We start from the raw sequence: 56,623 nt of genomic DNA on the forward strand, positions 1-56,623 counted from the left end.
TGTCTGGAACTCTTCCTCCAGACACAGCTCACCTCCTTCAAGACTTTATTCAATGTCTTCCCAATGATGCAATTTTCACTCAACACCCCACCACACACCCACAGTCCCCTTCCTCTGTTTAACTCTTTCATTCTCTCATAGTGCTTAACCCTTTTTAACATGCTTTGTAACTTACTTCTTTAGTGTGGTCACCGTTTATTGTCTAGCCCCCAGAAAAGGAGGGATTGTTGTCTATTTTGTTCCTATGTTTTCCCGGAACTTAGATCAATGCCTGGCACATAATAGGCACTCAGTAAATATTTGTCTAATTAAATGATGTACTGAAACCTTAGCCAAGGCATATTGTTTCCTCTGGAAGATCTAGAGGCGCCCATGGAGGGATCTGAACCAACAGAGACATCAGCCTAGCAATGGACAAGTGGTGTTCATCGGACTGTGCAGGACTAGTCTTCAACAGCGACACCATGTGGCAGGAAGAAGTGACAGCAGTCACGGGCTTTCTTGTTTCTTCTATGCATAGTCCGGGAAGCCCAATTGACTTCATTTAGATGATCAGAGATTCCCCACCATTTGAGACGCAGGGAGAGAGTCTCAATCAAGCTTTCTTCTAATAATCACAGGACCTCAGCAATTATTTAAAAACTAAAAGTTTTCACTTCACACCAATTAAGATGGCTATTATTTAAATAACAACAGCAACAACAAAGTATTGGCAAGGATATGGAGAAATTGGAACACTTGTGCATTGCAAGTGGGATTGTAAAATGGTGCAGCCACTATGGAAAATGGTATAATGGTTCCTCAAAAAACGGAACATAGAATTGCCATATGATCCAGCAATTCTACTTTTAGGTATATATCCAAAAGAATTGAGAGCAGGGATTTTAACAGATATTTGTGCACCAATGTTTACAGCAGCATTATTCACAATAGCCAAAAGATGGAAGTAACGCATTGATGGGTGAAAAATAAGCAAAATATGGTACATACAATGGAATATTATTCAGCCTTAAAAAGGAATGAAATCCTGATACATGCTACAACATGGACATTACACTAAGTGAAACATGCAAGTCACAAAAGGATAAATACTATATGATACCATTTATATAAGGTACCTAGAGTCATCAAATTCACAGATACAGAAGGTAATAGTGGTTACCAGGAAGTAGGAGGGGCACAATGGAGAGTTGGCGTTTAATGGGCATACAGTTTCAGTTTGGGATGATGAAGAAAATCTGGAGATAAAAGGCAATGTTGGTTGCACAACAAGGTGACTATACTTAATGCCACTGAACTGTACACTGTAAAATTATTGAAATGGTCACTTTTATGTTATGTATCTGTACATTTTACCACAATAAAAATATTTCAATTTTTAAAAAGCAGAAAACATCTCCAGAAAATAAAAAGGTTGTGTGACTCTGAGTCCAAGGAGAGGTACCTCAAAGCATGACATGGGGATGGGTACCAGGTCATCTTCCCACCCCCACATGGAGCCTACGAGTCACTGATAGACCCTGCTGTTACGTTCCCCACTTCATCATGCTAGGATCCAAGGTTGGCTCACACTTATTTTCTAGGGTCCATCTATAATGACTCTGAGCCCCCAAAACTCCAACTGCACAAAGCATTCACATTCCCCTGCGAGGTTCCTTTCCCCTCGTCCTATTCAAAACTTGGAAATCAGCCAAAAGAGGACTGTGAGTATTCTCCACATCCTGTAAATTGGTCAACAAGCCCATCTAGAGTCAGCTGACTCTCTAAGGCACGCAGCTTTGTTTGACATTCTAATTACTATTGATTAGGGCCCATGATCTGTAAAGTTAGATGTTCACTTGTAGAAAACTGATAAGGTACGGATGATTTCCAGTCAGTAGAAAAAATAACCTCAAAGGTTATGGCTTTGTTGCCCTATAGGCGTTGGTCAATTTTGCATTTAATTTAGTAATCTTATTCCATCATTATTTTTCATATGAGCTTCTCATATCCTCCTTTGAATAACCTTTGTTCAAAGATTCTCCCATTAAGTTAAATAATATTTAGATTGTGCTCATTATGTATTGCATGAGAATTATGTTTTTAACATTTTAAGAATTATTCCTAGGCATCTGGGGAACCTAGATAAGTGTTCGTGTGTTCCACATACAATCCTGGAGGGCTGCTTGTCACCCTACTGACCCACCTTCTTCTCCTGGTCTCCCTTCCCTCCACTGCCCTCACCTCTTTTCTCTCTCTCCCCTTCCCTCCCCTCCCCCCCCACCTCTTCCTCTGTCTCTCTCTCTTTCTGTCTCTCTCTCTTTCTCTCTCTCTCTCTCTCTCTCTCTCTCTCTCTCTCTCTCTCTCTCTCAACACCTGAAAATCACTTTTCTCCTCTGCTCCTACCCCAGCCAATAAAACCAGGTCACATTCATAGCCAACTGTTTAAAGGCAGTCATTACAAAACACAATATTTACCATCTCAGGTTGCCTTTCTGCACTTCGATTTCTTCTTCCAGGCCTCTTTTTAGAAAAACAGGTGGTATTTGCCTTACTTGTATAGAGGGCCCATCCTGGTAATTTTCTCTAAAAGGGGAGGGAGAAGGGGTCTAATTCAAGGTCATATGTGTCTCACCTAGAAGCCAATATGGTTTCCAGAGATCGACTATCCCCAGGTGAGTGTCTTCATTAAGTTTTTTAAAAAGGAAAATCCCTCTTCTCCAGATAACTTACTACAATATTTTAAAACTGATTATTGCTGTTATAGGAAAAAAAAAAACAAAAACCTTTTCTTATTTTTATTATTTTGTTTCTAGTATCTTATTAAACTCCTTTATTTGCCATAATTAATTGTTTTGAGGTAATTTTATTGGATTTTCTAGTGATAAAATTGTGTCTTTTGCAAATTATGATAATTTTCCCATAGCTAAATTTTATAATTATGTTTTCTGTCTTATCACATCAGCTGTAATATGCATTCTTTGCTGATTTGCTTTTGAACAGCTATTGAGAAAAATTTATTGGTGAGCAAAGATGCTAGGGACTCAGTAAGCAGCTAAAAAAAAAAAAAAAAAGCAAACAATCACAGTAGTCTGAATATGGAGTGATGGAACAAGGCCTGAGCCAATATTACACCTAGTAAGGAATAGAGAGTTTAGATGCTGAATCAGTAATGAGGGCAGAAACCAAACACAAATCCAGGTCTGCACACCTGAAGTCCAGCAGTCCACCAGTGACCAGGTACGGGGAGCACCCATTCGACCTTCTGAACCACAGTAATTGTTTGAGGGATTGGCACTTGATCCAGACCTATGCCAAAAGGCCCTGGCATTCCCCATCCATGTGACCCAATTGGTCCAATCAGAAGGGAACTTCAGGAATTTTGTTGAACAGTTGGCCAAAGGGAAGCCCCTCTCTCTCTCTCTCAGGATTTAGAGGAAGAAGCTAGAAGCTATTGGCATCCAACATGGAAAAGCTAGCCTGAGCATCAGAAGTAGCAAACTCCGGATCGAACCCTTCTTGAAGTTCATGCTACCTTTGGACTTTCAAATCACATAAACTACACATTTCTTTTATAGTGGGTCTTCTTTTACTTGCTATATAGTCCCAACTGATACACCAGGAAATTGACAATATTTTTAATAGCTACTATAACTCTCTTACAGTGTATTCATCTGAAAAGAGGTGTGAGGGACAAATCTAATTAGAATTCTCAGTTTATAAACATTTCCTAAAATGTGAATTCAAGAGAGAAATTAGCAGATATTTTAATTGTCTACTCCATCTCCATATTCACACACTTAATCTACCTACTCTCTAAATATATTAACACTTTTGTAAACACTTCTTCAGTTTACAGTGCAACTTCACACATCTCAGCCCATTTGGTTCTCATGACAAACAAGAGAGGTGGACGACAACGGCAACGCCTCATTTCGTGCAGCACTCCACAGTTTGCAAGGCTCTCTCTCTTACTTTATTTTGGGGGATTCTCATATGCTCACCTCCCACAAAACTCGTAGTTCTCTTGGCCCACGGAGAACTGTTTCACGTGTCTTCACTGGTGCCACTCAGTCAATACTGTCCTTCTCACCTTGTTCACCATGTGAACTCCTCGTCATCCTTAAAAACTCATTTCAGATAGGGCACGGAGTGTGTCTTTCCAAAAAGATGGGCAGGTGGTGTGGTCCTCAAGAAGTGTATTGCCCTGGTCAGATTTGTCAAGGTCAGCCAGCTGGTTTTTGGAATAGAGTGGGGGTTCTGACCAACTGTTTTGTGATTTGGGATAAATTTCATCCATTACCAAAGGAAAGATGCCAGCTACTCAGCCAGCCCCCTGGCCACAAAAATCCACTTCGGGCTTAGCCAGATTTGCTCTCTTTGTCGAATGATGGGAGAAGGGTCAATGTCAGCCTTGGCCTCGGCCCATTTTTATTGATCTTATGCTACTGCTCCTCATGCCAATCCAGTCTTTAGGCCTTCAAACAGGCTTCATAGAGACTTAACAGATAAACCTCAGACTCCTCAGACTGGTCTCAAAGAGACCCTCACCTGGATTCTCAGACAGACATCGGAGGGACCCCTTTGATGGGCATGCCTCAGGACACAGACCTGCAACAGGAAGTCCCTTCCTCCGACCTCAGATGCTCCCTCAAAGACACTCTCCCACGAGGGCTGGGACATGGCACCCACTGTATGCACCCCTGCTAGAGGTCTATCTGGGGAATCTGGGGACATCAGGACTCTGCCCAGGAGTGCGTTTGTGGGTCCAAAAACCTCATGGAGGAGGACAAAGGGTGCTCATGGTGACCAGCTGAATTTCCTGACTCAGAGTAAGTGGGACACTTGGCCTTCCCCATCTTATTGTCGCTCTGGAGATTTTAGTAACCAGAGTGGCCTTCCTCCCTCAGGTCAGAGGGCAGAAAGAATAGGGAGAAAGCTGCCCAGGTGGAGGATGAAAAGAGTCAGTGCGGGGAAGAAAGAGGTGATGGGAGCAGAAGAAGAGGCCCAAGTCCTTTCTCTGAAACTGTCCCTGGGAGCTATGTGGGGGCCCTGGTGCCATGGCGCAGTATTTACAGGATTCGGTTGTAATCGTCAGCGTGAAATCTACTTCCTCTGTCCTCAGCACAATCAAGTCTATACTCGGGGGTCATCAGGCGTTGCCGTACTCTGGACTCCGGTATCCAGGACCCCAGGAATCCAAAGCAGCCATCCCCCTATTTATGCTCATCCCCTAACATCGCCTGCCATCTGAATGTGCCGATCAGGCGTGTTTGCAAGCACCTGGGCGTGTGGTCCTGGGGGCAGGCGTGGGGGGCAAGGCCCATGTGCACACATGTGCTAGTGCCGGCCCCCAGTGCACACAGGTACTGGGTGGGCACCACCCTTCACGGCTGCCTTGTTTGCTCACCTCCTCTACCTCACAGCACACCGTGCTCCTCTCGTTGTTTAATTTTGCTGAATACTGAGTCCCAACCCCAAGTTAATTGGTTTTACTCCAGCCTTTTGTACCTCCCATTAAATGAGGAAATGCCACCCATAAAATTTTAATTTTAAAAGCCAACTTGTTTGTTTTATATTGAAATTCCCCAGGCAGCTCCAGCAGAAGAAACAGACACATTTTCGTTTCATTAAAGCAACTTGAATGAAGATAAAAAAGAAGCTGAAAAATTAGATTTAAAAACAGAGCGAGAAGCGTTTAAAGGAAATGAATGAAAATGAGCCGCCGCAGAGGGCGGCAGAGATCGAGGTTCTACCTGCACGGAAGACAGCTGAGCAAAAGGGGGAGCTGGTGGACACTCTTGACTGGCACCCCCAGAAGGCTGGGCCATAGACTCTCTCTTCCTTGAATATTGGCACACTAGGTGTCCTAGAGAGACTCCACTATGGGGCCAGCAGCATCCTCTTCCTCAAGGACAACCTGTAAAATGGTTAAGCCAACTAGGTGGTCCTGCCTCTACCACTTACCTGCTATGAAATGAAAGACCAGAGGCCTCAGTTTTCTCATCTGTACAATGAGAATAATAATATTACTTCATTTATAGAGTTGTTGGGAAGATTAAGTGGGATAATACCTTGAAAACACTTAAAGCAGAGCCTGGCATGCAGTAAGTGCTTAATACATGTTCGCTTTTATTATCTGATCCTACTGCTATCCTTCCACTCCATGCTCCTAACACATTCCCCTCTGCTGAGTGCACCTGCCTCCCCACCCCTCATCTACACAGCCCCTCACAGCTCAAAGGTCCTTTTAATGATGTTCCTAAACTAAAGAGAGCCAAGAGAGATTGGGGAAAGGTCTGAGGAGAGGGTTGAGGAATCCCCATTCTCTGGCACAATTCTTGTGGCTCAAACCAATTCATTAAAATTTTATTATAATCCTTCCAAGGAAAGCCAGCCTCCCTGAGTTCAAATCCTAGTTCCACACTTACGAGCAGTGCGTGCTTGGGAAAGAATCTTCTGGGCCTCAGTCTCTCCACCAATAAAATGGGAACAATAACTGGATCAGCCACAAGTTGTTGTGAAGATTCAATCAAACAATCTCTGTGGGATGCCCAGCCCAGCTGAATGCCCAATGAACTCTGGCCTGTGTTCTGCATCAGGTCTGAGGGGTCTGAGGCCGGGGTGGGGGGGGGAAGGGATGGGCCAGGTATTTCCATAAGAGAGTGACCTCATCTCCTGGTTCCTGGTTGTTGTCATGGGGTAATTATTAATGGAGTTTTCTTTCATTCTCCAAAGTGTCTTCATCTAGATGACTAATTGTATGGTCACCCCACTGCAAATCCCCCACCCTAGTGAGAGGCCTCAGAGTTTGCCTCGGGATGTTGAGAGAGGCCCTAACCCTTGAGCTGTTTTCTGCTCCCCGCTGAGTTCTATCCCTGAGCCCTAACTAGACTCAAGGTAATAAATTGTATTAGCTCACATAGCATGATAAAGAGACCGGGTGGGGAGCGACTAGGGAAAGGCCACCGGGTTGGGATAGGACCAATGCTGAGGTTGGTGTCTGGGATTCCTGCCTCATCTCTGCGGCTCAAGGCAATTTACGCAATCCCTGGTCCTTAACTTCCTCTTCTCTCCTGGAGGAAATTAGTAACAGTACTATCTTACCAACAGTTGCAAAGATCAAATCAAACCAGCGAATGGATGTGAAAGTGGTTTGTAAACTATGAGGGTTTGCTCATAGTCTGATGAGTAGCATTAGGAGGTCAATGACATCTGCTCCAGCCACCAAAGCAGAATTTCCAGTTTCTGTTACTGGAGATAGGGACCAGAGATGGGGACATAAAGGGTCACAAAGGGACACAGATGGAGAGGGTGGTCTACTCAGCTTCTCAGCACATGGGGGTCCTATAATTCATAGCCTGTGTCCTCCAGACCCTGATCCACTTTCCACAGGTGCCCAACATCTGCTGGGTGCCCTCTGGCACCCCTCAGAGATGGGAGCAACTGCTGTCACCAGGCTCCATCCCACTGACGTGAGAGCTACCTCAGGGGAAAAGGTGAGCAGGCTGCCTCACGGGCTGCTTCTCAGTAAAGCTTGGAGAGAACATCTTAGGGGTTGCAAATTGGCATCCTTTTTATTCTAGGCAGAATTTCCAGTGGTTCCCAAATTGTACACTGAGGAACCCTTAGGACTTAATAGTTCTGAGACAGTGGGACCCAGTGGGTCCCAGAGAGCTCCAGGTTCTCTCCCTCCCTCCATTTCTCTCACACTCTCTCGCTCTCTCTTCAACCAAAGCAGCTCTCTTTATATATTCTTTCCAAGACTTTGCTTGCACAAAAATTTCTACTGTTAAAATAATTTTTCAGAAACACTGTTCTGCAGGTCCTCTTCTCTTCCTCCCTCCTTCCTGAACCACCCAGTCCTAACACCATTAAGTGCAGCAGAACAAGGCAGACATCGGCATGGGGGTGGGTGACAGGAACGGTATTTCAGAGCAGGGTGGCAAGGGTTCCATGTCGGGAAGGCAGCCCAGCACCAGGGCAAAGCCCCAGCAGGGCGAGGAGAGTGTCTGTCACAAGGGACAGCCTGGCCTGGGGTGTTGGAGTACGCATGGGGAAAGGGTGTGTGCACACGTGGGGCGGCTGTGTGGGTGTCAGAGACCTATCAGGGTAAGGATGGGCCCAGTGTGAGAAATCAGAGGCCCAACTGGATGAGAAGGGAGCCAGCCTGGGAGAGGGTGTCTGGGCCTACGGCAGAGTGAGGAAGATGTCTAAATGAGGGGAGGGGGAAACCCTGCCTGGGGAGTCACAGTCTGAGAGGGGGCGCTGCAGGGAGAGAAGGGACTGCCCAGCTCACCCATCGATCAAGCCTCCTCAGGCGCCACCTCTTTTTCCACCTGCTTAAATTCTTCCTAAAGCCAAGGAAGACCTGTAAAACCATCGAGGTATTCAAGTCATCAAGTATTCACTGAGCAGCAGGGGTGTGCCAGACAGCATGCTTGATGCCGAGGAGAGAACCAGGATGCAGGACAGACAGCACAGCGGGGAAGACAGACGTGAAGCCACCATTACAGAATGTGGGCAATGGGAGCACATTGGGTGGGGGGGCAGCATGACCTCTCACGGGGGATCAGAGGAGAGGCCAGTCGAGAGGTGAAGGAAGATGAGTTTGCCAAGCGGGGCAGGATGGGGGTGGCAATGATTCTAGACGCTGTTTCTCCCCCTGTCCATCCTCACCTTCCCAGGTGAGGCCAGAGCCACCAAGAACCTCAACGAGAGGCCTTTCCATCCTGGGACCCCAAGGACGACACCCTAGTCTCAGACCCCTCGGGATAGACGGGGAGCTTCAGGGCACTGTCTCACTTCTTTGTTCAGGCCCCACTTCAGCCGGGGGCTCACCTAGACTGGAAGGTCCCCACTCTGCTTTCTTTGTCAAGGTCCAACGTCTTTCTTAATGGGGAAGTTCTGCCTGGTACTTAACTCTAATCTCTCTTGCTGTCTCTATTCTTAAGAGAAATGGCTGAAACCCTTCACCAATATTGCTGGAACACTGACCAGCTCTGTTCTGGGAGGAGATGGGGGAAGGCGCCAACCAGGTCAGTGAGTGGAGACTGCACCAAAACCCTCCCTCAGGCAGAAGCTCTCTCCCCCCTCCCCTGGACTTATTTTTTTCCTCAAAACCCTAATTTATCATTCTTCCTTTGGGGGTCCCTCTGCCCTTTCCATGCTCAGGTGAAAGCCCCACTCAAGTACCCCACCAGTACTCCCAAAATGGCCCTTTTAGTACGGAAATTCTGCATAGGTCCAACTCTAGGTAGTCCTATCCATTTGAGCCTCAAGGTAGCCCGGCCCAGAAAAAGGACTGCCTGGACTCCATATGACCTCATTTTCATACTTCAAACAGCCCTTCGGGAGGTCTAAGGTTAGGCCCAGAAAGGACTTCCTTTCGCTCAGCAATGTGGCAATAGCCTCCCTGCAGTCACCAAAAGGGGGCGCCATAGGCCAGACCACCGGTCTTGCGAACGGAGGACTCGGCGGTGTACCTGAGGTGCGAGGGGGCGTCTGGCGGGCCCTGGGAGCCCCGGGGTGAGGTGCAGCTAGGAGAACTGCTGAAGGAGCCAGAACCACCGGGTCGGAGGCGACACACCCGCGCCGGCCCCAACACGGGAAAGGGAGCGGCGTCGCGTTCCGCCTAGTCATCGCTTGCAAAGACTCGCGTCACCTCTGATGTCAGGGCTTCCAAGATACTTCTTTCCAGCTCCAGACTCCAGAAAAGAGCTTCGCGGTCCTAGAGGTTACACAACTTCCCCGTTGTCGCGGTGGAAGAGGATTCGAACCAAGGTCTGCGGGCGCCAGCCGCGTGGGCCCAGTTCCCGCCAGCACTGTCCGCAGGTGGCCGGGCTCCGAGTACCACCATTTCCAAACCCACTGCGAGAGCCAGACCAGCCTTGGCCTAGCTTCCTCCTTTCTCATCTCTCAAACGGTCTTTCATGGTTAAGATCTCCTTGGCAGCTTTATAATTAAAAAGAGCCTCCTGAAACCACAAATGTTTTTAAATGATTTCGGGTCCCAAATTCCTGGAGTGGGGAGGGGAGGTGTAAATGATGATCATTCTTTCATTGTGAAAGTGGAAAGAGCGCCAGGGCCCTCCACCGACCTCCAGAGCCAGCAGGCCCTCCTGCGTCTGGGAAGTGTCTCCTTTTGAAAATTCACGGGTCCTTGTGCTCTGAGTGTTTTGAGTTCGGTCCATTATGAGAAATCGCCTTTCGAGGATGGACATATTCAAATCCAGATGTTGTCCCCACAGAACAAAGAGCTCTCTCCAAATTCTCTTTATGGAGAAGTAGCTTCTTATCTATTGAAAGAATAACATCTCTTGATAAGTGGAATGTTTTTCCCCCCAGCCAAGAACCTGCTGCTCTGAATTTATTAAAAACGGTTTAATAGCCCGTCTCTCTTCCATTTCAGATGCAAGGACGGCAGCAACAAGGTGGAATGTCACTTGCTGAAAGATTCAATAGATTGAGTATGACTTCCCTAAGAAGAGATTGTGGATTTTTAAAAGTGCTATTTATTTAGATAGATTTCTTTTAATTCAGGACATATGTTCTAATGGGATGAGAATAAGATGGAATACAGATTGTGAAAAAACTTCCCAAATCATATACTTCATTTTGTTGATTCGAAAATGCGTAAATAACTCAGAAAGAAGGATGCATTAAACATACACATTGACTGTAAGACAGTCCCAAATTCAGTAATGTTCATTTTTTAAAGTATACCTTAAAATAGAGGAAATGTGGATTATACGTTTGTTAACTATAATATGTGTATATATAGCCAACAAAGATTTTATCTAGTATTTTTGTTGAAACTATCTGAGAGCCCAAAGCAGGATCCTTTCCTTACGCTACTTGCATACCACTAGTGATGGGGTGTTCACTACCTCTTAACGCAATCCTTTTCATGGAGGGATGGTTCTGGTGGTCAGAGTGGGTACTCAGCCCCATGTTACCTCCATAGGTCCCAGATCGGCCCTTAGAGCCAGGCGGGGTGGTACTATTGCTCCTGCCTCTGCCCCTCTGAGTCTCTCTTCTCCAAGGTCAGTATCCCCAAGTCCTCACTCTCCTTTGGCCCCCACAAATTTGACTTTGATCTTTCCCTGTTCCCTCAAAAGTATGCTAACCACAATTGAACACAGCCCGCTAGCTATCACCTTCCTCTTCCGCAATCCTATACCTCTATAGATGCGGCCTGAGATCACATTAGTTTGGGACTAAAAATGTGGCACAGAGAGGCCAAGCAAGTTACCCAATGAGGCAGGGCCAAAAGTTGTTGAAGTCAGGATTCAAACTCTTAACCCTCCAAGCGAACCCCCAAGGGTTCAACAAGTTTTCCCAGGGGATTCATGTCTATAAGTGAGGGACTAGCATTTGTTTCTACTTTTATATTTTAATCAATTAATAAATACTAATTTATTAATTTTTAAAGGGAACTCTTTGAGAGACTCTGAGTGCTTATCAAATGGGGATTTATAGTTATCAGTTCTTTAATCTCTCAAGCTGAACACTATAAGCCACTGAGGTAGCTTTGCCTATGAAACAATTTTAAGTTATTTTATTATAATAACAAATTTATAATCTATACTCATAATGAATCACTGGTTAAAAACAGATTCTAAAAAAAAGTTGATGCTGAAATACAAGTTAACAGAAAAAATTTTATTGAAAATATTTCTGCAAATTTCTCATAGCTACACACTACGTATATCTGATCACAGTCTCATACATGATAAATGCTATTGGGACCACCCACCATGTATCCACCAGGCTGATTAAACTGGGTCCCTACCTTACACCTACGCCAAAATTAATTCCAATAGATACAAAAAACTACACATAAAAAATGAAACCATAAATGAGTTAGAAAACAGTGGGAGAATTTGTGTCATAATCTCAGAGTAGAGAAGTCCGTCTTAAGTAGCACAGAAAACCCCCAAGCCATAAAGAGAATAATCTGTTTGTCTACATAAAATCTAACTTTTTCCTGGGAAGAAAGGGAGAAAGAGAAAGGGAGAGAGGGAAAGAAAGAGGGAGAGGAAGAAAGAGGGGAAGGGGGAGGGAAGGGGGTAGGAAAGGAGAGAGGGAGAGAGAAAAAAAGAGAGAAAGGAAGAAATTCATATACAAAGTCAAAAACAACTAACAGAAAAAGAAAATATTTGAAATATATCATAAAGAGCTAATTTCCCTAATCTTTAAAGGCCTCCTACAAATTAATAAGGATTAAAGACCAATAATTCAATACAAAAATAGGCAAAATATGTAAACAACGTGTCACAAAAACAGTGCAAATCAGTCTTAAATATATGAAAAAAATGAAATGCCAGTTGGACTACAATGAGATACCATTTTTCATCTAGAATGGAAAAGGTCAAAATGTCTGATGGCCCAATAAGCTGGCAAGGATACGGTGACACTGGCCATCTTCATCATTGCTGATGAAAAAGTAATGGTACAATTTCTACGAAGAGCAATTTAGCAACATTTTTTTAAAGCTCAACACACATATGCTCTTTGTTATGGGTTGAACTATGCCCGACCCCCAAATTCCTATGTTGAAGTCCTAAACCTCAGCACCTCGGAATACAACTTTATTTGGAAATAAGGTCATCGCAGACATAGTTATGAGGTCACACTGGAGTAGGGTGGGCCCCTAATCTGTTCGGACTGGTGTCCTTATAAAAAGGGCAAATCATGACACAGACACACACCCAGGGAGAACGCCATGTGAAAATCCAGGCAAAGATGGGGTGATGCATCTACAAACCAAGCAACAACAAAAGTTGCCAGTAAGCGAACAGAAGCCATGGGAGAAGCCTGGAACAGAGTCTCTCTGTTAGCTCACAGAAGGAACCAACTCTGCCCACACCTTGATCTCAGACTTCCAGCCTACAGAACTGTGAAATAACACAGTTCTGTTGCTTAACCACCCAGTCTGTGGTACTACATTAGGGCAGCCCTAGCAAACTAATATCCCCTTTGACCCAGCAAGATGAGTTTATCCTACTATATGTATTTGCACAGTTGCAAAGTGGTGACTCTGCAGTATTGTTTGTAATAGCTAAAGATCAGAAACAACCTAAATGTCTATCACTCAAAAACAGCCTAAATAAATTATGGTACATCCTTATGGAAGAATATTTTTCAGTTAAATATCTTTCAGTAATGAGGTAGCATAACATGTACTGATTAGAATTATCTCAATGGTTTAATTATGAATTGAGAAAAGCAAGTGCCATTGGTCATATAGAGGGCCTCGTCTGTATAAAGCAAACAAAGCAGAATGTATATGTGCAAATATTTGCTTGTAGCAGCATAGATTCTATCTGGAAAGATACATAAGAAACTGCTAACTTCAGTTGTTCCTGGAGAGAAGAATCACTTTAAGGACTGTGGAAAAGAGATTTTGATGCTACTATAAACACACCTGTACCTTTGAATCTTTTACATTGTTTATGTATCACCTGTTCAAAATAAAATCTTATAGAGAACATCACGATGTCTCTAGTACTTCAAAACCCAACATTAGAAAGAGAAAATATAGCCATTTTTGCTTTTCATCTTTTGGAAATAACAGCTATTCATACCTGAAATGAGCTATTTGAAGAGATGATATCTTCTCTCTTATCTCTTCGTTCAGAAACAAAAAACAATTTTTTTAAAATAACTAGATACATCACAAAATGAGGTACAAGATGCAAAAATTCTAAACTCTCATGTCTTGAAAGCAAATCTATGTTTTAATTTACAGCAGGTAGTTAAATTTCAATCTATAATGATAATTTCAACACACATTCAGTTCCCAAATCAAGCCTGATGAAACATTTTTAATTCACTTGTCTATAAATCTTGCTTTTCCTCATAAAATTAAATTCTATTAAACAGTAGGCATCACTTATGAAATAAGAAAGGGCCAAAAGTAGCCTTTTTAAAATAATAAATCTTATTAAATATAAACTTTTAATATAATCTTTAGGATCAGATTGATTTAAAATAAACTTTTCAAAATATCTTCTTACAAATATGATGAAATGATTTTTTAATTTAAAAAAATATTTATAAGGTTATTGATTGCTGTGAAAACAGTCTGAGTGTCCAAACATGTTGAGAAATTCAGCCTAGGCTCACCATGTATGGTTGTGCAAGCTGTGACCTGCACAACTCCAGGGAGCGCTACTCAGCTCATAATCCAAATTATGACCTGCGCAGCTGTGCATATCAAACCTGTGGCTACTGAAAATGTTAGGGAACCATAAAAGGCTTTTGGGCAAGGGAAAGGAGGTGTCACAGGCTGAAGTCATATGAGGCCAGAATCCAATGCACATAGGCTCCCGTCTCCCTAAGTTGGTCTCCTTTTTGGAAGTACTGGCAACGGAAATATCCTAAGTATTCTTTGAGCTTCATAGCTTTGGTTTTCCTAAGGTTGACGGGGAAGGAGCCATCTGCCAAGGCCCACAATCACTTCCTTGGCTCGTGCAACTCAAAGTCCTCTTTAGAGGAAGGAACCTCACCACACCCCTAATCTTTACTACTTCCCTAATGGAGGCAGAGGTGGCTAGCACAAGGGGCAAGGTAGAGGGGGCTGAATCAAATGACATTCAGGACCTTTGGCATTTGAAACCAGCTCTACCACTGCCTTTCTGTGTGACTTTTGGCAAATCTTTAAGCCTCTCTGGGCTCTGCATCCCTGTTTGCAAAATGAAGAGGATTCTTTCTCTGCCTCTTGGAAAAACAGATAAGAGAGAAAAACGTAGTGATGATCTCACAAGCAATGCATAGACATTCAAGCATTCCAATTATTATCATTAAACATCAAGAATGAATGAACTGAGTGTCAAATCCCTACTGCAACTATAAAACCTCTAGCAAATCTCGTGACCTCTCTGAGCCCTGGTTTTATGATGTGTCAAACAGCAAAGCTTGAACTAGATCAGCAGTTTGCTGACCTTTCACCACCAAGAGTCTGTTTTATTACTTCCAAACCATCCCCACAGACCTTATATTTTATAAGATTTTACCCCCTAGGCTGTATTTAGGTAATTATTATGTACTTAATAATTATTAAGTAATTATTGTTACCTTTATCAAAGATATGTTTTGTTGTGAGTGAATTTATGAACTTACATAGCCAAAAAGTCTAGAACCAAGAACAGCTTCAGGCAAGGCTTGATCCAGCAGCTGTGACCAAGGCCCTGTGTTCTCTTGGTCTCTTGGCTCTGCCTTCTATGATGTGTCACAAGGTGGCTTCCACAAGCTCCTAGCACTACTTGCTCTTCTCATTTGTGATTGACAAGAAACAGAGCACTTGCTTCCCAGTTAGCTCAAAGGAAAGACCCAGAATTGAGTCATTAACTGGTTGACCTGATTTAGGTCATTTGCCTTTTTTTGACCAATTATTATAGCCTGGAGGATTCGATAGTCTCATTGGCTTAAGCTGGTTGAGACTGTGGTCATTTCTGAACAGATCACAAGGCTGGGCAATTTCCAGCACTCTTACAAAGTAGGAATTGAGCAAAGGGTGCTATAGAGACAATCAGCAAGTTTCCTATTGCATGTTTATTGGCCAGTGATATCTCCAACAGCCCGTCAGAACTTCTGACCAGCATGTGAGCTACACACTAGTGACCTTCAGGATCTTGTGAGCTGATCCTGGTCACAACAAAAACCACATCTGTGGGTGGCCACATTGACCGCATGAGCTGATGTCAGCCCAGCCAGCAGCAAGTTCCTGACTCTGTAGTTAGACCTGGCTTAGTTTCAAGGCCATCCACATCCAGCTTCAAGTTCCCCATTCCTATCTGACTCTTCGCAGATGACTCAGTTGAAGACCGCAGATAAATTTCAAGCTCCTGAGTTTTTAGGCCTATGACTGCCCCTTTTCAGACACGAGGAGACATTCAGGAGCTGGACTTGGAAAAGGGGATACAACAGGGATGTCCACAGAAAAACATACCTGGAACCACTACGGCTAGCTCATGCATTGACTCACCAAGTATTTAGCCACACCTGTGCCAGGTCCTGTCCTAGGGACCCATCTTCGAGGAGTCATAGTCAGGTGGGGAGACAGTAGGACTCTAGACCATTACAGTTCAGTATGGTAACACAGTGAAGGAGGCAGCAGCAGGGGCCCTGGGACAGACAGGGGCAGGCTTCTCCCCTCTCTGGACCATAGGGCATGAATATTCACCCCAGCATGCTTAGAAGCAGGGCCACCTCAGCCCAGCCCCTATGCTCTTGGCCCTAGGGAAGGCCAAGGGCCTCTCTGGCAGCTTCCAGTATATCACCAATGTGTCCCCCAGTACAGATTAGAGAGTGTTCAGCCTCAAGACTAGGGCCCAACCCCTCTGTGTACTCTCCTGGCTTTGCAGAATTCCCTCTGACCCCTTCACAGCAATGGCTTTTGGGCAGGGAAGGTGGGCATGCAGACACCCTTTTTGCCTTGCTTGAGATTCACCTCTCCTGGATCCTCCAGACAGGTGGGATTCACGGGTTAAGGGAGTGCACAGTGACTCCAAAGTGAAGCCTCACAGCAACCATGCTCCCCAACAGACACCTGGGGGCCTACCATCCCTTGAGGTAGGTGTGTTGCCTCACCAGGTCCCCCAGTTGGTCACCATCATTTTTGAGCACTTGTGTGCACCTGACCCTGTTATCTGCAGCAAATGGGGCCAGGGATGCTTGGGATGGAGAGAGCCTGGCTGGTCCCATTCTCAGCTTTGCCTAAACTAACTTGCCACTTGGCCAGCGGCAAGTCCCTTTCCCACCTCCAGTCTCCCCAGCTATAAAACACAGATTCTGGGCTGATTCGTCTTTCTGGGGCTTTCCTACCCTAACAGTGCAGAATGTGAGCATTCAAGGTTCAGAAAAGAGGGAGCAGGGGAAGATGGACTGAATGGGGGAGGGGAGCAGAAGGACCAGCTGGTGAGGGCCCCAAAGATAAAAAGTCCCTAGGTTTAGACTTTGGACGACATCTCTAAATGATTCTTCTTAGTCACAGGATATATATCAATAGAAAGGAACAAAGACATCTGGCCCTGTTACCAAAACACATACCACCTGTAAAGCCCATGAAATTATATATATTTTTAAATCGACTGTCTAATTTTGGCATTAAGACTTACACAAGAGTTGCAAAGATAGTAGAGTTCCCCCCATATACCTCTTACCCAGTTTCAGTTTCCCCTAATGTTATCCTGTCACACTACTGTGGCACATTGTCAAAACCAAAAATTAAAACAGCACCGGTACGTCTCTGTGAACCGAAGTCCAGGCTTTATTTCAATTTAACCAGCTTTTCCATTCATGCTCCCTCTGACCCATGACCCCACCCAGGGAACCATACTACAGTCGGCATGTCTCCTAGTATCCTTTGGCCTGTGACTGTGTCTGTCTTTCTACGCTTTTCATGCCCCTTTCAGTTTTGAGGATTCTTGGTCAAGTGTTTTGTAGAATGTCTTTCAGTTGGGGTTTGTCTGATGCTTTTATTCTGGGGTTATGGGTTTGGGGAAAGAATACCAGGGAAGTGAAGTGCCTCCTCATCACATGATATCCACTCAATTTACTCTTAGTGATGTTGACCTTGATCACTTGGTCAAAGCAGGGCCTGATAGGTTTCTCCACTGTAACGTTTCTATTAGATGAGGGGTTAATTAAGCTGGAGGAAGGAGAATCTACATATATTATTTAGAAGATTTGTCCCTTCTTCCCCAGTTACTTATTTGTTTATTCAATCATTTTTTCTACCAGCATGGACTCACAGATATGTATCTTATGCCTTGGGTTATAATCTAATGAGTATTAGATTCTTTATTTTATTGCTATAATTGTTGCAGCTTTGGCCATTGGGAGCTTATAGCTCCTGGGTCCCTTTGACACATCCCTATCCTTTTGAATTTTGAGCATTTCCTAACTCTGGTACCACAAGATGGTCCAGCCTCACCTTTCCCTGCCCCAGCCTTTTCTCCAAGGAAATAATGAATGTTAAAAACAAATCCTCTAAATATCTTATCAATAGTCCAAAAATACTGCACTGCAATTGAATACGGGAAGAAAAGAGTTTATTTGTTCCATTACAGTTTGAAACATACTTCCAACAAGTAACAAGTCCTTTTAAATACACCAGGGGCCTCAAAACATGGGAGGAACCTGGCCCTTTCTGTACTTTCAGGAGGCCTTGTTGAATTTAACTTCTGCAGCCACTAGCTAAGAGTCGGGGGCAGTCTGCTTACCATTCCTACACTGGTGACCTAGCTCCCATGCCCTCCCCAGTCTGAGCTGCCCAATGGAGCTACAAAAGGCAAAGGTAATTAATTCCTGGGATCTTTCCCTCTTCAGCTCCCCTCTACCGCACCCCTAATTAGGAGGTGACCAGTCCTGGAGCTCTGCAGATCTCATCCCGGCTGGCCAGGTGCAGGCAGGTGGCAGGAAAGCAGGAAAGTTCCAGGAAGGAAGTTGGCAAGCTCAACCAGTGAGACAGGCGTGCAAGAGGCAGAGGGGTGTGTGTGGGTTGGGCACCAGGAGATCCAGAGGGCACCTGGGGATTGGGGCCAAGGTTTGCAAAATCCAGCTGTAAGTGGAGCAGGAGTTCCCCGAAGCAGCCCTGTGTTCTGCAGAAGAGAGTTGGCTTCTCAGGAAAGAGCAAGCTTTATGAGCCGGAAGAGCAAGACTTCATTCACTCTGGGAGACCACGAAGCTGAGTGACTCATTGCCCAGTCCTGCCGGCTCCTACTGGCACAGTGCTGAGTAGCAAGAAGCCTAGGAGCACGGGTGGAGTCCCAGCCCAGTCCTGGCCCCAGAGGAGGTTCCAGGCAGGCAATCACAGTCCAGCACGTAGAAACACAGGGGAACACAGAGGAGGAAGCGACTCAGCAGCTAAGGAGTCCCGGCAGGCCTCACAGAGGAGGTGACATCATCAACAAGATGAATGGAACTGGCCAGGCAGCAATAGGGAGGGAAAGAGGGGAAGACACTCCTGGGCTGATGCAAAGGCAGGGAAATGTCTGCAAGGTGCTAGCACCGTGCTTGCAGCCTAGTGAGCACTTCATAAATGTGAGGCATTATCACTGTGGTTGATTTATCATTATGATTATTAACTTGGACTTATTACTTACCATTTTTCCTCTCTTAAGAGAAGTTACTACCATGCATAAATGCTTAACGGCACTGAGTTTTTCTCAACTCTATGAGGGGCTGTTGGGAAGATGAGGCGTGCAGCATACACAATGCTCAGCAACAGTGGCTGTGAGCATCTGAGGAGGTTGCTGTGTCCCTGGAGGACACAGAGGAGGGGATACTCTAGAGTCTTTAAAGATGACCATGGAACAAAGCAAGGACTTGACTAGGCAGAGTCAGGCAAGCCCAGAGGAACAGCTTTGGAATCCAGCTAGAAATACATACTCCCACCTCCCTGGGGTGGTCTGTGGCCTCCAGGCACAAGCAGGTGTCAATGTGGAGATAGATGTCTTAGAGCTATGTGATTTCCAGCTCCAACAGCTCCAGGATCCTGGGCAAGTGACCTTACCTTTCTGAATCTCTGAGCATCCATTTCCTCAACTCTACAATTGCATTAAGATATGTAAAAGAATATCCAAAGCACACTCTTCATAATGAAAAAAAAAGTGCCTGTAAACAATATCCAATAACAGGAGAATGGATAAATAACCAGTGGTATATTCTAAAATGGAATATTATTCAATAATAAAATAAATAAATTACAGGTACATAGGCAATAGAAACAAGTTTAAAAAAAAAAAACAATGCTACGTGAAAAAGGAAGCCACGTGATCATATACAATGACTCCATTTGCACAAAGTAAAAAAAAAAAACAAAACTGAACAGTATATTGTTTAGAGATTCATACAAAGGGGATAAAATTAAAAGAAAATCAAGGAAATGATTTGCACATTAGAACAAAAAAATTAGGAAAGTGGCTCCTCAGGCTGAAGAGAGGAAGTTGCAATGGAGGCACATAGAGGGCCTCAAAGGCACTGGCACAGGCTGTTTTTTAAGTTAGGTGATAGATACATGGATGTTTTTATTTTTATTAATTATTCATTAAGCCACACATGTATAGAGTGTTCAGTGTCTTTTACAATAAACAATTTTTGGCTACAACATTAATACTAACCTTACAGGATACGTGCCTATGATTAGGCAGAGAAAATGTAAGTATTGGCACACACAGGAAACAGTATTGAGTACCTTAGCTCCCTGGGCCTCGGTTTCCCCATTTGCAAAGTGAGCTGCTGGCACTGCCCAGGGTTGGTCCTCTAGCTTGTGGGTTCCGTGTTCCCTTTGTTCACACATACAATCACACACCAATTGAAGGCAGGTCTCAGGCCTTACCCTTCCACCAGAAGAGTCTCCCCTGTGTCCTAGGTCGCCGGTGGTTTCAAAAGTGGCAAAGGTGGCAGCCGATGTACTGGAATGGGAGCTCCTGGTCCTGGTTCCAAGTCGTTCCAGCTGGGACTATTAAACCCTTTTTGAATTTCTCAAGGGTAAAATTTGCATAATAACTTCTGTCACCCTCACCTAAGCCCATGGGTAGATATTGTAAAATGCTGTGTTCAATGTAGGATCATGACTGGTTGACCTGGGAACCTAAAAGCATCTTCGTGTTGGCGTGGGTGGCCTCCGTGAGTTTCATAGCTGTGTAAGAGAGCGTTCTGTGAACACTCACATGGTGACTGGTGTAAATGCACCTTTGCCTGGTGTTCCGCCTCCGTCATTGCGCATCTGCTAGTTGTACCTGCTTTTCTATGCTGGTAAGGTCCTTACTTCAGAAAATGCGTGCCTGGTTCTGAGTGCTGCCCCACCTCCGTGCGCCTGTTGAGTGCTCCTGTCTCTATCTGAAAGCGCCTGCCTGGCTGTACCCATCTTTATGAGCCTAGTTCCAACGGTACGTGGACTTATCTCTGTGTACCTGATTCATTCGATGCGTTCCTGGCTGCACTTTCTCAATAGAGGACGTACTTGTCAAGAGTCTGAACGTACGTGCCTGTACCTGTCATTGCACCTCTGTACCCACCTCGGTCGGTCGTGCCTGACCCGGTGCACGTACCTGGTTCAGCCTTCCGCGTGCCGGCTTTGCACTCTCGCCCTTCTGAACGAACCCCTTGCGGCCGCGCCGGGAGGCCCACGGAAGGGGCTGCGTCCCCGCGTACCCTGCCCCTATTCCCAGCTGGGCCGCGTTCTGTCACCCTCTGGGGCGGAGCCAGAGGCGGGGGCGGGGCGGGGCGGCGCGAGGCGGAGCAGGAAGGGGCGGTGGCCGCTCCGCCCCCTGCCGCTCAGGCCGACTAGCTCCTCCCCCTGCCCGGCTTCCGCGTCACGGTCCTCAACGCGGCTTGCCCGGCCCCCGCTCATATAAAGACGCTTCTGGCCTTGCCCCTGGAACTCGGCCCCATGGAGACGCCGCCGGCTGCGCCAGATTCACGGCGGGGTGAGTCGCGCGCGGTGGGCCGAGGGCAGAGGAGGGGGCGGGGAGGGCCCCGGCTGCACTGACCAGACGGGGAGGAACGTGCAGCGGGTCCCGTCCGGCCTTGCCGGTCCTTGGGATCCCTTCCAACTTAGCCCAAGTTGGGGGAACCTAAAGGAACGGGAGTCAAACTCCGGAGGGGGAGCCAAGGGAGTGCGGAGCTCGGGGCCGGGACAGCCTCCGCGTCACATAGCCCAGCGGCCAACCAGAGTTTCCCAGTAACTTTTCTCACCAGTGGGTCTCCCCGGAAAGTTCTTCACCGGTCCAGGAGACTGGCCACGGGCCCCGAGTTTCCTGGGCCTGGCTCCGAGCGCTGGGCGGGCGGGGGCGATGTCCTCAGCGGGGAAGCCCCCGGCCTCCTCCCTCCCCCGCCCCTACAACAGCGCACGTCCAACCCCAGGTTTCCACCTGAGCGCCCTGCCCCGCAGCTATGGGGGCGCGGCGAGGTCCCCTGAGGCCTCCCAAGACTTTCTGGGTCCCTGGGTTGGTGTGGGGCTGAGCTTGGGGTAGGAGGTGGAGTCATACTTCCTGAGTTCAAATCCTTTGCGCCAACAGCCATCAGCTAGATGACCTTGAGCAAGTTCTTAATGTCTGGCTGGTTTCATCCTTTGTATAATGGGACTGATGATCCCTAACTGGGAGAGCTTTTGTTAGAGGACTAACAGAGGTGACAAGTGAAGATTGATTTGCCTAGTGACACCATTCAGTGTTGCCTCATCCCGTTGGGTGGGGCAAGGTGGGAGAAAGAGCCATTTCCCATCCCTAATCCTTGTAGTTGTCCTACAGGGAGCTGTGACAGGTGCCTTTCACCATTCTGAGCTGTGAGTGGCTGGTGGAGAGAGGCCCACGCAGGAAGCCAGCCCCCCGCCATGAGTCTGTGGGAACTTGAAGACAGCCAAGTTACCTCCAGGTCCGCCCAGGAGCCCCCTGCTGAGGAGGCAGCAGCTGCTGAACAGCAGATGAAGGTGGACTTCTTTCGGAAGCTGGGCTACTCATCTGCTGAGATCCACAGCGTCCTGCAGAAGCTGGGGGTCCAGGCGGATACCAACACAGTGCTGGGCGAGCTGGTGAAACATGGGTCGGCAGCCGAGCGGGAGTGCCAGGCCTCCCCAGACCACTGCCCTCAGCTCCCTCTGGTCCCCCGGGGTGGGGGCACCCCAAAGGCTCCCATCTTGGAGCCCTCATGCCCAGAGGAAGACAAGGAGGGCAGTGACCTGAGGCCTGTGGTCATCGACGGGAGCAACGTGGCCATGAGGTATGTGTCATTTCTGTAGCCAAAACCAGGCCTGTGGATTGTTGGCCTTGTGTCTCCGCACCTCCAGTAGAGGGGCCTTCAGGAAGGATTTGACCTGCTCTCACACCCTAGTCTAGAGGAAGGGAAAGCCCATTGTTAAAGCCCTACTGTGTGCCAGGAGACTCCCATCATCCTCCTGGCTTCTCGGAAGAGGGTTTGCTGGGAATCTTTTAGGGATTAGAACAGATGCTCAAAGACTCGTTTGGGGGTCCCACCACTGGGAAGTAGTGGAGTAATAATTCGAACTCAGGTCCTCTGTCTCCAGAGCTCATCAGTGCTCTTTGTCTCTCCCCAAGGGCCAGCGCTCTCAGTTCCTCTCCTGTGACATGAGACAGTACAGTGGAGGGGATCAGACTGGGCTCCAGCTCACTCATGGAGGAGCCAGGAGTCACCCACTCTGAGCTATCTTTCCTCATCCGTAAGACAGGTCGAACTCAGATCCCCAGGTGGTAGCTGTGAGGAATGAAATGTGGTACCTAGAGAGAGGGTAACTGCTCAGAAGACAGTAACAGTGATGGTTATTACCATTATTGAGGGGCCTGGGGCCTTATCTCAGACCTAGGCTCCCATGGAAGCAGACCCAGCTACCGAAGACTTCATAGCTGTGGCCAAGAGTAACCTCAAGGATCTAACTCTACACAGGGGGTGCAGGCAGGTGGCCTGTTGATTTGGCTTCAGGCGAACTGTGACTTGGGTCCATTCTGAATTAGCGGGAGCCACCTGGGGTGGACTGGACTCTGGGAACTCCCCAGGGCCAGAGCCAGGACTCAGTACTAGCACCTCTTACCACCACCACCCCCCCCCCCCAAGCATGTTTTAACAAGGAATGGGGTGGGGCGGGGCCAGGGTTGCTCCTGACCCCAGGGAGCCCAGACCTCTGTCCTTGCTTTCTTCCAGTCCCTCAGAGGAGGGCTTGAGCCAAGGCTGACTCATCATTCACCAGGAAGAGTTCCTGTGGGTGTGGACAGGGAGACCCCAGACCCCTGGTGGGCAGTAGGGAGGGCTCCTTTACTGGCTGCCCTCAAGGATTTCCCAGGTGGGCTACCTAAGGCCTGGTTGCTTTTGGCTCCTCCACCCCTCCCACTCCTGGCCTGGCTTAGCCACCTTTAGGTCAGTCTTCCCATCTCTGAAATGGGCTGAGCCTGGGTGGAAAGTTAGGTAAAGCTGGCTCTCATATGCCAGTGGCAGCTGGTCACATGTGTTTTGAAAGTTAGGGGCCCCCTCCCAGGCTCCAGCAGTGTATAGCTAGGCAAGGTGCAGGATGCATCTGTTACTTCTTCCTCCAGGGGCTTTTGCCAGAATGCTGAGCCCTAGGTAGCCATGTGCTGTGTGTGTTTGTATCCTGGCAGAAGGAGGAGGGACCTGGGAGGGAGGAGGGGCAGGTGGTGGAGGCGGGGTGGCTGGAGGCTCTGGCTGGTGAGGCAGATCCGCTGGGGGTTTCTGAGCTGGGGCAGTAGCAGGAGGGGAATTCCAGCCTCAAACTTCCTGTCTCTGCTGCTACTGAGTTCTTGCCCTGCTGCCCCCTCCCCCACAAGGGCAGGCGGGCCAGCCCCCACGATATGCAAATCGTGGGGAAATTCACCTCTGTTTCCTTCTAAGGGAATTTTTCTCTAGCTGGGCCCAGCCCTGGCAGATCCTTTCACCTGGGTAGCCTGGCCGGGCCCTGCCCTCTGTCCTAGGGTGGGAGCCGCCAATCTGGAGTCTCCTACGTAGTCACACATCTTACCAGTGTCTAGTTAGCCAGGCTGGGGGACCCTGACCTTCTAGATGAGCATGGCTATGGTAGGAATGGGAGGATATCTGGTTTTCCTGTGCCAGCAGAGCTTCCTCCATTGCAGCGAGAAGGACTAAAGTTAGCTGTAGGGAGGCACTCCGGCCTGGAAGAGCAGTATCTGGTGTTCTGCTTCTGCCAAGAGTCAGGCTCTGACTGCCTGCCAAGAGAATATTCTGGAGGCTAGAGCAGCTGAGAGCAGACTTGTCCCCAGCCAAGGGTTTTAATGCCCAAAGGCAGTATGCTGTCCTGGAAACCCTGGCATCCCATTAAGTCCCAGGGCTTGGGGATGCTGGCCAAGGATGGGGCATATACATGTGCACACGTGTGTATAGAAGGAGGTAGAGGGATGCATCTGTAAACTGCATACCTGAGAGAGGAAGCCAGGCCGGAGATGATCACACCCCATGGTCTTGGGGAGATAGAGCAGAAGGCCCAGGGAAGGGAGTGCTATGATGGAGGAAGCAGAACACCAGATACTGTCCTCCCAGATGGAGACTGCCTCCCTATAGCTAATTTTAGTCCCTCTCACTGCACTGGGCACTATGAAGACAGACCAGGGACCTAACCCATCCTAGAAAGTCAAGGAAGGCTTCTCAGTGGTGGTGACACCTCACATGGGTCCTGACAAAGGAGCAGGAGTTTGCCAGATGCTTCATTTTTCCTGTCCGCAGCCTGCCTGCCCCTCCGTCTTAACATTGTTCAAATTGGGAAGCTTTTGCTTCTCCTAAATAGAATTCAAGTCTTGCTGTTAAGGACAGGAAAGCAATCTAGTGGCTGCAGATTTGGGTTCAAGTTCTGTCTCTTACCACTAGCTAGGGGATCTTAGATGAGTGTCAGAGCCTTGGTTTCCTCCTGTTAACAGCTAACCTGGGAGGAATGGAGAAGGAGTGTGTGATGCACCTGGCCTCCAGTAGGAGCTCAGTGCCTGCTAATCCCCACTCAAAACCCACTGTCAGGATTAGCACCTATCTCAGCATCAATACCTATGGCGGTTATGAGTTTGCTCTGGGTTTGCATCTCTGTTTCACAATTGCTGCTCTATGATGCTGGCAACTAGTTGCCCTCTGCAGACCACAATTTTCTCATCTGAATAAAGGGGAAAAGGGACCTTTAATGATAGAACTGTCCTCAAATGCTTGCTGTTGATTTAGCATTCAGCACATGGATCAGGTCCTGGCTCAGAGTTCTCAGTAAATGTTAACTTTTATCATAAGTGGGCTGGCAGATGCACCTGGCTGGGAGGCCCCACCTGGCGGGGATGAGCACTGCCTTCAGGCTGGACTTTGCCTCCCCTACAATTTACAGAGACCTTCAGACCCTGGAGTCCTGGCCTCACCCCCAGACAGCCTCTGTGCTCCCCAACTATCCCATATCCCTCTCTACCTTCTCTTGGGTCTCCAGCTCTCAACCCCCCAAAGCCACCCACAGGATGTGGTTGACCATGGACTTGCCTCTTTTGTGTAACGTTTATTCTGTTTTATTTGCTAAATATGAGAGCCTAAGTTGTTTACTGAGAGGTTAGTCAGGAGCAGGAGCTGTTGGGGAGGGATCCCCAGCTGGCCCCCTCCAGCCCCTCAGCCTGGTCCCAGAGCCCTTCCACCATACACATTATTACTTAGGAGCCCCCCATTCCTCTCTCACCCTCCCAGGAATCCAGTGGGACCCTCCACTTTGGTGGTCTGTCTTTGGCCGCAAGCAAACAGGAAAGTTGTCCCCCCCAACCTGGGCCCTTCTTAAGGAGGCTGCAAACAACCAGGTCTGTTTCTGAGGTAGAGAAATTGAGCCAGAGCAACCCAGCAGCACCTCAGGGCTTCCTGGATCCACATTAGGATGGGTGAAGTCTGGTCATGAGACCAGGAAAGGAGCATGCCCCATGTCCCAGCTCTCCTGCCGTCAGAGTTCCCTGGTCCAGACTCTCTGCCTCGAGTCAGGCCCTTCTGAGAAAGGTGAGAAGAGGACAGGGCAGTGCAGGCATTTTGGGCAGTTGGCAGTCTTGGTAGGAAAGGCAATGTCTTGGGCTGCTTCCTGCATCTGTAGCCGCTTGCCTGCCGGAGACATGGGGACCCTGTTGGAGGCTGGGATCGTAGCTCCTTCCACTTGGCCCTCCTTGGTCCCAGCCTCTGTGGTTTGTGCAGGACTGAACTTTAATCCAACTTTAATTTGGAGAAATCTGGTTTCCCCTTCAGTTAGCTAGTGGTGATCCCCCACCCCCAGGCCAGAGAAGAATGGTGACTCAGTCTACTTGTGTACATCTGTGTCCCCTTGGTCCCAGCACCCCCGGGTGGAGCAGGAACCAGAAGTCTCTTGCTCCTTTCCCCCACCCCCAGGTGTGTTGCAAGAGGTCTGAGCCTCCCCCATGTGTGGAGCGAGTGTTGCCAGATTCCTGGGCGTTTCCTCACTGTCGGGAGATGGGACCTCAGGGAAGTCCCGGGTCTGGCCATCGCAGGCCCTGTGTGATCCGGGAGGGAATGCAGGCCTCAGGCCCCAGCCTGAGGGTGATGGGCTGAGCCAGGGCAGGGGCTGGAGCGGGACCTGCATCCCTCCTGCTCAGGCCTAGCAGATGGCAGATGAGCCACCCTCGTGGGCTGACTCCAACCCTCCTCTTCCCTCCAGCCATGGGAACAAGGAAGTCTTCTCCTGCCGGGGCATCCTGCTGGCTGTGAACTGGTTTCTGGAACGGGGCCACACAGACATCACAGCATTTGTACCATCCTGGAGAAAGGAGCAGTCTCGGCCCGATGTGCCCATCACAGGTGAGTGGCACTTCTGGAAGAAGGTGGTCCTGCTCCGGGAGCCCTCGCCAGGAAAGACCCTTTGGGTGTGACCAACAACTTCTAGTCCTCAAGCAGGGACCAGCATTTCTTTTCCCAGCTCGTGCTGGCCTCAGCATGCCAGCTCTGAACAGTGGTCCTTAGAGGTCACCTTGTGCAGCCTCTGCCTATGAGTACTGGGCACTCCCCTCACCTGCCACCACACTATGCGGCCCCTGTGCCACTGGGGATGTGGGGAGAGGGTGGCTCAGCTCATGGGCTCTGGAATCCTGGCTCTGTCCCTTCTGGCTCACCTTGCTCTGAGCCACCTGCTCATCTGAGACACGGGTAGGGGGTTGATAAACCTCACAGGGTGGTTGCGAGGATCCCATGAGTTAATACATGATAAGTGCTTAGAGGAGTGCCCGACACATAGTAGTTGCTCAAATAATGTGAGGCGGCACCATTGTTCCTACAACAAGAGCTCCTGACCTTTGGGACTAAAAACTGAGTTTATTTCTCTAGAAGTCAAGATCTATGGGCAGGCTGGCTGGGGCCACCCACTCCAAGAAAAGTGACCTCTTCTGCATAGGCTCTGGTAGCTTTATGTTGGCTACAGGGGACAAAGCCAAGACATGTCTCCTGCCCCAGCTCAAACTGGGGCTCATTCATGGACCCCTAAGGGACCAGCTGGGTTAACTCAGAGCCACACCCATCTGTGGCATGAACAGACCTGATGTCCAGAAGGAGAAAAGGGCGAGGCCCAGTTTTGTGCTCCGGAGCCTTTGTAGAGCAGACCTGCAGGCCTGTTCCTAGGTGTCCCTGGTTTTCAGGCAGTAAACCATGCACAAGGCTCAGGGGAGGGTCTGGGCTGTGGCGGTGGCCTCAGCAGAACCGCTTCCTGCCCTCATGCGCTTGGAGCTAGGAGCCCCTGTGCTGGCCACTAGGAGGTAGGGGAGCCCTGCGGGCCTGGCTCTGGGGCCAGGCTGGGCCCTGACCCATGTCCCTGCCACTTCCCAGACCAGCACATCCTGTGGGAACTGGAGAAGAAGAAGATCCTGGTGTTCACGCCGTCGCGGCGTGTGGGCGGCAAGCGGGTGGTGTGCTACGACGACCGCTTCATCGTGAAGCTGGCCTTCGAGTCGGACGGGGTGGTGGTCTCCAACGACACGTACCGGGACCTCCAGAGCGAGCGGCAGGAGTGGAAGCGCTTCATCGAGGAGCGGCTGCTCATGTACTCCTTCGTCAATGACAAGTGCGTTCTCAAGGGCAGGGAGGCCGATGGCCTTAGGGTCCTGAGGGGAAACCTGAGGTGCCCCTGGGAGCGGTGGGGCTGGGGCCCGTGGCCTCGGATCCAGGCAGCTTTGGAAGTGAGGTGGACATGGCACCGCATAAGAAGGGTCAGGCTGGGACCAGGCCAAGGGAGGGGGTTTGTTTATGATTTGGGGGATGGAGCAGTGGCAGGATGTGGTCAGTGGTTCCAAGAAAGCCTCCCTGGTCCCCAGCACTTAATGTCTGACCAGAGGCCAGTGGACACAGCCCTTTAGATTCAGATTTTCAGGTTGCTGGTCTCCTTGTGGCCTCAGCTCCCAGCATGAGGATTGCCCTAAAGGTGCCCACAGCTGTGTCCCTCTGGATTTGGGACCTCCTCCCCTGCCTTGGGGCAGTCCCACCCAGAGCTCAGGGATGTCCTGCTAGATGGGCACCAGTTTTAAAAGCTGCCCCCCTGACCAGCACTTGGAAGTCCCCCTCACATCTCCCACCTACTCTGCAGGTTCATGCCCCCCGATGACCCCTTGGGCCGTCATGGGCCAAGCCTGGACAACTTCCTGCGTAAGAAGCCACTCACAACCGAGCACAGGAAGCAGCCATGTCCCTATGGTAAGAGACCCAGCTCCACCCTCCATGACTCTCCTTACTCCTTCCCCTTCCTCTCACCTAAGTTGGCCCGTGTCCCAAGTTCTTCCTCTTGGCAACCACCTGACTCTAAGTTTTCTGTGCCACCCCTGGTTCTGGAGCTCTCCTGCTTATAATCCCGCTTCCTTCTCTTCCAGGGAGGAAGTGCACCTATGGGATCAAGTGCAGGTTCTTCCACCCTGAGCGGCCAAGTCGCCCCCAGCGCTCCGTGGCTGATGAGCTCCGTGCCAATGCCCTCCTCTCACCGCCTCGGGCCCCGGGCAAGGACAAAAGTAGCCAGCGACCTTCTCCACCACCTCAGCCTGTCTCTCAGCCAACAGAGCGTGAGCCATGCAGCTTGGAAGGGAAGAAGCTGGGAACCCAGGCATCCCCGGGGCCCCACCGAAAGGGTCTGACCCAGACCTTTGTCCCAGCACCTGCAGGCAGGAGCCTCCCACCTAGCGGGAGCAGTGGTGGCAGCTTTGGGCCCACGGACTGGTTCCCGCAGACCCTGGATTCTCTCCCATACACCTCCCAGGACTGCCTGGACTCGGGCATCGGCTCCCTGGAGAGCCAGATGTCAGAACTTTGGGGGGTTCGAGGAGGAGCCCCTGGTGAACCAGGCCCCCCTCGAGGCCCTTATGCTGGTTACAACCCCTACGGGGCTGAGCTCCCAGCCACTCCGGCTTTCTCTGCCTTTGGACGGGGTGCTGGCCACTTCAGTGTCCCTGCTGACTACGCACCCCCGCCAGCCACCTTTCCACCTCGAGAGTACTGGTCAGAGCCGTACCAGCTGCCGCCACCCACCCCAGTCCTGCAGGAGCCCCAGGTGCCGGGCCCAGGGGCCAACAGGGGCCCGTGGGGTGGGGCAGGCAACATGGCCAAGGAGCGAGCCAGTGTGTACACCAAGCTCTGTGGCGTCTTCCCCCCACACCTGGTGGAGGCTGTGATGGGGCGCTTTCCTCAGCTCCTGGACCCCCAGCAGCTGGCTGCCGAGATCCTCTCCTACAAGTCCCAGCACCTTAGTGAGTAGGCAGCCCTGGCAGCCCTCCAAGGGCTGTCAGGCTGGGCTGCGGGCTATCGAGCGGCCCGTTCCCAGCCCCGAGGCTTGCACAGGAGGCTGGGCAAAGGGAAGATTAAAGTAGGGAAGGGAATCCACAAACCAAAGATACTGTAGGATTGGTTCTGGCCCACTCAGCACCTGTAGCCGTCTGCCCAAGTGGGCCAGAAGTGATCACCCTGTTGATGCACATTGTATCTCTGTAATTTAAGGAGACACTGCCGGTACCGGCCGTTGGTCCGTGGCTGAAGCCCAAACCTCCCTTTCTCTCAGCGGGCGGGGAGGGAGGCCGGGGGATCAGAGGCCTGGGCTGGGGGCCCTGTGCATGGCCCCCCACCTCCACTCCGTCCCTGGGATGCCAGGCTTGGCTGGCTAGTTGGGCACCGTGTGCCTGCCCTCCAAGGGCCCCTCCTCTAAGCTAATGAGGCCTCATCTGTGCTCTCTTGCAGGGCACAAGGCTTCATGTTAGTAAGCAAGATGCTTCTTAATAACCTACCTTCTGTCCACTCAGTCCACCTATCCCGTTGCCCCTGCAAGGGATCAAGGACCTGCTGTCCCCACCCTCCCTGCCCCTTCCTTTGTATGTAGAGTCATCTCACCCTTCCTTATGGGTTAGGGGGTGGGCAGTACATGTAATGTTAATATTTTAAATGGAAAGTACTTGCCTCTCTTAACACGTCAATAAAGTATAATGTGAGCCCCTTTAAGAGTTGATGGCCTTTGTTACGCTTGGCGGGTCCAAATGACCTTTGGGTGATAGAAAGTCAGGGATGTGCACCCCAGGCCTGCTGAGCTCCCCTGAAAGCACTCAGTCCCTTTGGGGCCAAAACTCTAGAAGAGAAGCCTGTTGACGTGGGCAGGGGTGGGGGAAGGTAGGAAGCAGAAGTGGAAAAAGGCTTAGAGTCCTGAGCCTGTGGTGTGGGGAGGAGATGGTACTGGGTGTCAAGTCGGGGTGTCTGTTCCCCTTTCCGCCCTATGACCAGAGCTGAGGATGGGAAACTACCTGCTTCTCAGGAGCCGGGTAGAGTGGGTGTTGGGGAGCCGTCGGGCACTCAGCCCTGGCCCCGTCCTCCCAGAAATTGCCACGTTCCAGACCCAGAGTCGTACAGCAGAGAAGCAGTCTGGAGAGGCAAAGCCACAGTAACCTCCAAGCGGGAGCTTAGGGCTCCTGATCCCAAAGTCAAGAACTGGCTCTGCCAAGGGTTTTGTCACCTGGGGCAAGTGACTACCCCTCTCTGGGTCTCTGTTGCCTCATCTATGAAGTGGAGATAATAATGGTTTCTACCTTACAGGGTTGCTGTAAGGAGCGCATGAGATCGTACGTGTTGGGTGTGTGACCCAATGCCTGGCACGTAGCGCTCATTAAAGTGCCTCTGGCGTTGCTCTCGTGGGCCGGGTTCTCCTCCAGCCGCCATCTACCCTCTCATCTTCCCCTAGAAGGAAAGAGACCAGGCAGGAATATACCATGTTTTTTTTTTAACAAGTGCAAAAATGAGGTATTAATGTTAAATATTTTAAGCGAAAAGCTGGGCTGTCAGCTCATCCCCAAACAAACACCATCATCAGGGGAAAATGGAAAAAAAATAGTTTTAATAATTATATCTCTGAACATCTCACATAATTTGTACTTATTGTTTGTGGAGCTTTTATAGTATCTTTTTTAAGAAATTGTCTTACCACAGAGCAGCTGTGCAGCACGTTGAAGAAAATGCCACATTAGCTATCTCCCTGCACACTAGGCCCCCGCCCTGTTCTTCACACTGAAAGTTGTTTAGAAGCCTGAGCTTCAGACAGGGTTTGAGGAGGAGTCCATGCACAATCCACGACAAGCTCAAGGTGCCCCATGCCTGCTGCTTCCAGCTTCCTCGGGAGGTTTTATTTGCACAAAGAAATGTCATTATTTAATATTTTTTCCAATCAAGCACTGTACTCCAGGTTAAAAAGTTATTCATGAGCCTTTGTTTGTTTTTATGGGACAGGAAACAAAAGTACCAGACTGTCCTGTTTATTATCAGCTACTGACAATGCTGAGTGACTTGCCCAAGATCCCACGAAGAGGGACAGGACAGACTGGGGCAGAGCCTCAAGTTTGGGGGTTCCCTGGCCCCCACAAACCTGACGAAGGGAGGGCCCTAGGCACTGGTTCACAGGGACTCTCAGGGCCCTGAGACAGATGGAGGTGGTGAGGGTGCCCTCAGCCTCCTACCTCACCACCCTTGTAGGTTCACATTCATATAGGAATCCCTCCAGCATGACAGTGAAATGAGCCCCCCACCCACCTGCTCAGCACCAGGTCCCCAGCAGTCCCAGCGACCAAGCCCTGTCTCTGCACACCACGGTGGCCCAGAAGCAGACTGGAGTTACCCCTCTTCCCATCCCATCAGCTGGCTATTCGTAGATTTGAGGGCTCACTTGGTTATTGACCAGAGCTGAACCCTTGGTCATTTGCTGCTTTTGGTGTGTGTTTGTATGTTTGTTTGTTTTGATGGTGGGGTGAGGGGCGTCATGGAACAGGCAGACCAAGTGGGAGTGGGAAGATCCAGGCTGGCTGTGGCTTATGTCCGGAGGCCAGGCCTGGCCCTGCTGGCTTGTTGATAGGCAGAGCCCATGTGGCAGGTGCCAGCGGGGGCTGGGCTCTGGGGAGGATTGAGTCAGTTCAGTGTCCTGTTGGCCTCAGCTTACACCCTGTGCTTTCCCAGCAGCCCCAGCCTGGCTGGGCTGACCATCAGGGTTTATAGCCTCCCCTCCAGGACTTTCTCAATCTGACTTCCGGACAGAGCCACTCAGAGGCTGCCAGGCCCACTGCCCAGGATGTTTCTTTCCCATGACTTGGGTTTTAACTGGGAAGGTCTCCTCACCACTTCTTGCCCTACCCCCTGAAGCACCTTTACAAATGGGGCCTTAGCGTCCCCACCTGTAAAAGAGACACTATGATCCTAGATTTGACGAGCGCATACCTCAGTTCATGTGGCAGCAGCAGGAGAGGAAGAAGGCCTAGGTTCAAGTCCCCTCACTGGCCGTGTGGCCCTCTGCAACTCAGCTCCCCTCCAAGAGCCTCAGCTTCCTGGCCTTCTTCACAAGACAGCTGTAAAGGTCACACAGGCTCAGGCTGGTGTGAAGGAGAGGGTGGCAGGGCCTGGACAATGATCCTGAGACAGAAATTCGGGTGCTGAGGCTCTGGCGGGGCTCAACCTCAGGTAGCCGCCCTGCATACTCTTTCCCTCTTTCATTTTCCTGGTTCCAGGAGCTGAGAAACGGATGAGGAAACCAACGAGTATGCAAATTCCTGCTTTGCTGGGAAATGATCCTAGGGAGCTCACTGAGGATGGCCTCCTGCCAGGGCTTCCCTGAACCCCCACAGGCCCTGCACCCTGCCCTGGGGCTCTCACGGCAGGGGCCTGACCCTGCATTTTCTTGCAAGTTCTGTCTCGCACATGGGTTAACCCTTATTGGGGTGCAGGAAGACTGCAGACAGCTCGGCCTCCCTGGTAGAGAATGAGCTGGCACACAATGGAATAAAATTCCCTGCCTAGATGTCCCAGCCCGCTCTGTCCCCATACTACTTCTCCAGCCTGAGGAAAACCCAGCAGTCCCTAAAGATCTAGGGACCTAAACTAGGAGGAGAGCTTTGAGGGTCCAGGGGAGCACCTTTCCCTGGGCCCCCAGGGCTGCTAAGACCCCAAACAAGTCTAGTCTCCTGCAGGATGGTGTGGAGGAGTGGCTGGGAAGAAGCCTCCGCCTACCACTGCAGCTGCCACTCCCTCGCTCTGCCCACCAGCAAAGTTCTGTGCCCTTCCAACTCCCCTCTATCTTCCCTACACAGAAAGGCAAGACCCCTGCCTGAAGGAGGTTCTGGGCAGGTCTCTGTCAGAGAGTGAGTAAGTAACAGAGACACTGGGATTCAATGGGATACAAATCTAGGAGAGTAGGGGTTGTTGTCAGCCTGAGCCCTGGACCCAGCTGGTCCCCAAGGGTTCGTGCCCCCCAAAGAAGGCAGGCCAAGGGTAGCAATTTTGCAAATTTCTCAAATCTCTGGCTCATTATTTTCCCCCTGGAACATAGCAAGCTGAGTGGGTGGAGTGGAGGGTGGTGAGTAAGAGCCTGTTCTGAGGACCTCCTAGTTCATGGGAAGGGTGTGGGAGATTTGGCTGAAAGAGACAGGAAGTAGGGCCCTACAATTAAGGAAACCCAAGCCATCCAGGCCATGGTATGTAAATCCTTCCAGCTAGTTCCTGGAGGGGGAGTAGGTACTAAGCTGTCACCCTGGGGTGTGGCCTCTTGAAGCCCGACTCAAGGCAGCTGCTGGCAATCTCAGACTGACTGATCATTCATTTAAGAAGTAGCTACAAAACTAGGTGGGAGAAAAGGATCAGGCAACCCCACCCCCACCTCTACTGAGCTGGGCATGTGCTGGGAGGGCAGGTCACTGGGAAGGAGTCCAAAGGCTGATTCTGGCTGCTCTCCAGAGAAAAGCCTTGCAAAGGCCAGGGCCACTCGTGGTGCTCTGCCTGCCACCTGCTGGCGCCTTCTGGTATGACTGCCTGTGGAGCAGGGGCCCCTGCTTAGCTGGTTAAGCCACCGGCATTGGTTTGAATAAAGTACCTAAAGACAAGTGTCTTCGGCAGGATCCAAAATCAAGAATCTAAAGAGAATAATACAGAAAGCAAGTTTGAAGGCAAAAACTTGGAATTCTTAATGGCATCTGCAGCTCTACCCTGGAAAGCAGCACTGGAGGTCAGTCATGCCCACTACAAAGTTTAAAGCTCCAGAAAATTCCAACTGTTCTAGGTAACAAATTACCCAAGTAAAATTCTCAGGAACTGAAGGAAGGGGAAGGGAAGGGAATAAAAATAATCTGAAAGATGAAAATCTCAGTGAGATCCATGTATTTTAACCCTTCGACATATATATACCTTTTGGCTCAGCAATCCCACTGCTAAGAATTTCTCCTACAGGTATTTAACGTATTTGCAAAATGAGATATGTAAAACACTATGACACTGTCTGAAATAGCAAAAGATGGGAAGCAACATTAGCTCCGTCAGTAGAGGGCTGGTTAAACAAATTTGGGTACACACATGCCGATAGAAATGACGAGGCAGCTGCGTGTATAGAACATTCTCTAAGCTGTATTGCTAGATGGAAAAAGTGAGGGTATATCAGTGTGTGTCGTATGCTACCATTTTTGTAAGAGACACATGTATGTGTGCATATTGCTCACGTATGTACCAAGTTCCTCTGGAAGGATACACATGAAACTGTCTCTAGGAAGAAAAGCTGGTGGCTGAGGGGCAGGTGGGCTTACTTTTCAGACTACACCTCGGTACCATTTGAATGTATGTCATTTGCATTTATTGCTTATTCGAGTTAAATATTTTGAAGCCCCCTTGGAGTATAGAAATAAGTTATGGGGCCAGGGATGTGGCTCAGGGTTGTACGGGCCAGGGGTTTCCCATTTATTCCTGTACATGAACAGTTATGTTAAAACATGGTAACTGCCATTTATAAACATCGAAATGGTTGAACATCAGCAATTGCTTGTGGTCCGACCTAAGATTTATTTATAAATTATCTACATGTGCTAATGAACTAATATTGAGGTATACTTCATAACACACCTCAGAGTGATGACCTCAATAAGGCTGAGTCTGCAAGTACACATAAACGAAAGTCTTGATATGTTCTCCCCGCCCTCCGCCCCCGCCACGAGCCACCCTTCAAAGCCTCCCCACTGGGGACGACTGCCCTACGAAGTGAAGATCAGAATCAACTCCACCACAGCCCTCTCAGCAGTGAGAACAGTTTTTCAAAGTGAAAACTGTTTCAAATCACGAAGCTTAGCACTTGTAAAATTCAGACATGATGACATTAGATTAACGCAGGAATGAGAGTCCCAGTCCTTTCTTATTCTCTGCATCTTCCATGCACTTCGCCTTCCCTGGCACTGGGAGAAGTAAATGAGTACAAAGCAGTACCACCTGCTCGCTCCACATGGCACCCAAACCAGAGCACTCCCCTGGAGCTGAGTCTCATGCGCGAAGTCTTAGTGTAATAATGCCTCAGTAATTTGTAGTAAAACTGAGTGGCAGAGAAATCAGATAGACTATTTCAAAACAGCATACTGACTGACTGCTTTCAAGCTCAGGCCTCTTCACGCTTGCTTGATTCCCTTATTTCCTGCATAGGTCATAGTGTCGAGAATGCTCTTTATAGAATACTTACATCAACCCAGCACCCAAAGGCTCCAGCTTAGAGTTGGAAATAATTCTGATGCCGCTCCCTACTCTTTCAAAGGAATGGATTTTCTTCTAAGCAAACAGTATAAACTCAATAATGGGGAGAATGTTTAACCTTTTTGGTCAATTCCTTAAAACACTCCAAGACCCTAAAATGTGTAACAGGTTTGAAAGTCGATGCTCTCAGCCCACATTGGCCCTGTCCAAATTCATGATGTTTCCTTTCAGTGCCTCCCTGGGACCCACATAGCTTCTAGCCTTTTACGTTCAGGGTTGTTCCTGCAAAGTTGCTGTGAATAGCTTGCAGGGTCTGAAGGTATTTAGAACACGTTGAGTTTGAAAAAATTATTTCCTCAGCCCCCTAGAAGAGTATACTTTTCTTTGAACAGATATCATCCTCCCAGGGTGACATAAAATATAACTACAATGTCTGGACTTTTTAAAAATGTCTTTACCAAAAGGGGCAAAGGACAACCTATTCCCATCTTAGAGATAAGACTAAAAGCACAGAAAACCAAATTTATACAGATGGCAGAAATCAACTAGCATGACTGCCCTCAGCCCTCCCATTCCCTCGTTCGTGTGGATTACAGGAGAGAAGGGAGGACATGTCACCAGTCAACTCGCAGTTTAGTTTTTTAAACCAATCCTTTTTCTGTCCCTAAGACCCGAAGCAAAGTACTGTTCCAAACCCAACTAACCTGGTGAGGACACACTTAGGACCTTCTTCGGGTTCTGGCCATCATTCCGGTTTAGGAGTCACTGGCAGGAGCTAAGATGGGATGATAGAGGCCACCCAGAACACCTCTACCAACTGTTATTGGTGGGTACTGCTACATAAATGAATGTGTCCCTCGGTGTTAGCACTTTTGTCCTTCTGATCAGTGACTTGATCAAAGCCATTGCCTCTTCTTTTAAAGTCAAGCAAACTTAGTTTATAACCAAGGTTTCAAATACCTGTGACAAGCATGGTAAGCAGATATCTCTCGGTGCCTTTTTCTAAACCACCTCAATGTAGGGAACCTAAACAATCTCTCAGGTCTTGAAAATCTCCAGTGCACCTGGCCGACTCACAGAAAAACTGGGAGGTTCTCCTAATCAATGGTTAAACTTCAGAGAGAAAATAAGTGTAAAGCAGCCTAGCTCTATGATCATATATATACATGGGTGTATTCATATATAGATATGCTTTTTAAATAATATATATATATTTTAAGAGCAGTCCTGCTATATCTCTAGCAAACATCAAACTATAAGTCAAATATCTTTGGGTTTGCCATATACTTTTCACAGTTGAGAAAACCGTAGGTATCCCACCCCTCTGTCCCCCAAAAGGAGACAAACTGACAAGGATACAGAATGCTTCTGCTTCCCACTGTTTCCAACTTTTTTTTTTTTTCCAGGAACAATCTAAGAAACTATTTCCTTAAAAATCCTGACACTGGAGTTCTGCTATCGACGATATAGCCAACATCTAAATAGCCACAGAGTCTAAAACAAAACAAAGTTTATTTGAGAACAAGAGTGAAAGCTTTTGCACATCAGACAAGGTAGAATTGTTCTGATAATAGACACCGCCCATATTCAGCTCTATCAATATTACCACAAATGGAACATTTTTTCCTAACAAAGATATGGGCATAAGTAAAGGACTATGACTAAATAGAGTCAAACAAAAGGTGAGGCCCCAAATCTTATCCCTTAGACTCATTCATTACAAAGGATGTAAATCACACCATCCTGTCTCCTAACGCAGTGGTTCTCAACCTGGTTTCCTATTGGAATCCCGGGGACTCTTTGAAAGAAATCCCCATAACTAGATTGTATCCGAGTCAAGAGTCTCTGGGGGGTGGGACCCAGGCATCAGTATTTTTGAAGCTTCTCAGGTGACTCCAATGCGTGGTGCAGGTAGACCACCACTGCTTCAGGCAGGTAACAGTCATCAGCGAGTCCCTCAGTCCGTCGCTCCCACGAGGAAGGGGCATCTGCCGGCACCGCTGGCTCTCGTTGTCCCTATCTTTTACTCTGCTCAAGAACTCCATAGGTTATCAGTTCTGGGTACAACTTTGAGTCTTTCCACATGCCTTAATGATTTTAAGAGCAATATTTAATCAGGCAAATACCAGCAAAGAGAAAAAAGATGGGCAAAGAAATAATTTCCATAAGGCATGATACAAATAAATAAGTGAAAACACAATCTCAGGTTTAAAAGTAAAGCATGAAAAGTCAAAGCCTGTGAAATTTTATTTATACAAAAGAATAAAAATATTTTAAAAGGACTGATTTAAACTTATGTTTTTCAGCTTTTCCTATTCCTCGAACATGAAACTGCTTCTGACTCAGAGATTTAAGATAGGTAATTATTAAATAAACACTTTTTACCTTTCCCCTGCAAAAAAAACCCAAAGGGTGAGGTTCCCCATTTTATTATGGTAAACCAGGCTGCTCTCAGGTAAGCATATTGGCATACGTCGGTGGGAGGTATGAGCTGTACAAAGGCATTACAAAAAGTCCCAAAAGAAAATAAGATGGTAAAAACAACAATAGAAAAATGATAAAACACAAACAAAATAAGAAAACATCAGGTATTTACAGCCTCCCTCTGAAATGCGACCTCTGTTCTACTTTCGGCATAAAACAAAAGCAGAGACTATTTCTCGACAGGTGTCGCACAGGAAGCTGGTGCCAGCCAGTTTGGGGGAGACATTCGGGAGACATTCGTTCCAAGAAGGGAGAGATTCAGTTAGCAACTTGCTGGGATTATAACCATGTCTTGGTCTTCCTGCAGTTCCGTTACTAAAAATGACAGAAAGTAAATGATCCGATGTGGTCTTATGGAAATGACTTCTTTGTCACCACGTTTCAGAACGAACTACTCAGAGTCACAGGCACTGGGTCTGGGAAAGCAGAAGTGGATGGCCATATACTCAGGTGAGGGATGTTTATCTTTGTGAGGTCAGAAGAGGGAAGCAGGGCTCTAAAGCTTGGAGGCTTCTGCACTAATGAGTCTTCTAATAGTCCTAAAGAGAGAAAAACAATGGCCCAATTAATTTTCAGAACATTGGTTTAAACCTTTAAAACAAACAAACAAACCTAATACACTCTGCTAGGGGATTGTTCTGTAGCTAGTGGTTCTATTTTAAATGTAACGTACAATATTTCACATCTGAAAATAGCCTATCTTCTGAGTCTACCAGGGGACTCACCAACTCTGCCAAATTATTAGACATCCTGAGCTCATCAGTCAGAAAAAAAAACTAGTATTAACAATTCATTATTTAATCAAAGGGAAGTTTTCTTTAAGAAAAATGTACAAACCTTCTCTCTCTCTCTCCCCGAAATATTTTTTAAAAGTAAGTAACAGCTGAAAGTTGTTACAGAGGGACATCCCAGATTTAAAAAACTTAAGAGATGCGACCCTAGATTAGGGACACTCAAGCTCTGAAGACAAATACATTTTTCTAATCATCTACAAAATTACCAGCCTCTCTGAAATGTTCTGATACTTACAGCTCGTGGTTTTTTGTTTAACTTCAGATCAATCCTGTATAGGAAAGATAAAAGATATTTGCATTTTAATTTACAGAAAAAGAGTTGAGAATCAGCTACTGCATAGGGCACAAGCTATAACAAAGACTATTTGGTTAAGTAAAATCCACATTCTTCATTAGACTATGTCATATTTAGTTGTTTATCCAGATATTATTAAACAGGTATTTAAAAACATGAGCAGATACTCTTTGCCAAAAGGCAAACATAGGTGACTCAAAAAGAAATATATAGCAATTATAAAAGCCATATAATTTTTAAAATTATTCCAAAATTATGTTAAAAAGATTGGATTAAGAGGGCATGCTCTACATTAATGTGTTAGCTCTGTAACTATATCACTGATAATCACTGAGACACATGGTGATTAAGAACAAGAAAGAGACTAGGAGTTTGTATTTCCGGACATGAAACACAAAAGAAATTAAACAAATTTCAATTTTTAAATCTTTCTATAGCAAAATATCAAGATCTTAAACTATTAATCTCCTTATGAAGCAAAGCCAGAAAATCAATTTAAATATGAATTAAAGAAGTTATCTATTTTAAAAGCAATTAAAATGCATAAAAGTGAAGTTTACTTAATTTTGCTGAAGTTATTAAATAAAATGTTACCTCCATCACGTTTTTCTGTTTTTAAAAAAAACTTCCCAGCCTAACCTAATATACATACCTACAATTAAACAGATAAACTATGGGTTAGAAAGGTCTCAAAAAGGCATATTGGTCTCTACATACTAAACAACACAGCACAAATACTAATTCAAATCAAACTTACTCAAAGTCATAATCAAACATGCCAGACGGGCTGAGGGGCAGCATTTGAAAGGAAGAAAGCAATAGACATTAATATACTAATTGAATACATTAGTCGATTAGCCACCCTAAAAGGTTTGTAGAAATAAATCAGCTTTAAGAATCTTAAGCCATAAAGTTTCGAACATCAAAGCACCAAAGATTTTGTGGTTGGGAGATTCCCTTCCCTCTATGGTTTTCATATCAGAAGAACAGACGATGAAAGGAAAAGTTACTTCATTAGAAAACTAGATACCTGCAGGCCTTGTATTAGCTGTCAGATTCAGAGTTAGAACTTTGAAAATATTTCATTATAATGACAAATATAATTAGGACATTAGAAGAAATAGAGAAAGAAGGGTTTAGTCAGTCATATAATGAAAGGCGCTTTGAAGACAGAAATAACAACTCAGCAAAACATACTTGTACTAAAATCAAAGATAAAAACATTATACATTTTTTAAAACAGAAAACATTTTGCAACTTTTAACTCGAATTATGTTCTAGTCCTGTCCAGGGAACATGGTACTCCTTGTCTACAGCATTCATCCTAGAAGCCAAGGGTCGAATGAATAAACTTCAGTGATTGGTGAGTCTTGTTCCAGAAACTGCAGAGCCTGAACGGTGATGGCAGTTAACTGTTTGTGTCAAGGCTACAGGTATGGAACATCAAAGTCTGCAGCACCCCTATGAAAACAAAGGAAAGTTGACACCCACAAGCACCCAAGCCTCAGGGATCTGGATGGGAGCAGCATGAGGAGGCCATTTGGGGCCACCACTGCTAACAGAGTGTGGTCTGGAGAGACCCCCAAAGCAAACATGAACCCCGAACATGACACCAGCTCCTTAGATGGTTCCAATGCCTTCTGGACTATAGACAGATAGTAAAACAATATGCGAAATGGCTATCTTTTTCTCCTAGCCAATATCTGCAACAGTGAAGCTGGAAGAAAGCTTAACTTCAATAACCCTTATGCAACAGTTTCACTCATTTGGGAGTGTACAGCAAATGTGAAAAACAGCAACTATCAAAAATTTAACTTTCAGCTTCACTTAACTTTGTTCATAAATTAAAGTGGATTATACCTACTTAATAAAAACTTCACAAACTACCTAGAAGAATTTTAGAGTTTGGTATAGTAGTTTACCTAAAGAAGCCATAAGCTGTTATTTCAAATTTTCTTTAAAGATATTGGGACTTATTGTTCAGATATCATGTAAAATGTAAAAATTCAGAAAATGTCATTTATGAATGCTAAAAATTATTTGATAAATTATCATATTCCTGAAAAGGACAACTTCAAAAGTTCTTCCTTTTAGTTAAAGTACATTTGCTTCCACTTCTCCACTAACAGTGCCTGGCACATAGTAGGTACTCAGACATTTATTGAAATAATTTACCATTGACTTGATCTGACTTTATTGTGGTATGTTGGAGAAGAAAAAAGTACTATACTGGGTGCAAACTTACAAATGTGTACAAAGTGCTCCACCCTCACCTCCACTCTGTCAGACCCACTAAGACAGGGGTCCCCAACCATGGGGCTGCAATCAGTACCAGTCAGTGGCCTGTTAGGAACTGGACCACACAGCAGGAGGTGAGCAGCGGGTGAGCCAGCAAAGCGTCATCTGTATTTGCAGCCCCTCCCCACTGCTAGCAACACCGCCTCAGCTCCACCTCAGATTATCAGGCATTAGATTCTCACAGCAGCACTGGTCCCTAGTACCAAAAAGGTTGGGGACCGCTGTACTAGTGGTCAAGGAGGCGAGGGGTTTGGGCCAGACATATTTCCTGACTAAAGATGTCAGGAATCTGAGCCCCTTAAATGGTCACTGAGGTGCCACTCAGGCATACTGAACCTGTTTTCCCAAGTTCCACCCTGCTCGCTGGGGCAGGCGAGTGCCTAAATCCAAGGGAAAAGCCTGACCAGATTAAACCAGAGAAATAACCGCAGGACCCTGCTTTCCAAACAGAAACACCATTTGTGAAAATAATAACTAACACTAGAGATCTTTAAAAGTCCTAGTATTTTTCTAGGAGTTAGCTTCTAGGGCCAGGAAAGAAAAGGGAAGGAAGAAGTGCTGTTCCTATGAAAATCTACTAGAAACCTGCAAGAAGTTAAGTTCAATGCCTAATACCATTTTATCATCAGCAGATCATGTTACTAAAAAGAATAACATATCACCTGAAATAAACAATAGGTATCTAGAGTCTATTTGTATTAGTAATAGAAAAAAATGTTCCAGAAACTTTCATGGAGTTTTCCCCCTATTCTAGACACTCTGAAATAAGAAAAGCATCATAACTGTAAAATGATGCAGGAGTAAACTTAATAAAAGCAACACAGAGCATGACATTTAATCATCTTGACAATTAAAAAAAAACATTTTTCAGAGTATGGTACTCTGCAATTGTTTGTGATAAGCCGGCATCAGTCCTATCGCAGTGATCAAATGACATGTAGCCTTACAAAAAGAAAAGATATGTAATTTTTGCTATTTCTTCCTGCACTTAAGAGATTGGCATGGTGATTTGTGGTTTACCAAAAAATGTTAAGCAGCAGTCCTTAGTCTATTTGGAGGAAATATTATTTCACCACCACCACTACTGACAAGAAAAACTCTTAAAAGAATTAAAGAATCAGTTGATGCCAAGGAGGCATAAACCAGTTAGTTAATTCTATACTAACCCCATGTGCCATACCCATGGAGCTAACAATTTAATACCTTGGGTGCATGGAGGAATATCCTACAAGTTTATAAAGGAACCCAACCCAGAAGCAAACTGGAGGACAGGGAACACCACCCATCCCTTACATGCCTCCTTTCATCTCCTCAGCATGCAGGCTCCCAGGAAAAGCCAGCCTCTGGATACCTGGTTTCCGTGCTTCCCAGAAGGTCTGAGGCCAAGGCAAGAATTCCTCTCCTTGGAAACTATGCATTACCCTCCCTGAGTGCAGCTGTATAATTTCCGATTATCTGAGTTAATAGGCTCCATATCATCATACAAACCCCAAGCAGAGTGAATGCTAAAATCCTCTCTGGGTGACACCTGACCTCTCTGTCCACTGATGTCATTCCTATCTCATTACGCACTGCAAAAAAACACAGTGGACAAATGTTATCTAGGAAGGCATGCTCACATCTTATAGACTTTATACTGTTCCTCTGATATCTGAAACCAGCAGATTGCAGAGATACATAAAACAGAGAGATCACAAGCAATCAAAAAACTTGGATTTAAAAAGAAAGGAAGGCATGTCGGATTAGTCCTCTCCACACACGAGGGAACAAGAGCAGGCAGGGGTCAGGGTGAAGAGCAAAGGACTTGATCCCACTGTACAGCTTCCCAAAATGACTAGTGGCATTTTTCAAATACTATTACACAGATTCCATTTCTATTTCCCCTTTCCCACTTCTAAAAAAAAAAAAAAAAAAAAAAAATCTAAATTCACTGTATTAAACAAAGTTTTTATGGAATAAAATTCTTCTACACTAGAAACAGTGAGAAGGCTGTCTTCCTGCATGGTTACACTAATGTCCACCAATTCTTCCCTTAAAAAGAGAAAAATGAGTCTGTTTCATTTGGCCCAGCGGAAATTCTTCCCAACAGCGGCAGAAGGACTGAACCAATCCTGAAGAATTTTTATTCTAGTAAAGTCCCTTCACAGCATTGGTCATGGAAGCTCTGGGCGGTGGGGTAGGTTGGGGGCTTAGGGGTTACAGGGTGCGGGGGTTGGTCCCTGCCACTGACCTGTGCCGGTTTTTATTCTTTCGTTTTTTATGGCTGCTGTGATGACTCCCTGAGGAAGTAGAAGAAGCAGCTTTCTGAGGTTTCACCCCCTGCACAGATCCATCCAGATCCTCGGGGTCCTCCTGGCTAGGCTCATTTTCCTGATTGTGGAAGTCTGGAGAAGTATCACTTTCTGTCCCACTTCCTGGTTCCCCTGGAGGGAATAAACACAAATCCCCAGAAGTATCATCAGAATCCCTCGAGCACTCTGTCAGTCAGGAGAGATCTCTTTGAGCACTAATATGCAGAAAAAGACTATATTTCTATCCCCACTGACCATACCTTCTAATTGGTAAGATGCATACAGTCAGGCATCAAAATTACCAGAGTTCCTGAAGAAAATGTAATCTGAAACAGTGTAACCAGAGGCAACAGATCTAAGGGAGATGGGACCACACAACCAGGATAACCTGCATAAAGGTTATTTAAACAAAGACTACACTAATAGGATTAATAATTATACAAGAAGCATTACTGAAAACAGGTCTTTGAGAGGTGAGGGATGACCTTGAGAAAACTTCCTATGGTTAGCTCTGGTTCCTTCCCCAAACCATACAGGAATCCAGCCCTTCTATCAAGAAAAGGGGCCTTGTTACCTGAGTTACTCTGAGAAGTCTCAAGAATATTATTTTTTAAAATAGTAATAATACTCTTCAGCTGACACATGTTCCCAATTTTGAAATATCCCTTAGATATTTTAAATAAGCAGCTTTAAGAATAATTTGTATAAATATACATATTTTAAGAATAATTATATATATTTTGATAAATGTATACTTTTTTTTCCTGAAAGGACTTTCTTGAAACTCTAATAGATAAAGATGGAGGAAGACTTTCACTTTACTTAACTGCTGAAGTATCCTAAATATGTAGATTTATCTGTTTCTAAAATTTGTCAAAAGAGGTTATGTGGACAGTAGGACCAGGGGCCAGTTTTCTTTTTATGTCTTTGTTTTATAAACTGCTGGGAAGAAATTTCAAACTGAGTAGCACTGGATACAAGAAGTAAAAGAGGTGGTCCCCCAAAAGCAAAAGAAACAGAACCAGATCTCAAAAATCATGAAACCCTATTTTTGGACACCTCATGAAACAACAGAGAGAGCTCTAAAATTATGCATCTAGAAAAAGTATATTGACCCATCTGGCTCTTCTAAAGTTCAGGAAAAGAGATTTCATATAAAATTAGCAAAAGAACTTTGAAATGTACCACATCAAGATTGTGTGGTATTGGCATAAGAACAGACATACAGATCCAGAGAAGAGAACTCAGAGTCCAGATATAAATCCTTAACATATACGATCAATTGATTTTCAACAAGGGTATATACTGACCAATCTGGCCCTTCCAATATTGACAGGACAAATGTATTAAAAGACATTGATAAAAAAAATGAGCTGTTTATTCATTTGGGCCACATGCTGTGGGAGCACTGAATACATGGACGAGTTGGTTATATTCTATAAGGTAAGCACATATGTGCATACACACGTATGCAAACACATACAGAACAGTGTAAATCGAATCAAAGCCCTAGGAATGAAGTAACCACCTGCATTACCTCTCTTAAGAGGTAACATCTTGGGCAGTAACCAATGTCCCAAAGTCCTGATATGGATATTAAGTATCATAGAAGAAAGAATGGATTATTCAGGAAAAGCTTCAATGAAGGGGTGAAATTTAAACTCGACCTTGAAGAATGGTAAGCCAAAATAAGTACAAAAATAGCACAAACAAAAACAGAGGTGAGAAAACACAAGATATATTTGGGACAGATGAATCAAATAACATCACTTAAACAGTTTGAAAAATGAGAGGTGAAATGGAATGACAGTTTAAGAGGACTCATAAATGTCAGCTTAAGGGATTTTATCTAGAGAGACAGTATGAAGTGATGGTTAAGAGAATTGACTTATTGCTTAACCTATATGCGTGTTTCCCCACTTGTAAAATAAAAATTCTTTCTTTCATCTCTCATGGACCAGGCACTGGGGCTATAGCAGTGTTCCCTATTTTCAAGGAGTAGCTTTAAGGATTAAACGAGATAATGCAAGTAAAGTGCTTAGTGTCCGGAAAACAGTAAGTGTTCAAATATCAATATTCTTGAGATCTACGAGCATGCAAGTCCAATTCTAAACAAACGGTAAAGACTAGTTGTTAGCAGGGTATCATACACAAGGTGAAGCTATCGAGAATTTCTGAGTAGAGAACTGACATCCAACAATGAATATTTACTGAGTTCTCTATACAAATCTTTGTTTTAGGACTATTAGGCTAAAAGAAGTTTACAAGAGGGACTGGAGCCAGGGCGACTAGATGAAACACTGTTAACATACAAAGTCAGACACAAAGTAAGAATAATCTTCTTCCTTGGCTCGTGGAACCAGAAGAGTGATGGCAAAAGGGGTGGGTGACAACATCTCAAGGTACAACTCAGTCAAACGTATGGTGCTGCCACCATGGAAAGACATATAAATTTGTTTCTTACTGACATAAAAGTTTGCAACTCATTTTTAGAGCAAAGAACATCAGATGCTGATTAAGTTTAATAAGTCTTCAAAATGAGACACTCTACTTATTCAAAGAAAGAAACAGCTATTATATAGTGCCAATGCAATAACTTCTGATCAGCACAAAAAGTTTAAAGGAGGAAAGGAAGATATCCAGAACAATTCATGCAGTTGCAGTTGTCTACTTACCCACTGGAATGATGTAAATGCTGAGGAGAGATTTGGTTTGATGAAAGTTTCAGAGGAGTCCGGTAAAACAAACAGTAGAGACTGTGCTGATCCTTTAAAGGAAACTGGATAAAATCTGCCTGTTTTATTTTTCTTTTAATCTTTTAAAAATTATATACTATACTTCACTAATCTGCATAAAATTCTCTTTGGGGACCATGCTAATACACTTTATCATGTCTTAGCCAAAGAAGCATACAGTAAGGCATTTTTTAAGAAAAATTTTCAGAATGGTTTGTAAATAAAATGCTGAAAGTACAAGACTCCAAAACCTTTGAGAGCTAAGAATATGCAAGTCAAAATTCAAGAAAAGAGTGTTCACTTTATTGCCACCAAAGATCAAAAACAGAGGTCATTCTACATCTGTTATACAGAAATTCTGAGACACTGAAGAGATTCTTTACAAAGGAAAAGAAATGAAAGGCAAGGGAGATCACTCCTCTCATGAAATTAAAGCTTGGTTTAATCACCTGGGTCATCCAAGGATACCTAAGCCTCGAACTAGGTTTAAAGAGGTCCAAGTACCTAGCAGAAGCAAACAAGTCTTCTCTGGAAGACACAACTTTTGTTCTGCCCTCATATTATTCTACAAAGACTTTTAATAATAATGATCAATACACAAAAATAACCAAACATATGTAGAGATAAGATTTCATGAGTAATGACCAGCAGAAACAACAGACAAATGCAGGTCGTTAAAGACTTCAGAAATTGATATGAAAGACTTTAGAATAACTGTGCATATTATACTTAAGGAAGTAAAAGGCAAGTTTAAAAATAACTACCAAAAAAGCTATTTAAAAATTACATAGCAGATATTTAAAGTAATTAAGTAGAATTTCTGGAAATAAAAATATAATAACAGAAGATTTAAAGTCAAGGGAAGGTTTACCATCAAATCAGATTCAACTGAAAAGAGAATGAGGAACTGGTAGTCTTGAAAAAAAATCACTCATAATGCAGCACAGAGACAAAAAGAAGATATAGAAGAGATCATGAAAAACATAAAGGATAAAATTAGAAGGTTTAACATACATTTAACCAGAGTACCGGAAAGAGACAAGAGAAAACATAAAACTAATGCAGCATCTGAAAAGATAAAGTTAGGAATTTTCCAAAACCGATTTAAAAAAACACCAAACCACAGTTCTAGAAGTCCAGTGAAACCCAAGCCAGATGAAAAAATAAAAATAAAAAATTCATACTTTGACACATTGTAGTTAACTACAGAAAAATCAAGACAAAATAAAATCTTAAAAACAGCAGGGAGAAGTGGTAATGGAGGCAGTGAGACAAAATGCAATAGGATGACTTTAAAGGGCCTCTGACCGTTTGAATTAATGAACTCCAGTATTTATGTAATTCTGTACACTCTATTACAAAGAGAATTCGAGGCAGCTTAACGAGACTCTTCTAATAAAATCCAATAAAATAAATTTAAAATGAGATAAGAAAAGCAAAGAGGAAAGTAAGCTAGATGTAGTACTAAGATTCAGTCTCAAAATATATGCTATAAATTCCTATTTGCTTTCTAGAGGAGAACCACAAATTTGGCTTTAAGCATTTTAGCAGTCAATTATAAGATTTTCACTAAAAAAAAAAAAAAAAAAAAAAAACTAGCCAGTCAGGGAAAACAGCTATTCTTAAAGGAGATGATAATAAACAATTGTAACATCATCTTACAATAGAAAGACACATTTTACAAGACCAAATGCAACTATATAGGGAAGACCAAGGTATAACAATATGATGTGTTGCGGAGGTGAGGCTCAGTCTAGGAGGAAGATTTTAGGGTAATGGATAGTCTGCTTATGCTCCAGAAAAATCTTTAATACATAAGTACTTGTTTCAGTCAAGCTTCTGAAAGCAGTGGCTTGAAGAGTCTTTTCCTGACAAGTACTTAGGTGTAGCTATTCTGTGTGAATAATTGGGTAGAAAGTCATATACTAACCTACCTACTAAGTCAGGGACAGGATAATAGGTTCTTGTGAAAACTGAGAAGTCAGATATCATTCTATCTCAACCCACGGGAACGATATCTAGAATATTCCTTAGCCAGTATTATTACTCTACAAAGCAGATGAAAGGGCTCTATACTCTTAAAGTGGCATTAATTGAAAAGAAGTAAGATTTAACTGACAGTCATAGTCAAAGAGAATTCAAAAGGACTTGGTACAACTGATTAGGCTGGTGGAGAGAAGTAAAGATGTCTACAAAGTTTTGAATGAGGGAAAATAGAGATATTGTAACAGAAAAATTAGGCAGACACATTCTGAAAGAAACAGAATAGCTCGGTTTTAGACAAAACTAGAAATATATGACTAAAGCTCAAGAAAGGGGTTAAGGATAGAGCTAAAAATTTAGAAATCTGTACATAGGCATAATAATTGAAGTCACTGAGTAAATTCCCAAATTACCAAAATCCCTTTTCCTCAAACTACTGCCCCAATGCAAACAAAAGAACTGGATCTCACAAGATATACTGTCTGAAAGAAATAGAAAGCCACTATACAAAAAGCAGGTTGTATTTCAAAGTCATCCAACACACTGGGAGAGCATCCAAAACAGCTACATTGAGTATGACTCAGAAAGATAAATGTACAGGTCTATATTCCATCACTTGAAACATAACAGAATTAGATTGTATGGCTCACAGAGAATGCCAATTTCTCTACAAAGTAAATACTGCCTACTCTCCATTTTATATTTAGGAATACACAGGTACATTCTGTTTGCAGGATCAGAATTTCCTAAGAATTATTAAGTTTAGTACATGGGGATTTATTAGATATGTCTGAAATTTTCCATGATAAAAATTTTTTTTTAACTTTAAGAAAATTCCCTAAGACTTATCAGGAGTGAAGATATATCTTTGTGTCTTTCAGCAGCTAACATCAACCTTCCTGTGATAAAAGAGGCAGGAAGGAAGGACATGATAATTTCTTTCTCATAAGAAAGACATGATTAAAGATACGCAAAAGGATTACTAACTTCTAGAAAGACCCAAGAGTAAAAGAGATGCAATCGTCAGATAATACAGTTAGATAGGAGTTAAAGATAGGAACTATGGTAGCTTCAAAATAAATTGATGAAAAAGTAAAAACATAAACTTACTCTTTTCAATCAGCTGGTCCTGAACTCCTGCCAAAGCGCTTACGGCCTAAAAAAAGAAGAGGAAAAAAACACTAGTTACTAGAAAAATCATTGCAGACCTCAGGAGAACACTCACAGAGAAGAGGGAAAGAGAAAGCTCACAGAAATTTAACAAAGGTCTTCCTCAACAATGTGCCACATAAAGACCCGCCCCCCATCCCACTTACAGCTGCTGAAGTAACTGAGGATTTACTGAAGAGCCGCTCAGCTTCCTTAAACTTCCGGTTCCTTCGATCATTTTTGCTATTGGAGTTTCTACAACATACACAAGAATTCATTATAAGCACCAAGCTCCATCTATGGCTCAAGCTGAGGATGTGTCCAGGCAAATGTAAGGAACTCTTTTTGTTTTTTATTGCCCCCACACCACTTAGCGTGGCCAAAACGACCTTTATGCTGAATGCCTATGCAGACAGCAGCATTTTCCAATGCATGGAATGTGCGCCACTGTGGTATATGAGATTACTTTAGTTGGTTCATAATCATTTTCATCTTAATATGTATTTATCTTAATGATTATTAAAAACATCTAGCACAGACTAGTGATATGAAGTCTCTCTGTTAAACAAACCTAATTTAAAAAATTTAAATAAAAAAAAAATCAAGGTTCTTTAGAGAAATGGCTGATAATCAGGTCTAGGACAAGAAAAGGACAAAGTGACAGAAAGGAAACAGTACTCAGACTAGTAGGGTCATGTCAAAAGGACAAAGGAATCAGCTTAAGGAGGATCCCTCTGGCCACATTCAATATAAACTAAGCATCAAAACAAATCATGATGGCTGTGTTGGCTTTGTGAAGAGTCACTGAGCTGTGTATTTAGGATCTGTGCACTTCTCTGTTAATCTCAAAAAATTAATTTATACTAAAAAATAAACCTCTACGATAAAAAAGTGACAGCACTATGACCCAACACTGATTTTTTTTAAAAAATCCATGAGTCTATAGTCATACTAAAAAGAGACAGAGATAGAGAAAATGACAAAGGAAAACGGAAAGCTCTTCTTTCAGAATACCAGTAATAAATGTAAAAAGAACAGTAAACTTAGAATCACCATTTTGCAACCTCGAGTATAATAAGTTATTCAGTTAAGAATTTACAATGTATAATAAAACTACTGAATAAAAATTGGAGGGGAGCTATATATTCCCACTGTCTAAAAGTATAAACTCCAAATTTACTTATTAATTACAAAGAGAAAAAAATAAACTTTCACAATAGAGAAATCATATGGTCAAACTTAGCAGCACCAATAATAGGACAATCTGACATTATATACCTCCTGATAAAATAGAGGTAAACAAGAGGGACACAAATCACTAATGCAACATTCCTACCAAAAATGTTGAAAGCATCTCTCATAAGGTCACAGCAAAAAAAATCTGGAAGTGGGACAGTCTACAAGACAATGTCATAAACAATATCACCACCAAAAATGGTGAGAGACTCTCCTAAATTAAGAGACTTCACAGCCAAATGCACTAAAAAATTATGACTGGATCAAAACGAGGTAACAAAGCATGTTAGGGACAATTAGGGAAATCTGAATAAAGACTGTGATGTAGATGTTACTATTAATGTAGTGCTAATTCTTCTAGGCATGATCATTGTGGCTAAGAAAAATGTTCTTATTAGGACATAATTGCTGACATAATTAGAGACAATGTGTCGATACTTCTTTTAAATGGTTTAGCAAAAACAAAACAAAAAATCCCCAAAGTATAGGGGGGAAAGAGAAGATATAATCACAAAGGGGTAGCATCACAGAGGTCTTTGTGGTGATGGAATAGTTTTGTATCTTGATTGCAATGGTGGTTATACACATCGACACAGGTTAAAATGATAACTACATACACACAAGGTACTAATGTCAATTTCCTGGTTTTGATGCTGTTCTATAGTTACATAAAACCCACTGGGGAAAACTAGGTGAAGGGTACATGGGACCTTTCTGTATTATTTTTGTAACTTCCTATATATCTACAGCCATTTCAAAATTTTAAAAAAAAATTTAATGTAGATATGTGTGTATGTTTATGTATTATAGAGAAAGAGGAGACAGCAATGTGGCAACAAATTAACCATCAGTGAATGCTGATGAAGGATATCAAGTGTTCATGTAATATTCTTTCCATTTTTCTACAGATTTTAAATTTTTGAAATGTTTAGAAAGTTTTCAAGAATAACTACTAAATACAGAGCAGTAGAGTTGGCATACAGTTATGGCAAATATTGCAAGGGTGGAATTCATGACTGATTAAAATATGGAAGACACTAATAGAATGCTGTTGTGTAAGGCACACTTCACTTACGCCTCACACACCCCTGTGCCATAGGCTGGACTTTCTCTAGTCTACGGATATAGGATTAGTCCAGGATGACTCAGTAAGTCTGAGCCAGAGTCCAAAGTTCAAGCCCAAACCTCTTTCCACACTACCACTTAGTGCTGCCTCCCTGTAAAGTTGCTTCTAAGAACATACACAGCCCTAAAAACAAGCAATAGTCACAATATAAACATTACAGGCTTCTGACACTCACTTCTGGTTGGTCAGATACCTATCCCAGCCACGAATAATGTTGCCATACATCTGAGTGTCTTCCAGGTAGCTTCCTTCAAATGCATAGATCTGTCTCTCCAGGTTTGCCAGTGTTTCCTGAGATGAAAAACAAGGAAACGGAAGTCTTTTAAATGCAAACATTAAATATGACCAAACTGAAATCTTGATATTAGACTTATAACTCAAGCACGACTACACTAAACCACCCTTGTGGAGAGACAAATGATATGGGGACGGGCAGGCTGTTTCGGACTGACAGTCTAGATTTGTCTTGTTGGATCTTTTTTGACAAGAGAATGAAATATAGAGAGCCTGTCCCCTGCAAAATTTTGTATATACGTCAGAGGGTTCATGCAAACCCAGTTGTCAAGAACCTCGGCTCAGGCAAGCTCCACTCCCACACATGAAAGGCATTGCTATCACGGAGGGAAGGGACAGCAGCCTTCACGCGCCAACTCGCTCCCCTCCCCGCAGTCTCAGAAAGGCCGCCAGTACTGGGCTGCCAGTTGCTATGGAAACCTGGATGGACAGCTTCAGGTGAGATGGGCCTCCCTAGGTGCCCACGCAAGGGGATGGAAGGCTTAACCACCAGGGTGCAGGAGACCTTGGATGCATGTCACAATTCCTAATTCCCTAGACTGAGTCTGCTCCCCTAGCCTGTCACCATCTAGATGACACAAACACATCATATCCCTATCAAAAATTCCATCCAATGGATCTACTCCTGGTCCCCAAAAGGACATGCGCTCTTCCATCCTCCAAAGGCCAGACTGGATGACTGGGTGCCCTTCCCACAGCCGCCTCTTACCCCACCCCGCCAAAGCCCACGGGCAAACTTGAACCAATCTTCTACAGCCTACCCAACCCTCAAAGACCACGAACCCGCCCACCCTCATCCACCCGCCAAAGCTCACAGCCACTCGCCTTTCCAGGGCTCCCATACATAAGCCCCCGGCCCCAAATGCCATCCTTCCTCCAAGCCCGCCGCCCGCCCAGTGCTTCTTCCTCTCCCCGGCTCCGCGCCCCGCCCCCCGGGCCCGGGCTTCCGCACGGCTAGGAAGCCGAGGCACCGGCGGGCCGCGGAATGCGCAGCCCGGCCTCGAGCCGCGGGACTCCCAGCTGCCGCGCAGTGCCCGCGGAGTAACGGCCTGGTGTCGCCGGGCTGGGGCCTGGAGGCGAGGAGCAGGCGCGGGACCTCCACCGGGAGTCCCCGATGCCAGCCCCTCACCGCCAGCTCCTGCTTCCGTTTCACGAGCTCCGCCAGCTCCCGCCGGGTGTCCGGGATCTGCGGCGGCGCCGCCTTGTTGTGCATCGCCATGTTGGGCTGAGGCGGGCAGCGGCGGCGCCAGCCTGGGGGCGGTGCCTGCGCGCCACCCCCCGCCAGGGGGCGCCCGCGCCGCACTGCGCCTGCGCGCGCGGCTTCCGGAGCCGGTGTCAAGCAGCGCTGTGGGCCTTTACCTCACTGGCGCTGTGTTTTGGAGGACCGGGTCAGTAGGACTTTCTGCTTTTGGTACTTCAGTCATTTCTGCTCCTGGCGGACGGCTGACCTTTACAGGCACCGCAAATTCACCGTGCCAACCCAGACTCCTAAATCACCTCAGTGAATGACATTCACTGTCCACCGAATTGCCCAAGTCAGAAATCTGGGTATCATTCTCACTCTCCCTTACCCTCTTAATCCCATCCAAAAGTAGGACTTCAGAACGGCCCGCAAATCCATTTGCTTTTGTTTACCACCTCCCTCGTTCATCCAGACCTTCCTTATTTTTGATTACATTATTCCAATAGACTTCTTTCCACATATAAATTTCATTTAATCCTTACACAGTGACGCCAGGATTTCTTTTTTGGAAAACACATCTTTTTTGTATCACATCCCTGGTTTTAACTTTTCAGTAGCTTCCCATTGCCTTTTAGAAAGACAAGCACTGTACATGCAGTGGTTAAGGACGCAAAAGAGCTGGAACTACCTTGTTAAAAATCCTACCTCTACCACTAAGTTGTGCCACCTTGAGCGAGTAACCAAATTTCACTGTCTTAACCTCCTTATCTGTAAAGTGGAGGTAATGATAGTACCTACCTAATACAATTGTCTGTAAGAGTCTTGGCAAGATATAAACTCTAGCTAAGTGTCAGCTTTTATCATCAAGTACCAGTCTCATTACCTCTGTTTTCACTTGGCCTGTGCTTACTTCTCCATCCTCAGCTCTCTCCATTTTTCAGGGTTCTGCAAATTTCACTATCATGAATCTAGGTAGGGTTTTTTTCTTTTCTCTCCTTTCTTTTTTTCCTTCCTTCCTTCTTTCCTTCCTTCCTTCCTTCCTTCCTTCCTTCCTTCCTTCCTTCCTTCCTTCTTTTCTTCCTTTTCCCTTGCTTAGAAGTCTTTGGTTTTCTACAATCTGTGGATTGGTATCTTTCACCAATTCTGGGAAATTCTCGGCTATTTTTCTTCAGATATGCCACTGCCTCATTTTCTCTCTCCTTCTGTAACTAGAATAAACATAATAATCCTTTTATTCTTTTTTACCCTCTGTCTCTTTTTCCATCTTTTTGTCTTTCTTTGTTACATTCTGGATAATTTCTTTTGTGTGTTGATTTTATAATCTGGGATCTTGCTGAACTCCCTTGTTAGTTCTAGGAGGTATTTTTGTAGATTTCTTGGCATTTTTTACATGAACAATCATTTATTTTTTTTTCAATCTGTATGCTTTTTCTTTCCTTTTCTTGCCTTACTGTGCTGACTAGGACTTCCAGTTCTTTGTTGAATAAGAGTGGTCAGAGTGGACATCCTTGACTTGTTCACTGTCTTAGGAGGAAAGTAATGTCTTTCGCCATTAAATATGATGTTATTGTAAGGTTTTTGTAGATCCTCTTTATCAAGTTGAATAGGTTCCCCTCTATTCCTGGTTTACTGATAGGTTTTATCATGAATGGGTATTAAATTTTGTCAGATTCTTTTCCTGCACTAATTGACATGATCATGATTTTTCTTCTCTGTTCCCTTGGTATAGTGGATTACACAGATTCATTTCCAAGTGTTGAACCAGCCTTGAATATCTGAAATAAACCCAACTTGGCTAAGTTTATAATTCTTTTTAAATATTGTTAGATTCAATTTGCTAATATTTTATTGAGGATTTTTGTGGCTAAATTTCTGAGGCGTTAGACTGGAAGTGTGTGTGTGTGTGTGTGTGTGTGTGTGTGTGTGTGTGTGTGTTTTGTACTTTCCTGTCTGGTTTTGGTATCAAAACAATAATGGCCTTATAAAATGAGTTGAGGGGTGTTCTCTGCTTTTTTAATTTCTAGATAAGATGGTATAGAATGGTTCTAATTCTTCTTTAAATGTTTGGTAGAATTCTTCAGTGAAATCGTCACCATCTGGGCCTGGATATTTCTTTTCCAAAACCTTTTAATTCTGAAGCTTTTCAATTACAAGTGTAAATATTTATAGGACTATTCAGATGACCTATTTTATACCAGGTGAATTTTAGTAGTTGATGGTTTTCGAAGGATTGCTCCAGTTCATCTAAGTTGTTAAATTTATGTGCAAGGATAATTTCTTTTGACCAATCTTCC

At 45.4% G+C, this 56,623-nt stretch overlaps 2 protein-coding genes across 9 annotated transcripts; one reads left to right on the forward strand and one right to left on the reverse strand.

Annotated features, from left to right (window-relative positions):
- The first annotated feature begins 21,326 nt into the window (after positions 1 to 21,326).
- Positions 21,327 to 30,935, forward strand: ZC3H12A (zinc finger CCCH-type containing 12A). 2 transcript variants are annotated; one of them, XM_016157392.2, is made up of 6 exons: positions 21,327 to 21,418; positions 22,241 to 22,709; positions 27,136 to 27,275; positions 28,293 to 28,527; positions 29,047 to 29,153; positions 29,327 to 30,935. In XM_016157392.2, exons 2-6 carry the CDS (start codon positions 22,324 to 22,326, stop codon positions 30,199 to 30,201), a joined length of 1,743 nt encoding a protein of 580 aa, XP_016012878.2. In that variant the 5' UTR covers positions 21,327 to 21,418; positions 22,241 to 22,323; the 3' UTR covers positions 30,202 to 30,935. The 2 variants fall into 2 exon arrangements, with proteins under 2 accessions (XP_016012878.2, XP_016012877.2); XM_016157391.2 differs by lacking the exon at positions 21,327 to 21,418 and having other exon boundaries at positions 21,440 to 22,709.
- Positions 30,936 to 37,954: 7,019 nt separating this feature from the next.
- On the reverse strand, positions 37,955 to 54,396 carry MEAF6 (MYST/Esa1 associated factor 6). 7 transcript variants are annotated; one of them, XR_001598434.2, is made up of 9 exons: positions 54,276 to 54,396; positions 53,028 to 53,143; positions 50,658 to 50,745; positions 50,452 to 50,497; positions 44,563 to 44,755; positions 40,792 to 40,821; positions 40,629 to 40,686; positions 39,975 to 40,008; positions 37,955 to 39,484 (listed from the first exon to the last, which is right to left on the reverse strand). XR_001598434.2 is itself a non-coding variant. In XM_016157394.2 (8 exons), the coding sequence occupies exons 1-8, from the start codon at positions 54,363 to 54,365 to the stop codon at positions 39,476 to 39,478; spliced, it is 606 nt and encodes a 201-aa protein (XP_016012880.1). In that variant the 5' UTR covers positions 54,366 to 54,396; the 3' UTR covers positions 37,955 to 39,475. The 7 variants fall into 7 exon arrangements, 5 of the variants coding, with proteins under 5 accessions (XP_016012880.1, XP_016012881.1, XP_036087786.1 ...); XR_001598436.2 differs by lacking the exon at positions 40,792 to 40,821; XM_016157394.2 differs by lacking the exon at positions 40,629 to 40,686.
- Between the last annotated feature and the right edge of the window lie 2,227 nt (positions 54,397 to 56,623).

This window comes from Rousettus aegyptiacus, unplaced genomic scaffold (genome assembly GCF_014176215.1).
Source record: "Rousettus aegyptiacus isolate mRouAeg1 unplaced genomic scaffold, mRouAeg1.p scaffold_m13_p_1, whole genome shotgun sequence".
Lineage (NCBI taxonomy): Eukaryota > Metazoa > Chordata > Mammalia > Chiroptera > Pteropodidae > Rousettus > Rousettus aegyptiacus.

Bases quoted from the DNA above. Each gene is read 5' to 3' on its own strand.
- ZC3H12A (XM_016157392.2), top strand. From the start codon at position 22,324: ATGAGTCTGTGGGAACTTGAAGACAGCCAAGTTACCTCCAGGTCCGCC. The intron at 27,276-28,292 runs GTGAGTGGCACT...GCCACTTCCCAG, and splicing joins GCCCGATGTGCCCATCACAG to ACCAGCACATCCTGTGGGAA. The intron at 29,154-29,326 runs GTAAGAGACCCA...CTTCTCTTCCAG, and splicing joins GAAGCAGCCATGTCCCTATG to GGAGGAAGTGCACCTATGGG.
- MEAF6 (XM_016157394.2), bottom strand. From the start codon at position 54,365: ATGGCGATGCACAACAAGGCGGCGCCGCCGCAGATCCCGGACACCCGG. The intron at 50,746-53,027 runs GTGAGTGTCAGA...TGTATGTTGTAG, and splicing joins AGGTATCTGACCAACCAGAA to AAACTCCAATAGCAAAAATG. The intron at 40,009-40,791 runs GTAAGTTTGATT...TTTCCTATACAG, and splicing joins ATGTTTGATTATGACTTTGA to GATTGATCTGAAGTTAAACA.